Raw genomic sequence first — 72089 nt, 5'->3', positions numbered from 1 at the left:
ACTCAGATCTAGGTTTCCTCTAGGAATAGAGTTTCCAGGATGGCAGGGTGAGTTGGTGAGAGGAGAGATGACTTAGCTGGTCATTCCAGTTCTCATCTAGGTGTCTAGGTGCCCTGCAGTCCTAGTCACATGCTTACCTCTTGTTTCTAGAAGAATAATTCCTTTATGGTAACAAAGATAAGGAAAGAGCAGAAGTTTCAAACATTTCTTGCCTTCAGCAAGGTGGAGTCTACCAACGACTCCTGCAGAAAGAGACAAGGAAGCACAAGATACCCCTTTGCAGTTTCAAGGACACTTCCTGCTTTTAGTCAAAAAAAAAAAAAAAACAAAAAAAAAACCACAAAACTGTTTTGAGAGTTCTGATATCCACTGTCTGCCCAGTTTCTACCTCCTGTTCTCCCTCAGTAGCAAGACAATCCTGGGTGGTGCTGTGCATATGTACACAACCTCCTGTCCAGCCATGAGGCATAGACTGATAGTAACTTACCACGAAAGGTAAGATGGTACCAGCTTGTCACCATATCAAAGCAGACTGGACCATATGAGTGCATGCACGTATTCAAATCAAGAAAACCAGGCCCAAGAAGTTACTGAGCAAGAATTTAGTAGGACTAATGAAGGGTGAAACACCCTCAGCTAGACCCCAAAAGAAAAAGACACCTAACACTGTGATGGTGACATCTCTCTACCAGCCTATCATCTGATCATGCAAAGTGTACATCAAGTGACCAATAGGTGGAGAAGGCCCTGAGTGTTTCCAGGGTTTAGCTCAGCTCAGTCCCATAGCTGAGTCAGCCAACTCGAATTGCTCTTCATCAGTCCATTTATCAGTGTGTGTCTGGACCCAGTCTTGCATCCTGCCTCCATGCGCCTGCACCTCGCCTCAGTAGTTTTGACATCCTGCGTCTCACCCCCATGGCCACCATGCTTCTGCACCTCACTCACTCTGTGATCCTGCAGACCCCTACTCCCTGTAGCCTGTCATTACACTGCAGCAGTTCTCAAGCTGGTTTATTATCTCACCAGTGCATTGACTCTGTGCCTCGGTTCCAGTAAGGCTTCTTTGAACCCCAACTTTACCACAGTCTCTTTTGCCCTTTTGGAACCACTCTATATATATCTGTGCATATCTATGTATAACATAAATAGAGATATAATTATGATACAACATGTAATGTTGATCTGAGAGTGGATATTAGTAATTAAGTTTGGGGTAAAGGAAACTATTTGCCAATAGCTAACCATGAAGGGAAATTGGGACTACTTGGGCAATTCCAGCCAATGAAACCAACATACCTTGTAAATTTATTGTTGTTGAATAAATTCTAACATTGTTTCTGCCATAGCATGCTCAAGATAGTTTACTGGCATGTGATGGTTTGGTTTCCTCTGGCTGTTTTAAAGATTCTTTTTGTCTTTACTTTAAACATTTTTATCATGATGTGAATATGTGTGGATCTCCTTGTGTGCATCACACCAGGAATATCCAGGAAGTTTTCACCCATACTTTCTTTGAATTTGCTTTCTGTTCTTCTCTTTCTTCAGTCTCCTTCATATACTTCCATGCAGACAGGATATGCAGGTTGTACTCTTTTGTCCCTTGCCCTTGCTCTAAGGGGCCCTCATTGGGTTATCACTCTAGGGTCATAGAGGCCTCAGTCAGTCCCTGTGAAGTAGCAAGGTGGGGTATCCACACCTCAGGATTTTTCTACATGCTCTGTGGCTCTCACAGTCTTTCTGCCCCCCTCATCCACAATGTTCTCTGAGCCATTGGCAGCCATTGGCCTGTTGGCAGTCATATTTAGTGGTGAGTTCTCTGTAGCCTCCGGATATCTGCTTTGATAGGTTTTGATTTATCACCATGTCTGTCACCATTGCCTTGGAGCTGGTTGTCAGCCTAGCAGTAAGAGTAGTATTCAAGTTACTTCCCCTGAAATTTCTCCTGGCCCCTGGCAGATGTGGTAGAGGTAGCAAGTCTCATGGTAGATAGTCCACTGTCTTTTTGTCATAACTTTGCATACCCCCTTGGAATCAAATTGTTCTCACTCTTGTTTGGATAATCTTCATTATTTTACAGATGACAGAGAAAATGGAGGAGAACAAAGATCCACAGAATTAGTATTTTATTGTAATTTCTCTTTCCTTGAGTCTTGTATTTGAGAAGACATTGTCCTCATAATTTCCATCAGTCCATTGAGTCTAATTTCTTTTGTCAACAGAGCTTATCTGTCTGTTTATCATCTATATTTCTATCATCATATATCTTTTGTCTATCAATATGTTTTTGTCTATCTATCTATCTATGTATCTATCATCTATCTGTTTATCAACTACTTATCTATCATCTACCATCTATCTATCTACTTATTTTGCAGTCCTGAGGATTGGACTCAGGGCCTTGTGTGTGCTATGTATATGTTGTACCACTGAGATACACCTCAGTGCACAGATTTTCACATTAGCTATTTTGACATACTATTGCTTCTAAGTCTGATGGTTAGGCTTTCTCAAAAGCAGATTTTGCTATGCCTCCTCCATGCATGGATTTCATTTTCATTACTTTGCATGCTTTGTAATTTTTTGAGAAAAGTAACAATTTTTTTTACATATGTCAGTGGTTAAATGCACTTACCTGTAAAGCCTACTAACCTTGGTTTGATTCCTCAGTACCCACATAAAGCCCAAAGCACCAATTAAGCATGTATCTCGAATTTGTTTGCATCAGTAGGAGGCCCTGGCACACCCATTCTCTCTCTCCCTTCTCTCTCTCTCTCTCTCAAATAAGTACATAATTAAATAGATAATTACTTAAAAATAATATTTGCATTATATGTAGGTGTTCTGACTATTAGTTTTCTGCCTTCATTGTTGTTAGGCATTTCTTTATTTATTGAGTTGGCTGAACTATTTTAGTGAGTCTATTTCCATGACAAAGTTCATGCTCTGATGTCCTACCCAGTGAGTCCAGCCTTGGCTATTTTCCTAGTCCTCTGAGATAACAAAAGTCATATCAATAGTCTCTGTGACTCTTTTCCTGATTTCTCTTTTAAGCTATTGCCTCAGTTTGAATCATAAAAAGCTGTTAGCCTCTACTAATTGCCAATTGATTACTTTGCTGTTTTCAGCAATTCCCCTCAGGATAATAAATTGCTTCACAGTCTGACTCATTTAAAGTCAGGCTGCTTTGCAAGGGTCATCTATGAGTCCATTTTTTTTTTTTTTTTTTTTGAAATCTGTCCTAAGGAGGGCTTTTCTTAACTGTCACTTCCTCTAGTTCACTCTGTAAACTTCTAGGTGATTTACAGCTGTGCTTGTTTCTCTCCTGGAGCTACCATCCTTCTCTTTTTATTGCTTACTTAACACAACTATCTCAATGGAGCCCTTAGGCTTCAGGTACTCCATGCTTTGTTCCAAATAAAGTCAGTTCCTTTGGAGAATTGTTCTCACAGTCTACAGTAGTGTAAAGTACATTCTCTTAGCCTCTCCTGTTGCCTAAGCAAAACTCTGTACTACCGCTCTAGGGGAAAATGACAGTGACCCACTTTTCAAGGAGTGACACCTCTGACTTCATAAGTAGGGCAGTGAAGGGAAAGGCATCCTATAATTTTTGCTTCCCTGTCCTGATGTTTAACCGCTGCCTTGTAAGCAAGCTATACACAGTGCACTTGAGATACTGTATTCTCAGCCTGTCATACATCGGCCATGCTTACTCCTAGGAGGACAGACAGAGTAGAGGAAGAGGAGCCCAGGCATATGCACAAAATCAGTACTAAGTATGGAGCTGAGGAGATATGACTGTCCTAGAAAGAGCAGAAAGTTCTAAAGAGACACCTGTGTTCTTTCCTTTGGCTGTCAGTCTGTTGAGAAAATGGGCCCCTCAAGACGTGGATTTTCCCAGTAGTTTCATGCTGAAGAGGCAAACACCAAGGTCCTGGTGCTAGCCATGGTCTGGGCCAGGTGATGGGGGTAGGAGGTTCTTCCAGAAAGAGATTTCACATTGTTCTGATAACTTGTCACACTATCTTGAAGAAGATTCTGGAGCTGAGATAATGGTGGGGCAGACAGTGAGCCTGGGTTATACCTGGCTAGGACTACTGAGGTATGCATACCTCTTGACCTTTAAGAACCTAAACCTTAATTCAAGATCCCAAAGATGGACTTGGGGAGGGACTGCATCTCTTCATTTATTCCTTCTTCTAATGTGGCCACACTGAATGAATTTTCTTTCTCTGCTTTTTCACTATTGTTTGTCTCTTTAATTGGCATATTGATAAGATGTGGCAGCCAAGTCCAGCTTGACAGGACTGTAAGGGTCCAGATTCTGATCTTAATACCACCATGAAAGATATCAGCATCTTGTATCTTCCCTGGAGATAATATAATCTTTAACTTAGAGTCTTAGGGAACAGGAATTTTGTGCCATTAACTGCCCTTAAGTGTGCATTTCCTACCATGCTGAGGGTGGAGGTGGTCTTGGATCCAACCAGGACCTTGTGTATGCCAGGTGCTCACTCTACTATTAACCTTACTAGATTTTCTTAATGAAGAGCTTTGTCTTTGATTGTATTATGTTGGAAACACTTTCAGATATTTGTATCTATTTAAATAGACTCGTGAAATAATCTGTATGACTCTTTATGTCACTATTATAGAAATGATTTCTGGAATTCTCTCCTGCAAGGGATTTATCTAATCTGAAAACAATTCTGTAATCATTTTTATTTTAAATAAAATGGCCCTTCACTTATAAAAAGCAAATCAACAAAAAGAGCCCTAATTAATGTTCAGCTCAACTCCTCCCCTACTCATGCGCTGCTGGTGAATGTGGGTCTGTCTAGAGTCAACACTGGTACTTAAGCCACTCTCCAGACCCTGAACTTTGAAGCACATTGAGATGGCTGAAGCAATAACTGGAATGCTTAATGACCAAACTAAAATTACCTTACTTACCTACCTACATAGAGTACTAAGATTGAATAATATTATATCACACGCCCCAGAGGTACTTCTGAGTTCTAACAAAATGTTTTTATTTTATTACTGTAATAGTAATAATGCATAGTTAAGCCTATCCTTCTAGTACTAATGTTAGTGCTAAGAGGTAGGAACCATTTTATTCCTATTAACACATGAAGAACTGGAGACTCAAGGTCATACTTGTGGGGAGTGGGGAGATGAATTCCAGACCCATTGATTCCATAGCCCCTGTGTTTAATTGCCTCATTGTTTCACACTGTTCTAATTGTTAACCAGCATTAGAAAAATTCATTCAATGTAGCATTTTTCAAAGTGCAGTATAGGATCCCTGAGGGTCCTCATTATTCTTTCCCCAAGGACTCATGAAACTATTTCATGTAAGCTATATTCATAATACGAGGACATTATTTGCCTTGTTTTCATTCTTTTTTCTTCACTGGTACACAGGGGAGTGCTTGAGGCCGATTCACCCTGGCCAGGAGAGCTGGGGATACTTGCACAGATGTTCTTTGGCTTGTAATGGAGTACAGGCCACTCATGGACCCATAAATGAATTTAATAGATCTCGCCTGCTAAATATGCTAGCTTAGAGAACAGAGCAGTGTAGAACAAGAGCCCTCACCACTTACACTGTGATGATTTGGCTGACTAGAAATTACAGTTCAGTCGCCCTGTCCAGAGTGGGAAGAAACCAACATACTGCCTATTGTTAGCCTGGGAAATGGGCACTACTGAAATTCAATTTGTAGTTTCTACTGCATGCATATTTAAAAACTAAGGACCTCAATGAGTTTTAAGACCAAAAAGATTAGAGAATCATTGATTTCATTCGTGCTGCCGTCATTTGTTTAAACTGTATGGAAGTACTGTTCTCTCTTTTATGCATTTACTTATTTATATTTTTAAATTATTTTTAAAATTAGCATACAGTAGTGGGTTTCATGTTTTCATTTTCATATGTGCTGTTTTAGATGCTCCTCCACCCCATCTCCTTCTACTTGTACCAACTCTGCTCTTCCAATTTTATAATTCATGCACTCTACTATTTTCCCACCCATTCCTTTATTCTTATAGGATCTAATACCATGTGAATGCTGTGTAATCACAGTATGTAGAAATAAAGAGAGGAAAAATGCTAATGATTGGTGCAGATGCAATTTCCTTCCCCATGTCCCTAGGCTCTTTCTCCTCTGTACTCTCTGTGCCCATAATCCCTCGTCACATTTCTTAGCTTCTGGATTGTGGTGTGCGTGCATGCGTGTGTGTGTGTGTGTGTGTGTGTGTGTGTGTGTGCTAAATGTCCATTTCGTTGTGCTCCTACTCTTCCCTTTCTTGCATTAACTAATGTCATTTCTGTCTTGTCACTCTTTCGACATGTGTTTAATGGAAATTGTGTTAGTTTGTCTTGCTTATTGAAAATTTTCATATATGAAGATAATATAAAGTGATCAAAATACACTTCTGATCCCTTATTTTAACAATCATGCACATGAGACTACAGAGTAACTTTTTATGTTGGCTTATGTCACTTACTGAAATGTTCTCCAAATTGTTTCATGTTTTTGTATGTCGAGGTAAGATATCTTCTTGTATTTTGAGGCTAAGTAATATTTTGTTGTATATTATACCATAATGTGCCATAAAGTTTAGGAAGTGATTGAGTATATGTAATGTGTACTTTTGAAATTTTATTGTTTATAAAAAATACCTCTTAGTTTTTGTATTACTAAAATTTTACTTTGAAAACATAAACTTCAATACACTTTTCTTACTTTAGCTTGCCTGTTTTTAAATTTGAAGCTAAATGAAGAGTTTCATTGCAGCAACAATTATTCCAGTTGCTTAATAGCTTTATTGTTTACTTATTAATATATAGGTGTCAGGGAAATGACTGTATATATATATCAGGAAACTAGAAAAGGTTCCATGAGAGAGGAACAAAAAGGCTTTAAGGGGTTGGGTTGTAGGAATAAAACATACATCATATTGTTGTGCCAAGACCCCTGACCAGGAGCCAAGACCCCCGGTCACCCAGGAGTCACCTAGAGGACCGCCACAGAAGCCAAGACACTCGAATGTAAAAGCAACAGGTTCCTTTTAATGTCAAGCTTAAGCAGAGACTCAATCCACACAGACCGACGCAGCGGGAGTGGGAGAGAGCCCCGACCTTCTAAAAGTAGGGGTTTATAAAGGAAAAGAGTGGGAAGGGGGAAAAGGGGTTACATCACATAGCATCTTTTAAAATGATTGGTTCCAAGAAGGTGTGTGCGGGAACATTTCTAGTTGCTCATCTTTGGTCAGCAGACTGCTTGTAGATCCTATCTTTTGCAAGGGGACGGAGGCCACCACAGCTAAGTATTTCTGGAATGTCCTGTTGAACAAGTGAGCATGAGTTACAGAAGCAAAGGTTGGCACTTTAATCAGTTAGTTCCTTATCTGAGCCGAGCCGGGATCCTCCTTTGTTCACAATGGTTTGTCCTACAATGGCAGTGTCACTGTTTAATTAGTTATGTGTTATTTCTTTTTGGTCTCTCAATATTAAACTGAAAGGGGGAATACTAGGGGAGTAATAGTTTAAGAGAATAATAGTTTAAGAGAGGATGGTGACAGGGTAAAATCATAACTGAACTTTATACTTTGTAAACAAATTAAAAACTAAAATTGAAGACAAAAGTTTTTAGGTTTTTTTCATTGTATTTGGTCAGGTTTATTTGTACTTAAAATTTTCATAATAGGATTAACTTCATATGTAAATGTTGTTCCTCAATATATTTCTTGTAATGAAAGTGGTCTGAATTAACACTCTTCTAAATTTATTTTTCTCACTTCATAAAATGACATTCTGTGATTGTTGAAAATTGGACGTCAGTTTTTTACAAGAGTATGTTTCAGAATTTTACAAACAAAATAACCAGTCTGTATTAATGGGGGTTTTCCCATTCATTTGGAATGCAATGTTATTATCACACCAAGCAAAACCATATCCTTGGGATATAAGGTGGAACTCAAATCTCTAGACTACAGGATGCAAGGGCAAAAGACTACTACTGGAAGTCATATATGTATGTCCTTATAGACAATGCATGAAGACGGTGATAGTTTTGACTTGCTAGAGTCTTCACAGTACAGCATCACAGATGGAGCAGGGAAGTGATAGAAGTTAAAGTTCTCATGGGTCTAGAGACTGAAATTCAAGATTAATGTCCTAACGTATTTGTTTTCTTCTGATTCTTTGTCCTTTGGCTGGTAGATGCTAGCCTTCTCCTCATGTCCCTAGCGTATTTCCTCTGTGCACTGGAATGCCTGATATGCCTCTGGGCATCCAAATGTCTAGTCAGGCTACAGGAAGTCTCGCCCTAAAACATTTAGTTTAATTTGTCTCTTTAAAGGCATTCCCTTTAAAGTGGCATTCTGAGATACTGAGGGTTAAGACTTTCAGCATATGAATTTAGAGGAGGATAAAGTGAGACTACTGCAATGGTGTGGTGTGTGTTGAAGAAGAAATTTTCTTTATCCACTTCAGATGTTGACAAAGTAGACTCCAATTTCCCATATGAAGTCTGGCCTGCATGTCCTGAAACTTTAAGAGCTAGGGGATATCGGTTGCAAAAGAAAAAAAAAAAAAAAAAAGATATTGACTACTATGGTAAAAATTACAAACAATCTAAAGCTTGTATTATCAGTTCATGTGCAGGGCAGTGTTTTTTTTTTTTTTGTTTGTTTGTTTGTTTGTTTTATATATAGAGAGGAGCAACCATGCATGTGCACATTTGAACAAAGAATCTATAACTTCAGTCTATACACATACTGAGATTTAAAACTAAAGGAAGGCTGGAGAGATGGCTCAGCAGTTAAGTGTTCTTCCTGCACAGACATGAGGGCCTGAGGGAGCCTTGAACCAACATTTCAGATCTCCAGATGCCATGTAAAACAGCTGGGGTGGTTACGCAGTCTGCAGCCCTGCACCATCTACACCATACACAGAGCTTGTTCTCAAAGACTTTGTGCTTCAGAATGTGTCAGAGGCTTTCCTCTCACTCTTACTCCTCACATCCTCATGGAGGTTCTGCAAAGCAAAATGCCAGAGCAGGCAAGGTAAGGCTGTTTCTGCAATTAGACTACAGCAACTAAAGAATGAGTCTCTGTTTCTCTCCTGTTTCCCTCCCTCTCTCTCTCTCTCTCTCTCTCTCTCTCTCTCTCTCTCTCTCTTCCTCTCTGGTATAGCCAAAGCTATTGGCAGCTGAAAAAAGCCACACAGAAAGATTTTGGTTGCCAATCTGGCAGAAATCCCAGAGCTATGTATAATTCTTCCAAAAGAGGTTTGACTCCAGGCTGTGAAGCTACACTGTGTTATAAGACAATATTCTCATCAAAACGTGAGCATTTGCATTTAATTCACCATTTTGCTTCATCCCAAGATCACTTTCTCAGTTATTGCAAAATGTGAGATACTACTCCCCTGAGAAAAAAGGAGGAAGCATGCATTTGCCTTTTGAGACTCAAAGTGGTGTGATTTTCTAGTTACCAGACTCTTGGGTGAAACTAACTCACCCCATGCAAAAGTGATCCTATTTACTTATAGTGTGAATTAATGTGATGTCTACTCTATCGAAAAATGAACAATCTAAAATGAAAATATGTAGAACTATGTGAACTTTAAAATATATGTAAGGGTTAGTCTATGTCTAAATTGAGAGTCAGCACTATTCAGCTCAAAGAGTGACATGATAGGTAAAAGAACTTACGAATGGATTATGAAGGGATTGGTCATTGAATGGTAATATGTGCCAAGAAAAATATCAGATCAGACAATTCATCTGTGAGCCTACATAGTAATTAAATTATGGTACTAACTATTTGCTATTTATAAGAAATACAACTGTAACTGGGTGCCTAGTATTTTTATTGACTCAATCTAAATCATCTAGCACTAACTGGGAGTATAAGAACTAGGGGCTGGGGCTGGAGAGGTGCCTTAGCAACAAAGGCACTTGTCTGTGAAGCTTAAGGACCCAAGTTGAATTCCCCAGGACCCAAATAAGCCACATGCACAAGTTATCACATGTGTCTGGAATTCATTTGCAGTGGCTAGAGGCTCTGGCATGCCCATTCTCTCTTTATTTGCCTCTCTCTCTCTCTCTCTCTCTAATAAATAAATAAAAACATATTTTTTATTAAAAAAGAACTAAGAGAGCTGGAGGGATGGCTTAGAGGTTAAGGCATTTGCCTGCAAAGAAAAAGAACCCAGGTTTGGCTCCCCAAAACCCACGTTAGCCAGATGCACAAGGGGACATATGTGTCTGGAGTTTTTTGTGGTGGCTGGAGGTCCTGGCCCACCCATTTTTTCACTCTCCTGCTCCCTTCCTCTTTCTCTGTCAAATAAATAAATAAATAAAAATAATTTTTTTTAAAGGCTGGTGTGGTGGTTTGATTCAGATGTCCTAATAAACTTATGTGTTCTGAATGCTACATCCCCAGCTAGTGGCAGTTTGGGAATTGGAGCCTCTTTGAGGTGGTGTACTGTTGGTAACAGGCTTATGAGTATTATAACCATCTTTCCCTTGCTAGTATTTGGCACAATGTCCTGCTGCTGTTGTCCGCTTGATGTTGGCCAGGAGGTGATGTCCACCCTCTGCTCATGCCATCAATTTCCTCTCCCATCATGGAGCTTCCCCTTGTGTCCATTAGCAAAAATAAAACCTTTCCTCCCACAAACTGCTCTTGGTTGGGTTCTTGCCAGCAACATGAGAAATTGTAATAGTGAGTCTATCTACTCAAATTTAACCTTGAAGTTTGTGAAATATTGGTCCACATTCACATGCCTGATTTTTAGCTTCCTCTTCTCTTTGTTATGGGGGTGCTAGTGTACTGGGGTATGTTTGTTTATCTTTTATTTAAAGTTTTAGTGTTTCAAACTCCCAAGACCTATATTGAGTTCACGTTCTTCCTCTTACCAGTTGGGCAACTATACTCTTAGAGTTCTCTGGCTGTTAGTTATCTCACAGGTCAATATGGTGATTATTTTGACCCCACCAAAATGAAGATAACACCAGTGACAAGCTAAGCTCTATTTGATCTTGAATGGAAAGGGAACATGAATTCATTCTTTGAATTGCCATAAGGTCACTCTGAGGAAAGACACTTGTAGATCTTCAACTATGATATTAACTTGTAATATTTAACTATGAACACAGATTTTCAACTTATTATTCTCATGCTTCCTGCCACCTGGGTGAACTGATAAGCCTACATATTCCTGTTTCTGAGGCAAGAATGGGGATCTATCCATGGGAGCCATCATCATGTATGCGTACCACCATAAAGAAAAGAAATCCTAAGCCAGTCTCATGTCTTGGGTCTCTTCAGTCCTTTTAGGGAAATCTCGAGAAGTTCAGTGCTCTCCTCAGACAAGCCAATTATGAATAATAAGTATTTCATGCTCTCTCTCTCTCATTCTCTCTCTCTCTCTCTCTCTCTCTCTCTCTCTCTCTCTCTGTGTGTGTGTGTGTGTGTGTGTGTGTGTGTGTGTGTGTGTGTGTGTGTGTGCATGTGTGACATCTTCAGCATCAACTCAAAGTCTGAGCCAGGTTTTTGGTTGTGGGTCTGTCTTGGGATTTTCACTGTGGCTATAGCTAAATAACACAGGTTGAGTAGTTTATAAAGAATAATGATTTATTTATCTCACTGTTCTAAGGACTAGGAGGGTTGAGATTGGGCAGCCACATCTAATAAAGTTCTTGCTCAAAGTCATATGGTAGAAGGGCTTGACTGTCCTTGTTTAGACTCTCTTCCTTTTCTTAGAAACCCATCTTACCAAGAGATGAAAGTCCTACCCTTGTGAAATTATATTTAACCTTAACCTCCTCCCAAATAGCATCTTCAAATATTAGAGTCAGACTAAGTTTTCATTGCTTTACTACCGCACAGTAAGTATTAAATATCAACATGACGGTGATATTTTGGTGGCAATATTCAAACTAGTCAAACAGGGCACATTCTGCCTCTTTAGAGTATCTAAAACATTACTGCTCATCTATTTTAGAGATGAGAAAAATGTCACTTCAAGAAAATAATTAACTTACCCTAGATTATGCAAACCAGTACATTACAGATTATAGATCAGTTTTACAATTTGTGACAACTCATTTTTATGGTCAAGTGGCAGGGTTTAGACTCACATAGAAACGTAACTCTGGATGGGTCCATGAAATTGTTTCTAGGAAAGTATTTGGTTGGTTTTGTTGAGTCAGAGTGTCACTTTAGCACAAGCTAACCTGGAACTCACTCTGTAGTTCCAGGCTGACCTGCAATTCATAGCAATGCTCCTACCTCAGCCTCTCTAGTGCTGCATTGAAGCCATGCACTACCAAATCTGGCCTAGAAAAGTCAAAATGAGCAGGGGAGAATCACTCTAATAAATGTGGAATGACATCATACCCTGGAGCTGAGGTCTTGGACTAAATAAATAGGAAAAAGCAAACTGAGTATCATCATTTCTACCTTTCTCCTTCCTAACAACAGATGCACTGTGATCAACAACCTCTCACTTCTGTCTCCATGCTTTCTCCACCATGATGAACTGTACCCTCAGACTGTGAACAAAAATAAGCACTTCCTTCATTAATTTACTATTGGCAGGTAATTAATTTGTCATAGAAACAAGAACAATAACATACAGAAAATTGACATCAGGAGTGGACTTTTTCTTATAATAAATCTGAACTGGATGGCTGGGAACAGTCCTTGAAGTTATATAGTCAGCTCCACTTTATGTTCCCATTCTCTATTTCCTGTCTCTGGTGAGATGTAACCTAGACTGACTTCTGTTTTCTGCCATGCTTTGACTGCCACTGTGAAACTTTCCTTTGAAACTATAAGCCAAATTGAACTCTTTCCTTCCATAAGCCGCTTTTGATTGAGTATTTTGTCCCAGCAATGAGAAAGTAACTGATATTACTCTACTAAAGAGAAACCTAGAGCTCTTCACTACAAACATAAGATAGGTATTCTGGGCTAGACAGATGGCTTACTAGTTAAAGCACTTGCCTGCACAGCCTAAGTACCCAGGATCAATCCCTAGTACCCAAGTAAGTCAGATGCAGAAGGTGGCACATGTGTCTGGAGTTCATTTGCAGTGGCTAAAGGCTCTGGTGCACCCATTCTCTTTCCTTCTCTCTAATAAATAAATAACTGGAATATTTTAAGAAAAGATTCTGAAGACAACACCCAACTCATTGGAGCCTCCAACTTATGAAAATGGAATTCATTTGAAAGGAGTGAGTTTGACCTAAGAATTTTGCAGAAGGGCTTCCCTGATCAAAAACAAGTGACTAGGAAAATGTCTTTTGCGTTTCAGCCACTGTTGCACTCAGCATCTCATTGCTGCAACAAACATCCAAACAAGGTGGTTTATGGGAGGAACCGGTTTGATTTCAGGCGTTTAGAGTCAAGAATACCATCAATGGTGGACGAAGCTGGCTCCCTTTTACAGATCTAAGCAGGAAAACAGCAGCAAGAGCCAGCACCACAAACTGTACACAACTAGCATTCAAATTTCTCTTTTTATACCTAGTAGGTCTCTGCACTGAAGATCTGCCCCCAAGCTACCCTAGGACTCCATGATTGCTTATAGGGCCACCTCCTCCAACCAAGCAGCTGGAATCCCAAGTTGCAAGGTTAATCTTGGGCCATACATTGAAATTATTGTATTCAAACTACCACAGCCACCATTACAGATAGAAGCATCTACAGTGTGGCTCAAAATGGACCAGGTTACATTCCAAGCTAGCAGTTGGACTTGGTAGTGCCATTTTTCTGCAAACATGAAAAAGGCAAAATTAGGAGGACAAAGGGAAAGCACCAATGTACCTGAGAAATGCTGAGGCCAGACAATGTGTGGCAGTCTTGGATTCTCTGACAGTGGGTCCATGAAAGGGTGTTGCATAAAGCCATGAAGGTAAAACTTAAGTGGTGGAAACCTTGGGATATTACAAATGTCAGAACTATGGGCTGCCCTCTGAGGAAAGTTACAGGCATGGATGAAAGCTTGACAAAGACAGGTGCTAATGTGTGCTATAGACAGCAGAGCTGGAGGCGCAAGCCTCCCAAAGCCCTGTGGATCACAGGTGATTCTGTTAAAAGTCACAGATGCCAGACATGGTGCGACAGAAATTCATGTAAGCTCTGTTGGATTTCAGTCTTGTTTGGAGTTAATCTTTCATTACTATGGCCCCATTATTCCCTTTTGGAAAGGCAATTTGTATTTGTGTCATTGTATATTTGATGTAATTTGTGTTTTATTTTACAGAGGATCCCCATGTAAAAATTGTTTTGAGTTTAGCAGAGACTTTAGACTTTTGAACAGTGGCTAGACTGTTAAAAACTATGGAGACTTTTAGAGATGGACTAAGTGCATTTTGCTTTATGAGTTAAAAGTAAAACTAAGGGTCACGTGTGGAAGGTTATGAGTTGGTATTTGAGTGTCAATTTGACAAGGATTGTGTGATGGTTAGCCTTGATTGCCAAAATGTGGGAGTTTCAAATCACCATGGAAAACTCCTCTGAGTATATCTATGAGAATATTTCCAGAAAGATTATCTGAACAGGAAAGAACCATTCTGAATGTATGCCAAAATAAGCCTTTTCTACCTTAAGATGCTTTAGTTAGATATTTGATCACAAGCAATGAGAAAATACCACTGAGTCCAACTTGACTCTCAGTATGGTTCTAAGAACACAAAATGTGTAAATCTGCATATAAGCATGTATGAATAATGCATGTCATGTCCTATAATTATAAGTTGTATCAATTTGTGGGCATCTTGGCCATTTTGTTTTTACTTAATTCTGTTTTTTCTGTCTCCATTGAAGTCAGAACTTTCTTACAAAATAAAGGGTGATACATGTTGGAGAACAAAGTAAACACCTGGTGCCTCACATAGGAAATGCTCAGCTTCCATCAGTTCAAAATTACATGTTCGTTTTCCAATCTTGTGTCTTTTATCCTTTGCTTGTTTGCTACATTCTGCTAGCTGGCTTTAGGTAGTGACTGTCCCCATCTGCCACTGATATATAGTGCACATTCCATATACTGCCGACCACAGAAACTTGTGGAATGTGCTTCCTACTAACCTGAAAGATGATGGATCTTCTAAGACACTTCTACATCTTAGTGTTCTCTGAATCATTTTGCAGGACAAAGTTAAGTCCCCTCTAGAGATATTCTGATATTTCCCTCACACCCCAGGAAATCACTGAGGGGCTAAGCTTGGACTCAGTGATGGATTCTGTCTTAGAAAAATAATAATACCCATGCTGTTGCCAGGATGTCCCTTTAGCTGTCTGGTGGCTGGAGGACATTTTTTATCCGTAAAGACTTCCTCAATTTTTGAAGTTACATAGCAGAAAAATATTAGATATGCAGTGGACTAATAAGTATAGATAAAATATTTTGTTATAAACATATATTTATTAAAGAACATTATCCTTAAACAAATCTGTCAATATTAGATTGTTCCTCCTTTCTAACAGCCACCAACTTTATTTCTGTTATAAATAGGCATTCCCAAAGAGTATCCAGCTCATGTACCACAACATTCTTTGTGCTTCACATGCAGTTGAATCCTCATTACTGGTCTGAGGAGAAGATCATGTCACAATCCAGTATTATTTTTTTTCATTTTTAGGGGTGAGAATATACAAGGGAAGTTATACCCATACTATTCAGTTACTTTGTGGCTCAACAAGAAATTGAACCTGAGTCTTTTTGATGCCAGATGGAGACTATTCTTATTATTCTTTTGGAGGGGCATATAATTATTCTTAAAGATCACCTTATATATCTTCTCCTAATGGATAAGTCTGATTCCTAGAGAACTATAACCTGTCCATGATTGGAGGACAAGGACTTCAGTATCCAGGTTTTCCTGCTTCAGAAAACAACTGAGTCATTTTATCTCCTGTTAAGTAATGAAAAGCACTGGTCCTATATCCTCAGTGTCACTTTTTAAAATTTTGAACAATTAGAGGTCCTAAACTTGGAAAGGACACTGCATGTACATTTTTGGGAAGCTGACGCTCAGGGGTGGGGGCTAGAAATGTCCAGTTATTGTAGGAGTTAATTATACTTAGGTATGAGGAAATATTACATGCTATTCTTTTCTCTCCACTTTAAATTCGCCTTGATATTTTCCTTTCTTTTCAACTGGGAATAGATAGCTGTTTGTTTTGAGACACATTATGTATGTCTTTTAGCATTTCTCATAGTGCTCCATAATGATTTGTCTACCTGTCTTTGCCTCTTATTAGACTGCAAGAAATTTGATGGTAAGGCTTTTCATTAAGGTTTCACTGGCAGCTAGGGGTTCTCAGATAACAGGCCCTGAAGGTATCTATAAGAATTGTAGAGGTGGTGGCCAACTGGCATTGAATTACCAATGATTATGCGTGATATTACCTCTCTCATTGGGAAGCAAGAGAAGGAGATAGCAGGGGAAATGCAGAAGCCAAAAGGTCAGATAAGCAGAGAAGTGTGATGGCTCCATATATTTTATACAAAGGAGAAACTAACAGTAAGTGGAAACTGTGATACTATTCATAAATAGATTGTTCAGTGATAAACATCCCTCTTGAATATGAGCAGCATACTGACTTAGGCAGCCTAGAGTATAGGACACTTGGAAAATTCTAATCTTTCATGCTTTCTGGGAAACAATGAATATGTGTGGTGAATGTCTGCTCCTTCATGCACTGAATACCACCAGTACTATTCTCCAGGTGACCCTTACATTGTCACAAGTGTGCAACTTCTAAGGGTGAAAAAAAATCATGAAAAATATTTCGGATGGAAAGCCTTCAGAATAAGCATAAATTTGAAGAGAAAAGATGCTGACTAAAATAAGAAATGACATTAATACCTTGACTTCTGAGCATGATGAGGTATTTCACTAAGTGGCTTATTTTTAAACATAGAAAAGGATGACAGGCATTACCAAGCTGAACTGGAAAAAGTGGTTCAGAAAAATTCTCAGTAGTATTGTAGGAGGAAGTATTATCAACTCCTGGAATAATAACATGGTGTCAATACATATTCAGGGCAATTTTTTTTCTTAAATGTCAGTATATTACATTGCAAGTTCATATCTGATTTCCTGCCTGTTCTTATATGTAGGTCTCTTTAGGAATTGCTGATTTCAAACTATACTATGCCCCCCTACAAACACACACACACACACTAACAATGAATTTTTAGGACACAAGGAAATCGAAACCCAGAAGTTGTCAGTCCCATGGCATCTGCTGTACACGTGTCCTGAATGTGTGAGTGGGAGAGAGAAGCCTGTGTTGGGGAGATTCATGTGACCAGAGAAAGATGAATGAAATGTAGGAGCTCCTTCCCTTCAGAGGAGAGGACATGTTCATAAACAGGAAGTAGTTCTACCAGGAGTGTTTATGGATATGCAAGAGAGACTCTCCAGGGTGTCTCCGTTCTTCCAGATGAGAAAAGTAAAGTAAAGCAGTAAAGATAAGCAAAAATACATAATAAAAGACGATGAAGTCATAAAATATTTCTGGTGTGATGTAGTTTTATGAATTTAACATGATAAAAATGTGATCACCTGTGCTATTCTAAATGACTCAACTAAGATATTTTCCAAGTAAGAGTTAATGGTATTGATACTTGTAGTGATGCTTATGCTTATCGTGTCTAAGCAAGGGAGCAAACACAGCATCTGCTTTCTTCTCTCTCTTCCAGAAATGTTGTCATTCATAAAGCACACTAATCATGAGAGGCTTAGGACAAGTCAAGTGCTCTAGAACAGTATAGAGATAGCACTCAATGGAATGCCATACTCAGCTGAGGGAGATACATGAAGCCACAGGGAATGAATGGCCTGGGGATTGGAGAGATTCCTCAGTGGTTAAAGGTACTTGTTTACAAAGATGGATGGCCCTGGGTTTGATTCCCCAATACCCATAAAAGGCCAGATATAGAGTATGCACATGTGTGCCTGGAGTTTGCAGTGATAGGAGGCCCTGGTATTCCCATTTGCTTTTTCTCTTAAATAAATAAATATGTAAAATGGTAATAGCTAAAGGGAATATCCTGGAAAGATGGCCCTGCTACTGTAATCCAGGAGACTTATATTTAAATCTTTGCTAATTCAGTATTACCTGTCCATTCCTGACAATGTGAATTCTGAATTATTTTGCATCAATTAAACTTCATAAGACATCCATGGACTAAATATGCCCAATGAGGTGTGAGGTGCTGAGGGTGCAGAAGAGCACAGTATGGTTGACTATTCTAGGTAAGTAGGTAAGGTTACTGAATGTGGCCTATTCTTTACTTATAAGCATATCAAAGAAAATGAAAAATATAGTTTTAGTAAAAAAAAATGGCTGGCAAGAAGTACAATATTAGCTATATTATTGTAAAATTACTTTATTTATTTATTTATTTGAGAGGGAGAAAGAAGCAGAGACAGGGAGAGAGAGAATGGGCACAGCAGGGCCTGCAGGCACTGCATAGGAACTCTAGATGCATGTGCCCCCTTGTGCATCTGGCTTATGTGGGTCCTGGGCAATTAAACCTGGGTCCTTTGGCTTTGCAGACAAATGCCTTAACCACTGAGGTATCTGTCCATCCGTGAAAGATTATTTTTAACCTGAAGATGCAGAAACTTGACTTGTGTTACATAGTGTTTTCATTTTCACTTTGTTAGCAGCTTAAATAAGTTAACTGGAAAATGAAGGCCAAACACAGGAAAGTGGTGAAACAGTTATCCTGACCATTTCAATTGTACAGTGCTAACCATTTTTTCTTAATAGTTAAACCATGTCTCAACATGTATCTTATATATAAAAAATATTTAATGGCCCATAAAGCCTAACCCAGACTCTATTCCCCAGTACCCACATAAAGCCAAATGCACAGTGACTCATGTATTTGGAGTTCATTTGCAGCAGTTGGAGGCCTTGGTGCACCCATTCTCCTCTCCGCTCCGCTCCGCTCAGCTCCGCTCCGCTCCGCCCCTCCCCTCCCCTCCCCTCCTCTCCTCTCCTCTCCTCTCCTCTTCCCTCTCTCTCTCTCCCTCTCTCTCTCTCTCTCTCTCTCTCTCTCTCTCTCCCTCCCTCCCTCCCTCTCTCTCTCTCTCTCTCTCTCTCTCTGTGTGTTTCTCTCTCTTTCTGCTGGGTATGGAGGCACATTCTTTCAATCCCAGCACTCAGGATGTTTATTGTGACTTTGAAGTCAGCCAGAGACAAAAGAGAGACCTTATCTCGAAAAACAATAAATATACAACCTATTGAATTCTTGCTCTTTTTTAATTGGATTATTTGCTGCTGAGTATTACTAATGGGTCAGGTATATTCTTCAAGTATTTCATGCCTAATGGAAGGTTCACTCACAATGCCTGACTGCTAACTTTGGTATACTTGTGAGAATTTGTGAGTTAGAAAACCATAGTTTGGGACTGAGAATTCCAAATTATCTGAATGTCTCTTGTTTCATATGAATAACATTTTCCATTTAACAATTCATTTAAAAAGAGTTTTCATGGTTATCACTAGCAGATTAAATTATAATAATTTTACTGTCACTCAGAAGTAAAGTCTGTGGCCTGTGTCTTGTGCTCCTCCCATAGTTCAGAGAAATATTTTATATAAATGATTGATTGGAGCCTATCTTTGATTTGTAAGTATAACACTCAGGGCATCACAAGCACCCCAGAGAAGACTGAACATGGGTCTACATGGGCAACTGTGTCTTTTTGACGACAAAGCAGCTCAAAAATGAACTCATTAGCCCTCTTGTGCACCTAATAAGAGCTGTAATAACTAGAGACTTCAATCTCAAGTTCCCTGTAGAGTAATTCTCATTTTTCTAACCTGTCATCAGATAACATTAATGTCTCAGTGAAAAACAATCTTCTTTCCAAATTGTCTTTCAGGTAGCTGAAAGTAAGGATTAGGCCACTTATTTGTCTGATTTTCCTAACCAGAGATAATAAGCTTGTAAGGAAAATAAAATTTGGTAATTATACATATCAAGTGTCTAGTATGTTCTCAGGAAAGATAAATTATATGTTGTTACACAACATACAATAGGCAGAATTTCTCAATTACCGTGGAATGAATGTGCTGAGTACATAGAAGAACTTGAAATTGTGATAATATTCTAATATATGACATTCTGCTGTCTTTAATTGAACTCTTCAAAATAAGCTTAAAATCCTGTTCAATCCCTACATCCACATACATTATGTGATAACAATTTAGTAAATCACATCCACCTCATATAAATTCTACAAATCTTTGTTACGAATATTAGAGTAATGCCTTCAGAGAATAATAAAAAAAATCTTGCTGTAATCGCTAGATTTATTTCATGATCACTAATCAACTATATATAATTAATAATCAGGAGCATACAAAGTGTAGTTTTATATTTCTGAGAGAGATGTATCCAGTGATGCCATGAGAAAATCACTGTATAAATCTGATTATATAAAGTTCTGCCAAAGGTCAGGGGGTAATTCAGGAATGTACAACATACACAGGAATATTTAAAAGTAAAATTAAATGTTAAGTCAATGAATGATGACACATTCATAAGTAATCTGAATTTCTTAAGCCTTTCAGTATGTGTAAATCAAAGCACATTAAATGTTTAGGATTTTAAATTCAGCTCAACTTCTAGTTGGGTTTTGTGGTTGATTATTCCTTTCCAAACTGTTCAAAGACATCATCAATCAGGCTTGGAAACCTAGAATGAGTATTAACGTCAGCACACAAGTAGATTAGGGTCTAGCTAGGAGAAGAAGAAATGCAGAATTTGATATATTTCATTAGGCTTGGTTTCTGAAGACATTGCAGATGTAACATTGTTCTCTTGCATCTACACAATGACCTCTCTGTGCAGAAGTGATGCTAATGTCCATATTTAATGAATAATTTGTGCAAAGATAGGGACCCAAACATGAATCTACAAAGCATTATGGTTCTTGTCACTTTTAAATGTTGCCCACACTTGCTGAAGGCTATCAGCCAAAGGAAATATTGGCAAGAACACTCTGAAAGTTAAATGATAAATGTCTATTGTAGATTTTCAATGCTTTATCATCATGATCATGGGATTAGTTATTTCTTGTGGCTTTGGCCCATTATGGATTACAATTTTACCGAGTAAGACAGTTAATTATTAAACAGCAGAACTGTAATCCTGCTTTATATTGAATTTCTTCAATGGGATTTTAAACTTTTATTTATTTTCTTATTTGAGAGACAGAGGTGGGGGAAATGGGCATGCTAGGGCCTTCAGCCACTGTAAATATACTCCAGATGCATGCACCACCTTTTGCATCTGGTTTATGTAACTCCTGGAGAATCGAGCCTGGGTCCTTTGGTTTCACAGGCAAACACCTTAACCTCTAAGTCATCTCTTTAGTCCTCCAATGGAGATTTTTGTATCACTGTCAATGTCTTAATACAAACAAGCTTTATTATGGTAATATCACTCTCATTTTATGAACTACTTGTACTAAGGTTGGGATCTAAAGGCTTACAAAACAAGAACATATACCAAGATTGGGTAGTTAATGTTAAAAATTTTATCAACATTTTGTAAGTCTCATTATGGCCTCTAAAGTTAATAGATTTTGGGCTTCTATTAAATTATATTAAACAGGGAGGTATAGGGAGATGGCTTAATAGGTAAGGGTGCTTGCTGAACATGCATGAGGACCTAAATAATCCTGTGTTTGAAGCAAGTGTGGTGACACATGCCTTTAATTCCAGCATTTGGGAGGCAGACGTAGGGGGGGTCACCATGAGTTCAAGACCTATAGTGAATTCCTGGTCATCCTGGACTAGAGGGACATCATACCTTCCAAAGCACAAAGAAAAAAATGCTATGCTTTAAACTCCATCACTCAGATAAACACCTGAACAGGGCCATAAACAACTGTAACTCCAGTCTTGAAGGGAGTAGAGATGTGAGAATCATTGAGACTTAATGGCAACCAAGTAAAAAAGAAAATGCAAAATCCAGGTGCAATGGAAAGCTCCATCTACAGTTAACATATGGATGAGTTATTGAGAAGGACACCTAATATTCTCCTCTGGCTTCTTCATATATATATACACATACATACATAGATACATACATATATATATGCATATATAGACATATATATGTATGTGTATCTATATACATATATATATATATATATATATATATATATATATATATACACACACACATGTGTATATAGATATGCATGCCCCATATATATATACACATATATGGCATGCACATCTATATACACATGTGTATAGCCCTGGACACACACACATGCTCACACACACCCCACATCACATGTGTGGTAATTTGATTCAGATGGCCGCTATAAACTCATATATTTTGAATGCTTCACTCCCAACCAATGGAAATTTGGGAAGTAGCACCTTGCTGGAAGAGGTGTGCTGTTGAGAACAGGCTTTGGGGTATTATGGTCACATTACCCTTTGCCAGTTCTTGGCTCATTTCCTTTGTGCTATTTTCCACCTGCTGTAGCAAGACTGTGAAGTCCTACTTCTGCTCCTTCCATGCTTCCCCCTGCCATTACGAAGATTCCTCTCAAGACTATATTCCAAAATAAATGTTTTCATCCCATAAGTTGCTTTTGGTTAGGTGTTTTGTCCCAGAAATGAGATGGTAACTACAACAGAAATCTGGTACCAGAGGAGTGGGGTTGTAATCACTAGAAACTTGACCCTGTAGCTTTTGATCTTTTGAAAAAAAATTAGCATGAGGAGTATGGAAGGATTTGAAACTTTGGACTGAAAGACACTTTCAGAACTGTAAGCAGAGCTTGATGGACCATTCTGGTGACATTTGAAAGACCTAAATACTGTGAACTGTGAGCCTTAGTTTTATGAAGGGAAGAAGAACTTTGTAGGGAGGGGCTAGAAGCAGTTTGTATGAGAGGCTGACTATGATCCTTTTGTGACCTGAGAAATTGAGCAGGATTGAATTAGGAGAAATGGACTGATATTAGAAGAAATATATGGCACCAAAAGTTTTGGCCAGAGACTATTGTCTGGTTCATTTGAAATTATTTGAATGATTACACTGCCTTTGAGGATTGGACCAGTTGTTCATTTTAGGGAGGGGAGTGAGACTGTTGAAGAAGTTACCCAGCTTTTCAAAGTCAGCTGATCACCTACTGAATTAATGGTTTTGGAAGACCACCTGGTACTGACTATAGAACTACAGCAGATGCAGGAAAGGGAAATTAGTTTGATTTATAGTGCAGTATTGTGGAAATAGCCACTGAGCAATGCAAGGCAGGGTTTTTGGTGTCTATAAATGCAAGCATGATGAGGTCATGACATGAGGCATTAGTGGCAGCAGAGACATTAGGGTTTTGGAAATGCTTGAACTGTGAGATGGCTGCTAAGGAGAGAAAGAAGGACAAAAAGAATGATAAGGACTACTTGGAAAGAAAAGAGGGCTTACTGGAATAGGGATGGGGTATGGGGACAAAAGAGAGAAGGAGAGGGAATAATAGGTTGGTATTCTATATATGTAAGTAGAATAATAGATTAAACGGGGTGAAAAGGCCCAAAGTGAGGTCAGGGGAAGAGAATGAGTAAAGGAAAGGTGGAGGGAGGGCTAATCAAAATCTAAGAGGATGCAAATAAATCATATGGAATCCTCCAGTTTTGGACAATGGAATACTCAGGAGCCATAGATCATTGTTAGAAAATTTTCAGTGCCAGGGATGGGATACCTCCAGTATGTTGTTGGCCAGGGAGATCCCTGGTGCCCCCCCAAAATTATAGGCCACTGCCAAGGCCCTTGGTTTCCCACCAGGAATTGATGCTAAGACCCTATTGCTGAAGACTCCACATACTTGGGCTGAAAGACCACTGATAAATCCTGCTGGAACTGAACTGATAATCTCTTCCATGTGGACCAGCTGACAGAAAGCTAGAAGAAGCCATTATACATGTAGTTCAATGGGAGAAAGAGATACTACCATGAAGATACTCAACAGTGGACACTGCAAGCCTTATAATTGGCCAGCCAGGCCAAATGAGCTAATGGGTGCAATAGTGGCATGTCTGTCATGGGGAAACCAACAGCCCTCCAATTGGACTGGAGGCCCCTCTATGGGAGAGAATACATCCCTGATACTGAAAACTTAAACAGTCATGAGCCCTAGGGGTGTAACATCTGCTGATGTTTGGAAAAATGTATATACTGGGCTGGAGACATGGCTTAGCGGTTAAGCGCTTGCCTGTGAAGCCTAAGGACCCAGGTTCGAGGCTCGGTTCCCCAGGTCCCACGTTAGCCAGATGCACAAGGGGGCGCACGCGTCTGGAGTTCGTTTGCAGAGGCTGGAAGCCCTGGCACGCCCATTCTCTCTCTCCCTCTATCTGTCTTTCTCTCTGTGTCTGTCACTCTCAAATAAATTTAAAAAAAAATTAAATAAAAAAATGTATATACTATGCTTATCAAACTGCCCAGTAAGCACTTCTCTTAATATTTATACCCTTATATTAACGCTACTCTCACTTTGGGTAGAGAATCTTCTCTTTTCAGATGGCAGTGACCTTGGGACGACTCAGAAGGTATCATAGTGCTGGAAAGAAGTGACTAGAGTACTGAGTAACATCTCAATCACACCTTCCAAGGCTCAAGGTCTAATGCAAAAGAGGTGGTGGAAAGAATGTAAGAGCCAAAGGAAGGGCAGGACTCCTTACAATATGCTCCCTCCAGACATAAAATGTCCTGGATATCCATGACCTCATAGTGCCTGACACTACCTACACAAGACCATCATAAGAGGAGGGAAAGAACCATGCTGGTCTCATTGGGGTACCTGTTACCTCTGTAGGGACATGAATGCACCAGTCATTTCATGTTTGGAAGACAAGGCCTCTAAGTATGCCTAAGCAGTCTATGGCTCTTGCATTCTTTCCAGTGTCTCTTCTGCTATGCTCCTTGAGCCTTTGAATGACATGAAAGAAACGTTTCATTTAGTTCCGAGCTCTCAACAGCTTTTTATTTTCAGAACTTTGATGAGTTTTTAGTTTACTTAGTATCTACTGCTACCATCTCCATGGGGCGATGGTTCTTTGGCTAACAGTGAGGCAGCACTAATGTTTGTTCCAGCACCACTTCTACAATGCTCTCTGCATCCTGGTGGTTGTGACAGGGATATCTCTTCCTCTCATTTCAAAGGATATTCTATCATGTATGTCCGAGTCATTCCCAAAGACATGGGGACCAACCATTCAGCACAGTGGTGCCCTGGTTGCATAGGTAAGGATGCAGCAGAAGAAATAAAAAGGGATGACAAAGTGATTTCTTATTTATATTAATTATACTACCAAAGACCTTCATTTGTAGTATTAATGTATGCTCTTCAAAATAGAAACATTCAAAATTCTTCAGAAATCATGTAAAAATTTGTGAAGAATGCATTTTCACTTTACTTTCAGGAGCATTTGTTCCCACACTCTAGTATGTTAATTCACTAGAGTTGTTGGCATAAACAAAGGCAATTAATGTTATAGGCTAGTTTTAACACTATCTCATTCATAATAATATTAAATTATTTTAGGCAAAGTGGCTTGTCAAAGTGAATAGAAATAAAGGGAAAGTGGCAATTAGATGATGTTAAAATATAACCTCCAAGGATATTAAGTATGCAAGAGCTCATCCATGAAAAATTACACTGCAAGAGGTTATAGCTTGTATTTGGCTTATTTTGTACAATATCAAATTATCTCTCATGAATAAATATGTCTAATAATGGTAACTCTATAATTTAATGCTATGATATTAAGATTAATTTTTAACTAACAAAATCTATGTATAGATTTGATTCTTTTTCATTACTAAACTCAAGTAGAGTAATTCAATGAATATTTTCTGTTGACTTTACTAACCAAAGTCTGATATTTATAGTCTAAATTCCACTCATAGTTTAGTAAATGCTGATTAAATAAGTACTGAGATTTAAATTTTATTAGTAACAAGCAATTTACTTAGTAGTAATCAGATCAAATCACTTGATAGATTAAGTGCAGGTCTTTTGTATACGTCAAGTATTTCACTAGGTGCTGAGGTTATAAGATAAAATAAGAAAAAGATAAAAAATAATTGCATGTTAGTCATGTGCAATATATTACAATTTAATAATTTTGGGAATCAGGAAGCATGGAATATAATCCTGGTTTCATTGACATAAGAAGCCCAAGAGAGAAATGAGCTTACAGCATAGCCCATTGAGGGACAGAGTGAATATGAGAAAGTACAGCCTATTTATTTGAATTTCTCTCATTCCAGGTTTTTCTTAACCCTTTCCAAACTTGCTTTGTTTCCCAAGCTTCTCAACTTTAACATTTTTATTTACTTATAATATTATTTGAAGAACATTCTTAGTGGCTACATAATACTTTGAATGCATTTCCAATTAAAAATCATATGCCACATATTGCTTGGCCCTAGAGACGAAAAGATAAAACTACTGGCACTCTGCCTTTCTGTTGGGGAAATACATATGTCAGCAAATCATTCATAGGAAGCAAGGCTTCTAGCTCAGTGTTTAAAAGAGTGATGTAAGAACTGAAAAAGTCTGAACCAGAATCATTAGAATAAGCTTGGAAGACTGTTCAACAAACCCATGGGTTTAAACTGATGTTTGAAATATTTTATAAGCATCTGATAGAAAGTAAAACATGACCAAGACACTCCAGGTAATGTTAATTGAGTGGGCAAGAGAGAGAGAGTCTGGGTAGCAACAGAATGAATAGAATGAGTATTCGTGGAGATTTAAGCTATACATTTCTTGGATTCCTAACACACAGGAGAAGTTACTTCTCTTTATTTGTATGGGACTGCTACAAAGATCCAACTTCAGAATCATCATCATTGTTCAAACTTCAGTCTTGCATTAATAATTAACAAGTGTCCACTTAGACCTGGCATTTCAAACGTATCACAGGTACAGAATCATGTAATAGCTACTCCTAAGTCAAATCCTCTTCTTAGGAGTGGGACCATTTCTACAAAACAGCACCACATACAATTCTGAGTCACTCAGGTTTAAAGTCCCAGGGTCCTCTTCATGGGCTATATCTCATGTAGTCTGCATAACCCAGTTGTTGGCTGTGATACTGAAGAGTATAGTTCACCCTCTGTATTTGTTGCTTCCATACCTATGGGTTAACTCTGGGAACACAGGGTTGAAAATAATAATAATAAAAAAGTGTCTTCACTTAAACTGTGTAGACTCCCCCCTCCCATTCATTGCATGATGCCATGTAACAGCTATTTATGTAGCATTTACTATAATGTGCGTTGTGAATAATCTAAAAATGATTAATGTATGAGACATGATATTAGGGTTTTTGTGTATGTATAAACATGCACATGTTTCTAGGGTATTTCCTAGTTTCTGCCACTGTGACAGCCTACAAGCTTTGGGATTCTCCTCACTTCACTTCTAATTGCCAGAGAAGCATTAGAATTATAGGTGTGTGTGCTAGTTACATCTGGCATTATGTGGGTTCTGGGGATCCAAATTCCAGTTTTCAGGCTTATATAAGCATGCGCTTTTAACCATTGAGAACCCATCAACTAAGTTTATGTTTTATGCAAATCCTCTGCATTAAATACAATGGAGTTAGAGTATCTGAGTACTGTGGCATCCATAGAGGTCCTGCAACTACTCTCCCATGGATATCAAGGGATAAATGCCTATGTTTTGGCTCCCATTCATATTTTCTGGCTCACAGCTCCTGAAATCCTTGTAACTCTTGTAACATGGCTCTCTGGAATATCTCTGGAGTGAGTTATAAAGATCATTACAAATGTATTTGACCCAACCGCATGTGAGTTTATGTTAATTAGGTGTTTTGGGAAACTATTAGATTGCTATAAAATGGGGCTGACTCATTAACCTTTGTAACTTTTAACTCCAATCCTATTTTCATGTTGGGAAAGAGGGTTGAAGGTTGAGATGGTGATTCAGGGGTGAAAGAACTAATTAATGATGGATAAGTAATGAAACCTCCACAAAAAGTCAAAGGACTCAGTTTGGAGAGCTTTCAGGCTGACAAAACCTGTTCACATGCCTAGAAGTTGAAGTAGACATAAAGAAGTTACAGAAGGAATGTGTAGGGATGGAGACCCCCCTGCACCCCAGAACCTTTCATGTTTCTACTTAGTTGGCTTTAAAAAACATTCTTTTAAAGCTGTCCATTCTAAAAAAAATCATTAAGCATAAGTTAACTTTTTCCTTGTGTTCTGTGAGGTATTGTAGTAAATTCATAAAATCCTGGTAGTGGAGGAACCCCACTCTGCACCTGTAGCTGGGGGTTGAAGTTGCCATCTAAAGTGGTCAGGACACTCATGTAGGACTCAGCCCTCCACCTCCACCTGTGACAGCCAGTTCTGCCTAAAGATAAATGCTGTCACAATTGATTTCAATTAAGAACCACCCGATTTCATCTTTCAGTTTCTTTAGTGTTTGCTAGGGAATCCTCTCCACATTCGGCCAAAGCAGCACTCTATTATGTGGGGTGGGGTGGAGAAAACCAACTGGTTCTCCCCCAGCCCTATATATCTGATAGTCATAGTCAAAGACCCATATTAATTTATATGCTAATACTTCCTGACCAAAAACACTGCCACTGTGACCACACATAAAAATGCCCAGTTTTCTTCCATTGTAGTCAGTACACTCCTTGCTTGCATACTTTAGGATGCCCTTTACTGTGCAATACCCTCCCTGCTCATCACATTTCTCAATTCAATGACTTCTGATTCACAGACCTCATGAAATTCAAAGGCCTCATGAAACTTTATTGTACAGGTTTTCTTATTTGATATCCCACTTGTATAATACCCAGGGTGATTTATATCTGCTTCTTTTGGGGATGTCGTGTATTTTGACTGTACTATACTTTACAGTAAGAAACATACATCTATAATTACAAGACAGAAAAAAAAATAGGCTTATTCATTCACAATGTTATTTCCAACAGCTCATGTCTTTTGTTAAATTAAAACAGAACCTATATGAATTCAATCTATAAAATGTTAACTTTTGAATTCTATATGTGTATTTTTAAGATCAAGGTAAGCTCTCTGCAAGAAACCCAGAGACAATCAAAAGTTCTACTGCTCTATTATACCTACCTGGACTGACATAGAGGATTAGCATTTTTCACATCAGATATCTAGAACAACAGAAAATAGTACCACATCCCAAATTATTCCCCTTTCTTTAGAAAACCCACTATCTGCATCTTGCTTCTGAACATTTAATTCCTCTCTCACATTCATTAGCTTAAAAAAATTCCATAGACAAACCTGATGAAAATTCATAACCCACTCAATTTGTGCCAGAAAAGAAACTTTGAGAAAATTATCTTTGCAAGAAATGATAAATATTAACAAGATATTGCATACAGAATCAGATACAACTTGAATCACATCTTGTATCTCTATTTCTTAGTATCTAGATCATCTGATTGCTTCTGAATTTTTCCATCAATTCCAGTACTATCAAGAGAGAAAGCTAATTTCATTCTCAATACTTCTCTCGTATGCTAAAAAACTTTAGATATTCAAACTCTGGTCTGAGATTTAAAGAGAAAAATCATCTTATATCTATGTACCATACATAATTGTCTATTCAGTTTGCTAGAGTCTAACAAGAAGGCTTCCTTTCCCAAGATTCTGGAATATTCCCTCAGAGAGAAGATGGGACCTTCTAAAACATGGTTTAGGGAGGAAAATACAATGCTGCCCACTTTCTTAAACCTAATTACTGATACATGTGAATAAATATCTCAGCTTAGCCTTAAAGGTCAAGTTATATCTTTACTTCAGTTTTTTTGGGGGTATTTTAAGTATTTGAGACAGATTGTAGAGAAGATGGTATTATAATATGCCAAATAGGTAACTATGCTAGTATCATTCCCTCTGCCCCATGTTATAAGATTGTAGATCTTGGGCTGGAGAAATGGCTTAGCGGTTAAACGCTTGCCTGTGAAGCCTAAGGACCCCGGTTCGAGGCTCAGTTCCCCAGGTCCCACGTTAGCCAGATGCACAAGGGGGCGCAGGCGTCTGGAGTTCGTTTGCAGAGGCTGGAAGCCCTGGCGCGCCCATTCTCTCTCTCTCCCTCTATCTGTCCTTCTCTCTGTGTCTGTCACTCTCAAATAAATAAATAAATAAAAATTAAAAAAAAAGATTATAGATCTTTCATGTCTACAGTGTTACTTTCTCTTAAACCTCTATCTATTACTAGTCTATATAGCACACTGAGTTTCTGCACATGAAATCAGGTTCCAATAAGGAAAAACAGTTTGCCCAAAGCTGCCTAGGAAGTGAGTTTCACACATGAGATCAAACTCTTATCTACTGCCTCAGTACCAATCTGCTCCAATAGGCACTCCACTTATTTAACTCAGTAGATTCATGTCTTCCCTTCATTTAATCTCAGCAAATACTCTATCAATGTACTAGGAGCTCCTTACATCTATTGCACTCATATTTTCCATAGACACCTTGCAAAGTGTTCTCAAATACACCCACTTGGCTTCGTTTCAACAATAGCTAGCATTTTTTTCTTTTCTTTATCAATGTGCATTAATTTTACAAAATGATGAGTTCATTATTACATTTCCACATATTTACATAACATACGCTTATCACATTAACTATACTCATTACTGTCTCTTGTCCTCCCACAACTGTGGAATCTCCTTTCTCATCTCAAAAATTGTCCCTCTTCTACTTCTGTATCATTTTTCTTTTTTAAGTTTATATTCTGTTTATGAGAGACAATGTGTGGGATTTGTCGTAATGAGTCTGCCTTATTTCACTTAATATGATGATACCTAGTTCCATTGATTTTCTTGTAAGTGACATGATTATGTTCTTTACATCTAAATAATATTCCACTGTGCATATAAACAACATGTTCTTTGTCTATTCCTCCATTAATGGACATTGCAAACCATGGCTCTTATGAATAGTGCCACAATGAGCAAGTGTGTGCAGGAATCTCTGCTGTATGTGGACTTTGCACCTAGACTCATACCATCGCCTCTTTATCATGTTCATAGCAGCTCGTGGATTATCTCTTGTCTTTTCATCTCACTATTACTATTCTCATTAACATCTTCAAGTCTCTTCTATAGATTCTCATTGCTATGGGGAGAAAATGTCTTAACAAAATTTACTGAGCCTTGGGAATCTTGGTTCAGTCTATCCTTCAAGCTCAATCTCACATTAAGTTGCATTTCATTCTTTGTACATTTTCCATGATTAACTTTGTGTTTCCCCTGATTTAGATGCTCAGATTCTGGAAATTGATTATCTTATGTGGGGTGGGACTTGTCACATTTTTGCTTAAATTTTATTATTGCAAAGTAGTGGCTAATGCTACTATTCCATGAGGTTGCTCTGAGGTTCAAATAAAATAATCTTCCTCTCTTTCCTAATCTGTAACCCATCCTTTACTCTCTTAACCATGTGTGTACTTGTTGATATCCACAATAACTGGCCTACTCTGTTTAAAAAGAGATTCTGTGTAAATCAGAGATGAGCTTGTTTTATTTAACCCTATCTCTCTTCATTGTGCTATCTCTTGCAGAAGTAATGCTGCTAAGAGTTTCCATTCCAGGTAAGGCTTCTCTGTTAAATTTAAAGGACAAAACAAGTTATATAGAGAAACCTCTTATCAACTGCTTACTGATGTATGACTCAGATATTTAATATTGCCCACATATCCATTTGCCAAGATAGATCTATTTGAAGATTGACATATTTTCTAGTTATCATATTTTATTTTTGGTATCAGTTAATTAACCATTGAATTTGAAATATCCACTTGCTTATTGAGATTATGACTTTCAGGGTTTTTTTATTTTTAAAGATTCCTCAAAATTTATGCATGTTTTTATTCTCTTGTCCAAATATTGTTGCTATTTTAAACCATGATATTCTTTTTTATGCAAAAATTCTGAAGAAAGTACAAGAAATTGCTTAATGTAAAAGATTAAATTTGGATCTATAGGTTAAAAACCTGGTAAAATAACAGGGAATGGTGGTGCATGCCTTTAATCCCAGCACTTGAAGCAAAGGTAAGAGGATTGCTATGAATTCAAGGCCAGCCCCTGAGACTACATAGTGAATTCCAGGACATCCTGGGATAGCTAGTCTCTCTATATCAAAAAAAAAAAAAAAAAAAAGGTAAAATATAAATGTTCTGAAAGTTCATTTATAGATGCAAAGCAATTCAATTTTCTTTCAAAAGATGGAGATGGCTTAGTGGTTAAGGCACTTGCCTGCAAAGCCAAAGGACCCAGGTTTGATTCCTCTGGCCCCATGTTAGCCAGATACACAAGGGAGCACATGCATCTGGGGTTTGTTAGCAGTATCTGGTATGCCCATCTTCCCCCCACCCCCTCTCTCTCTATTTCTCTTCCTATTTCTGTATCTCTCTCACACAAATAAAAAAAAAATTAATTTTTAGACAAGAGCATCTAAACTTTTATGTGATTTATATCAGAAATTAAAGATACTCAAAGAGCTAAAGCATGATTGAAAAGACTATCAAAGTAGGTAAGACCAACTAACTGACCTAAAATTTTATTATAACATATAGTATTGAGCAAATAAGAGGAGATAAAGCTATAGAGATGAATAGGGAATTAAAAAATTAATGTACAAATATAGTAAGTAACTTTGACTATGGAAACAGTCTTTCCATACAAAAGAACACACACCATGTGATTTTGTTTTCATTATGTTCTAGAAAATTTATTCTACAGTGGGAAAATTGGAATAATTGTTCTTTCTGGGATTGTTGAAGTGATGATTTACTTTGAAAGGCATGAGAAACATGCCAGGGTGTTATTGAAGGATATTTATTAAAAATTTGGATTATACAGATAAATGTACATTAAATTTAGTAAATAAAATAAATTTAGTAAGTAAAAGTGTACATTTCGTTATATTTAAGTTTCACAACAAAAGAAAACCCTTAAACTGAAAATAACAGTCTATTTTAAAAACCTACTAAAATTATTTAAGATGATAATTTGGAAAAATAAAGTATTGCTAACAATATGGGCATAAGTTAGAAATATCTTGGGGAGAGGTAGTACTCTCTTGCTTAGGACACATTGTGGATATCTTCATCTGCCCCTTTTCCCATTAGAAACTTCCTAGAAAGGATGGGATGTGCAGAAATTGAAGAAAGTCCATTGAATATCAACACAAAGATTAAAGGAATAGAAAATAGTAAGGGTGAGAAAAGATAAAAGGAGCTTGGGTTATTTTGTGTAATTTTCAGAGCAGAAGTTGAGAGATTGCTTAACAGCTATTCTCATCATTTATAAAGGAAATGTATTGTGGTCATGGCGACTTGTGGAGCTTGAGGGAATTTGGAGTTCATCTAATCCTGCCTCCTTTTCCCTTCTATTTTCTTATGGGGGGCGGGGGAGCCAAGACTGATGTCCAAAGGCAGGAATGAATTACTAAACTTTTGAAGTTTATTAGTGATTAAGCTTGAATATATGCTTCGGAATGACAAAGTTCTGCAAAAAAAACTGAAGATCGATATTACAAATGCTAGAACTCTGTAAATGTTTGAAGAAATATTAATCTATTGATATAGAAAGCTATTAGAAAAATATTTCCCCCTTACCACACTTCATTCAAATGATTGTATTTCTAAAGTCCTCCATCACCTCATGACTTGCTTAAAAACTTATCTCCAGTTCTGAAAAATGTTCCTTACTGTGATAACAAGTGCTAATCAAATCCTAATCACTACTATTTTTCAGTTTATTTAATCTTAGACAGTTATTTGGCTTTTTCTTGACTTGCTAGTGAGTTTCAAATGTGGTGAATTTATAAGAAAAGTCAACATTTTGCCTCAGAATCTTAAACGTGATAATCTTTTGGACATTGTGGGCACTAATACAAAGAGAGGGCTTCTAAAGCTGCTTATTTTGGTCCAGACAAAAGAAAGCAAGCTGAGCCAAAAGAATAGAACACAATAGCTGAGTCATATGATCCTAAATTTTAATGGGTGTATGTATGTAACTAAGGGGAGTTGAGTTAATATAGGCTGTGGAGATAGCAAACTATGAAAGAACAACAAGAAGGGATCAGGTGTTGTACAGACAGGAGTTATGGGTCAAACGAAACGTGTTGTATGGAAGCATAAAGGAGGCTATGTTTAGGGAGGGCTCAAGGGGAAAGATGGACGAAGGAAAGAGAAGCACAATAAGAAACATAATTTTTGATATGCTAATACAAGGACTTTAAAAAGAATAAAGCATACCTTCACCAAACTGCACTTTAAACTCATTAAATTTAGGCTATCTGACCTACTGTATTTTTTTTTTCATTTTCCCTACACATCATTGAGTTTTCTGCATATTTACACCTAACAACATTCAAAGTATTATCAGCCAAGAAGTGTTTAACAACTTATTTACTAATATAGATAACTAATATTTATTATAAAATGCTAAGTAGTTAAATGTTATTGTGCTTAATTCAGACAACTTCCTGATGTAAGCAATACTGTTATCTTTCTTTGCAAATAAAGAGAACTGCAGCAAAGGAAAAATGTGCTTACTAAGACGTCTATGTGAGTTCATACAGCCACACTATGGCCGTGTTGGAATCAGGCTCAGATCTGTCAGATACTGGGGTCCTGGTTGGGAGCTCTGCTGCACACACCAAGTGATTGCATGTAGGAAAGGGACATTGTAGTTATTTATTGGCTTATATGATTGTATGATGACTGAATGACTCATTGACCAAAAGGCAAGAGAGAAGCAAAAGCAAAGTCACACATGAGTCCTAGGACCCCCAAGTTTCTTAGATCCCTTTATTTTATTCAAGAAGAGGAGACAGGGCTAGAGAGATGGCTTGAGTGTTTAAGGCACTTGCCTACAAAGCCAAAGGACCCAGGTTTGATTCCTCAGTATCCACATAAGGTGACAGCATCCACAAGGTGACACATGCATCTGGAGGCCCTGGCATGTGTGCTCTCTCTCTCATTAGTAAATAAATAAATACATAAATAAAATATTTTTAAAAAGAAAAGGAGGGGCTGGAGAGATGGTTTAGTGGTTAAGCGCTTGCCTGTGAAGCCTAAGGACCCAGGTTCGAGGCTCGGTTCCCCAGGTCCCACATTAGCCAGATGCACAAGGGGGCGCACGCGTCTGGAGTTCGTTTGCAGAGGCTGGAAGCCCTGGCGCACCCATTCTCTCTCTCTTCCTCTGTCTTTCTCTCTATGTCTGTCACTCTCAAATAAATAAAAATTAAAAAAAAAAAAAAGAAGTCAGGGATTACCCACTCTAGATGTCTCATGTTTTACAGAAGCTTTGCTTTCTTTCCTTCTCTTAAGCTCTATAGCATAATCTTTGTAAACTTCACCCTCTGCAGTCTTTGGTTCTCATTCTTTAAATTCGTAAGACAAGAATTGGACTAAGTGGAAGTTTTGAATAACAGTGACGCTCTTGCACCTTAACTCATAGGTTAAAACACAACCAAGAACCCAGAATGGCTCCACTGCTTTCAGACTCCATAAATTCTTGCATCACCTCCTGTGTATTGGCAGGGACCCAGTGGTTAGCCCACACTCAGATGGTGTTGCAGTAATTTAACTCCACCGACTTGGGACTCCTTGATTGTCCTCCATGGCCTGAAAGTATATGTGAATGGGAACCCTGAAGACCCCTCTGATCATGAGCTCTCTCAGTGCCCACTTCTCCCTGGCTCCTGTCTTTCATTCTTTATCTGTGATGTCTGTATCTTGGGCTTTCTTCACTCATTACACCAATGTGTTTTTGGGGTGCCTTAAGTAGGTGCACTGGAGGGTACTCTAACTGCTACAACTAACAACTCTACTCACCTCAAAAAAGCTAGATAAACCATCAACCCCAATTCGCTAATGTCAGGTAGGGCCGCATCTTCACAGGTAGGAGAATAAAGAATTTAGGGTTCATGGGGTCTCTAAAAGTAAACTAAAAGTGGTTGAAGGTAAGAAATGTTCTTGAGCCTGTAAGGAAGAATGTGGGTTTTTCCTAAATTATTATCTTCCCTAGATTTTTTCCCATTAAACCTGATTCTCTTCATAGATATTGTCTCCCTATAAAAATTTCCTCTTCCTATAAACATCACACATCAGAGTCACCAGGTGGATTAGGTGCTTGGGACCCTTCTTGTTTAATAGGAGTTCTGCCTTCTTTTCTACTCTTAAGTTCTATAATACTGTATAATGAAATCTTTGAACTTAAAAACAAAACAAGAGGAGACAGGAGAAAGCAAAACCAAATAGAACAAAACTTTAATTTCCTTTCCTGCTGAAGAGATTTCCGTTACTCTTAATGATGAAAGAACTGTAGCCTTTAAAAGCACAGGATAGTTGGTGGAGAAACACTTGCCTACAGATGCTCATGCTGTTCCTCATGTCAGGTTGCCCCAGGCTTACTTCCACCTTGGTCCATGGGCCTCTCTTTGCCAGAGGATATGCCCTCCTGTTGAGAAAACTGAGGATTTCTGCTCTAAACACCCGTCATGCCTGGCCAACAGATGGGTCTCTATGAGGAATTAATTTAGGAAATCCAAAAATGTGACATCCAAGATGACTCACAGCCAACATAAAACTATGAAATCACTTGGCTTTATTCAGTATCAAACATCCTAGAGTTTCCAGGTTTCTAAGCCTAACACTTGAGCCATCAGCTATTTTCTAGTATGGGTGTTTCTTTGTGATGAGAACATTGAGAAGCCCTCTCTTGGGTAGTTTAAAGAATGAGATGGGAATCATGCATAGTCATTGTGATATGCAGCAGAACACCAGAACTTATTCTAACTCACACTGAAACCTTGTCATTATGGAACAATACCCCTTCCCCAGTGTTCCTTCACACCTCAGTCTCTGGTAGCTATTTTACTCTATTTCCAAGAACTGGGCCTTCTAGACTCCATGCATATGTGTCACCATCAGACAGTTTGGAAAAAAGATGGCATTTAGTGTTTATATACAAATCATATTAAAATGTACATGTTAGGGACAGAGAGATAGATTAGCAGTTAAGGCACTTGCCAGCAAAGCCAAAGGACTTAGTTTTAATTCCCCAGTACCCATGTAAGGTCAGATGCACAAAGTGTTGCATGCGTCTGGAATTTGCAGGGGCCAGAGGCCCACTATCTACCTGCCTCTGCCTCTCTTTATCACTCTCTCTCAAATAAATAAAAACATTTTTAAAATGACATGCTAAATATTATCATTAACATTAGAAAATTACCCTTGGTATTACTTTTCCTGCTGTTTCCAGTAGTGATCTCAAGCTTCTCCATGTTATCTGGACATAAATGTAGTTATCCAATGAAAAGAACAGGGATGGATGACAAGGTGGCTTCTGCAAACAGATAAACATAACATATGTATTTTTGTAAACTATTTGTTCTGCCAACTCTGGGTCAGGAAAACTGTAAGGTAGGTGTGTGTGTGTGTGTGTGTGTGTGTGTGTGTGTGTATGAAGGTATGTAGTTGTAGATGCCAGTGGTAGAAATCAGATGTCTTTCTCTACCAATTTTCATGTCTATTGTTTGAAGCATGGGGATGTATCTCATTTAGTTAATCTAGCTCTTTAAGATAGACTAGCTAATCAGGGAACCCTAGGGATTTCACATCTCTGCATTCCCAGCACTGAGATTATAGGTTTATGAAACTACACCTGAAATTTTATGTGCAATTTGGGGAATCTGCACTCAAGTCCTCATTCTTGTGTGTCAAGCATTTTACTCACTGAGCCATATCTGTAATCCCAAATCCCCATAACTGTGAGGTTCTAAAGGGATGGTCAATTAAAGTACAACTTTAATTTGAAATCAGTTAAAAAATCTCCTAGGAAGAGTATGTGCAGGGAGTTGAAGTTTTTGACGCTTACTTTGTCACAACATGGAACTGTGTATGTTTGGTTCTATTGTATTTGTGCATGTATGAAAATAATTGTACACACAAAAATGCACATAGGACAAGCACAGCCAAATTTTTCTGCACTGCCAGGTCTTCCCAAATTTCTGAACAACCAGAAGGGCAAAAAGGAGAGTGTATCCAGTCAAGTAGGAGAGCTACCACTTATGCTTGGTATAGCTTGACGCTTTTTAAAATTTAAAGGCTAAGTGATTGAAGTTTCTTCTAAAATCACTTTTGGCTTCAAAGATGATTACTTGTATAAATTATTTTTAATGGAAGAGGGTGGGACGAGTAGATAGGGATGACTAATGCAGGCTTCTTTTCATACCAATTTTCTATCTCAAAGTAAAATTTAAGTACTTGAGGCCTTAGATGTTAATGAGTATTTATTCGTCTTTTTCTTATATTAAAAATATGAGTATTTTAGCATGATTGAAGTTGATGACAATTCATTCACATAATTACAATGTATAGCTCTATAAAAATGTATCCAAAATAATTTTCTTTGTGTCTGTGGAGTGTGCTTTATTTTTCTTTATCAGAAAGGAAATGAAAGAAAGAGTTTTTTTTTTTTAAAGAAAGATTTCCCAACATCTTTCCATTGCCAATCATGTGTTTATAGATATATAATATGAAGGACACTTGATCTTGTGAACTTTGATGCCCTTGTCTGCTAGATATGGAAAGTCATGCCTACCTGACATGGTATGAGCACAACATTAAATAGAAGCATAATAGAGAAACTGTAGAAAGAAGAGAATCTGAATATCACTGGACCCATAATTTGTGATCCTCCAGATGGTGAGGAGGGACAGAATGGCAGCAAGAAAAGTTGATTGTCCTTGTTGTATTAGCTTATGCACATATTTCTATGTTTACAGATATTTCCATACATGTGTGCACACATCCAGACAGATATGCAAGTAATTGTTGAGTTTGGCCATTGAAGTTGTGTGGTCTTATATTTGAGTCTCTCTGCCTGGGTTCCACTTGCTATTATTTTCAACACAAGTGCAACAACTCCAAAAACTTTGTTTGTGTCTACGGAATAGGGAACCACTGTAGCCAAGTGTTGAATATAATGTGCTGTATAGCAATTTTCTCATAATTGAAACATTTCTTTCTAGGGGGAGGAAGGAATCTCAGGAGACTCAGGAAGTCAACAAGCCTAGAAAAAGGTTGAAAGACCTCACCCTAAAGTTATATAAAAGGTAAATGTCTTTGAAAAGAGACTCTGACCAGCTAAGCTGCCTGCAGGTTGTGCATCATGGAGCTATGGTGGGATTCTTCCTCAGTGCAAGTTGCCGCTGAGTCTCCATTGCTCCTGTAAACAACCATTCACTCTTCTGTGTTAATAACCCCAATGAGCTCATTGGTTCATTAACACTGATTTTGGTGTAATCATAATTTGGTTTGTTCTCTGAGCCCTGTCTGAGGTAAGTAGATGTGTGATTGCCTCTCTCCAGGGAAACAGTTTCCTGAGGTACAATGGTTGGCCGGCCCCTCCTGAAATCCCAATAAATGCTATCTATTATTATTGATGATGTTGTTGAATAAACACATGAAGAAAGAGAGTGAGAGAGAGCTCTGAAACTTGGTTCTTTTTTTTTTTTTTTCCATCCAATTCAGTTCTCTGGAGTTCTCTGGGACACTGAATTCCAAACTAGGACCTGAGGGAGGTTTAAAAGGCAGGCTGGGTTAAACATTGTGATGTTAACCAAGAATGAAAATCTTACACAAGTGAGTTCCAACTGGTAACATGACTGGAGCTACAAATAAGTGAATGACCCTAACATCACACACAAAATGTAACCATTTAAAGAAATAATCTAGAGGCCAGGAATATGGCTCAGTGAGTAAAGTTTCCCTCATAACATTGAGAACCTGAATTCCTGGCATGATGGTATATGCCTATAATTCCAATGCTGGGAAGGCAGAAGCAAAGAATCCCTAGGGTTAACTGGTTGGCATAGTCTAGCTGAATCAGTGAGTCAAAGGTTAAGTGAGAGACCCTGCCTCAAAGAGTAATGTGGACAGTGATTGACGAAGGCTTCCAATGTTGGCCTCTGTCTTCCATACACGTGTGTCCACAAGCATATGAATATACATAAACAAACACATATACACCACACACACATACACACAGAGATAAATAAATAAATAAAATGAATTAATAAAATATTTACACTTGATCTGAACCAAAAGACTGAGAAGTATTGAAAATAAGGACCTGGATACAATGCTTTATATGGGCAACTGGGTTTTGCCATGAGCTTTGCCAAAATGTGTCAGATAATTCTTCCACAAAGTAAATGAGAATAAAATATTTGAGTTCTCTGGAAAAGTTTCACCTCTTATAGCAACTAACAACATTCTAGATTATCTCTAAGATTTGACTTCAGTGCCACAAACCTGATAAGAAACAAAGTTTAGCACCAAGAGCTCATATTTCTCTGACTAAAATACTTTTCTAGGGCTTGAGAGATGACTTAATGGTTAAGGTGCCTGCCTGCAAAGCCAAAGGACCCAGGTTCAATTCCCTAGGACCCAAATGAGCCAGATGTGGCTGATGTGCCAATTCTCTCTCTCTCTCTCTGTGCCTCTTCTCTCACTCTCAAGTAAATAATATTTTTAAAAATTTCATTTTTACTATGCTTGAAAACCAGGTCTTCTGACTAACAGGCCTACATGGAGCAGTGGATGTGACCACCAACTTTAAAGGTGTATCCAGATGAGGCTCTAAGATTCCTTTTTCTTGCTTACTGGCTGTGTAATCTTGAATTAGTTATTTAATCAGAGGGTTTCCATCTGTAATACTCAGATAATGGCTCTCAAATCACAGGCTTTCATAAGGATTAAATTCAATCATAAGTGTCAAGGCTTTTCCACGTGATAAGTATCAATAGATGGTGGGTTTTATCTTTTGTAAGCCTTAGCTACGCTAAGTTCAGATATGGCATCGTGAGTAATTAAACTTTAGTCTGAGTTTTCCATTACTAACATTCAAAAAGTCATTAGAACCAAAGAAGCATAGTAAAAGTACTTGGTAGGTCAGGTACTTTTACTATTATCGTCATCATCATCGTTATTTACCCCAAAATAGAGGTCAACTTTGGAGTCAAAGGGTGTGTAATTTGAAAAGAGTTAATGGGATCCTGATATTGATCACTTATTATATTTTATCATTTTTGACAACTGTGATTCTTTAGACAGGTTTGTTAATTTATCTTTAAAAATTTGACATTCATTTCCTTGAGATAAACCCATTCCTTTGGCACAAGGCCATAGTAAAAGCTAATCATTTATTGTCATCTTGCCTAATGAAAATCAAAATGCAACACATCAAAGTTACCAGGAAAGCAAGATTTTATAAATAAAAGTTTTTTTTAATTCCTTCATGTTCTAGGGGCACTTTTTGTAATGATTGAATTGTCCTGGAAATATTTGTTTACTTTCCTGTTATGCTTAATTTTTCCCATCCTATTTATCACCTCTGATCACATTAGTATTTCTGAAGGGTCTGTGGCTGTTGATGAGGCATAAAAGCTTCAGTTCATTTATTTATGTAAAAATCACACTGTCATTAAACATACATATTTCATGTATTGATGCCATTCTGTTGGCATAACTCTGTGTTAAAATGCTAGTAAAAACTACTCAAGTATTACATTTTAAGTAGTATATTATGTCATACTTCAAGTAATTATCAGTTGCTTTTCTTATATATGACTCTCTTAGTCCATTTGGACTGCTGTAACAAAACAGTATAAACTAAATGATTTACACATAGCCAAAAGTTATTTCTCACATTTCTGAAAGGCAAGAACTTCAAGATCAAGATTCTGCCAAAAGCTATTGAGTACGTATTTTCCTGTTGCATCTTCCCATAGTGCACTGGTGCCTCTTTTATAAGGGCACTAATCTGATTCAGTAATTGTTCACATATAATTTACAGGGCTAGATTGTGATTATTGTATACCCATATAACAAATAAAGAATAGAACAGAATCTAACTAATAGCTCACATGCTTGTGATGTATAATGTTCAATGATATTCTGCTATTGATCACATTCTAAACTTTACTTGTATATGTGTATTCATGTGCAAAATAAAGTAAACAAAAATAAAAAATTATGATCATTTCTCATACCACAAAATCATGACATAAGGACATGATAATCCTACTTAATTAGAGGGTTTTGTCATTAAGGCTCATTTTTCTATTTTCCTGACCCACTGTAGAACTGACTGTGTGTCTCACACTCATATCATTAATGGTCAACACAATGAGTGGTAGATATAAATCAAAGGCTTGCTTTAATGGGAGGAACAACTAACCTCAAAAGAAAACTACCAAAAGCAATTACTGTAAACAACATCAGCACAAAGTAGCCCATACCAAAATCTTAAATCCAGTCATTACTGAAATTCATTGATTATATAGTTCCTCAGCTAAACAAATTTTAAAATGGCATAATATTATTCCTGAATCTAATAAACTATAAGAATCCAAAACATTTTTAAATTCATTCACATCATAAAAGCAGTGCAATCAATGCCTTGATACCATCTGAAGTTATTTAAGAGGCTGTTATATCTTCTCTGTGGGCATTCTACCAACCATTGTGGTGGGTTGAGTTTTGAGTCACCACAAAGAGGAGCTTACACTAATAATTTTGAGGTTGTCTTCATAATTTTCAGTTATTTCTTCCATTCATGATTTCTCACCTCATGCAAACCCTGAAAAGTAAGACACAGAAGAGAATAATAAGTATATGTACCTACATAAATGCCAGGAATTGGAGATAATTGTTGATGTGACCAAGAGTAGAAATATTGGAATTGCAAGTGGATTGTTACTTTTATGTGTCTATACAACACTAAGTGTCAAGATGTTTAAAATTGACATGATGCATGTCCAGATGCCTCTTGAGAATAATGGCGTATGTGTTCCAATGACCTGAAGTGTCATCACAAAGCTGAATTTTCTCTGGGAATTTGTCTTCATTTGAAAAATAAAGCCTCTTCCATTATAATTATTATTATTTTTTGAGGCAAGCACAACAGACTGGACTTTATTTTTTTAGAGAGATCAAGAGAATGGGAGTGAGAGAGAGACAAAGAGAACTGATGCACCAAGGCTTCAGCCACTGCAATCGAATTCCAGTCACATGAGCCCCTGGTGAGCTTGTGCAACCTTGCATGCTTGTGTCACTTTGTGCATCTGGTTTATGTAAGAGTTGCAGAGTCTAACATGAGTCCTTAGCTTCGCAGGCAAGCATCTTAACTGCTAAGCCATCTCTCCAGCCCCCATTGTGATTAGTTTTTAAATTTTTTGTTTTTAATAATTAACAACTTCCATGATTGTAAACAATATCCCATGACAATTCCCTCCCTCTCCCCACTTTCCCCTTTGTAACTAAACTCCACTCTCCATCATATCTCCTCCCCCTCTCAATCAGTCTCTCTTTTATTTTGATGTCATCACCTTTTCCTCCTATTATGATGGTCTTGTGTAAGTGGTGTCAGGAATTGTGAGGTCATAAATATCCAGGTCATTTTGTGTCTGGAGGAGCACCTTGTAAGGAGTCCTACCCTTCCTTTGGCTCTTACATTCTTTCTGCCACCTTTTATGCAATGGGCCCTGAGCTTTGGAAGGTGTGATAGAGATATTGCAGTGCTGAGAACTCTTCTGTCACTTCTTCTCAGCAATATGATGCTTTCCGAGTCATCCCAAGGTTACTGCCATCTGAAAAGAGAAAGTTCTCTAATGAAAAAGTGAGAGTAGCATTAATATATGGGTATGAACATTAAAAGAAGTGCTTTCTGGGCTGTTTGATGAGCATCATATATACATTTAGCCATACAGCAGCAGATGTTACACCCCTAGGGCTCATGACTACCACCGTTTTAGGTTTTCAGTATCAGGGATGTATTCCTTCCCATGGAGTGAGCCTCCAATCAAATTAGAGGGGAGTTGGTTTCCCCCAAACAGATGTGCCAGTATTGCACCTGTTGGCCCATTTGGCCTGTTTGGCCCAATAAAAGGCTTGCAGTGTCCACTGTTGGGCATCTTCATTGGTGCTTTCTCACTCTCCCATTACGCTGCATGCAGTGTGGCTTTCTCCAGGTTTCTGTCAGCTGGTCTACATGAAGAATGCTTTCGGCTCAGTTCCAGCAGGATTTCTCAGTGATCTTGTATCCCAAGTATGTGGGGTCTTCATCAATAAGGTCTTACCTTCTCTTCCTTGTGGGAAACCAAGGGCCTCAGCAATAGCCTGTAATGCTTTGGGGGCATCAGGGACCTTCCTGGCCAACAACTCACTGGAAAGTATCCCATCCCTGGCACTGAAAATGTTCTAGTAACTATCTATGGCTCCTGCATATTCCATTGTCCAAAAGAGTAGGTTTCCATATGATTAATTTATACCCTCCTAGGTTTTGATTAGCCTTCCTCCATCTTTGCTTTACTCAATCTCTTCCTCTGACCTCACTTATGCCTTTTCACCCCATTAATCTGTTCTTCTACTTACATATATACAATACCACCCTATTAAGTCCCCTCTCCCTCCCTTTCTATTCCCTTTATATGTAAGCAATCAAATTCCTGTCACATGAACCCCTTGTGCGCTTGTGTGACCTTGCGTTCTTGTGCTGCTTTGTGCATCTGGCTTATGTGGGAGCTAGAGTTTCTAACATGAGACTTAGGCTTCGCAGGCAAGCGTCTTAACTGCTAAGCCATTTCTCCAGCCCCCATTGTAATTCTTTTATGACTCTTACTGCCCATTGATCAGTCAACATGAAGCTCCTTTGCCTAAAGGCATGACACCCTCAGAGTTTGTTCTACCTGTAGTATTCCCTGTAAAATCCACTCATACCCTCTTCTGTAAGTGTTTTCAAGTTGAATTGCTCCAGCCTTGTTTGTGTGCTTAGTTGTACTTAATTATATAGCATATGCCCTCAACATTATAGACATGAACCTAATTGATTAAAACAAATAATATTCAAGATTACTATTCTGGATTGCATTCACCTTGGGACAATTTGAAAAGAAAATGGCTTTATGTTTCCCTTTTGTCATTTTTCCTTTTTTCTCACCTGAAAAATTTCTGGGTCAGTAAGGAAAAAGCACTTGGGTCTAATTCAATTCTTAAGTACTTAAACAATATCAGAAATGCCAAACGGCTGAACCTCAACTCAACTTACAAACCATGCCTCGAACACTGAGTAGGCTAATGGGCTGCTTCAGTCATTTCTACACCAGAATGCCCCTTTAACTTTTCATTCCTTTATAAAGCAACCTTTATTCTAGGTGAGTAGCCCTCCAAGGGCAGGCAGGGAGAGAGGCCTCATCTATTAAGGTGACACAGTTAATCGCCTTTGACAATATTCATTTGTGGCTGAAGTGAAGCATTTCTAGACCAGAAATGACACTACGACACTATAGTTCTATTAACATCTAGATAACACAAAGGCTGAGATTTTGTTTAAGGACACTGTATTCTATTTCAAATTATTTTATGCCAACACTGAATATCATCTGACTAAGTATTAACACATAAAGACATATGTAGAGAGAAAATAATGCTCTACAAAGCTACCTGAAAATAGTACAAAGTAGAAAATGTAGGATAAACCAGAGTGTAAGAATTTAGGAGCTACAAGGTTCATTTTAACTACCATGTGATATGGCTAACAATTATTATGTTCTTGATGCTGCCTTCATTCTTATGAGGCAAATGTTTAAATAACTTCTGCATACTCAGAAATAAATGTATATTGGTATGACAATTTTACAAAGCATTTTGTTTTTAAGACAATGTGGCTCAGCTGGCCCCACGCTTACCTTAAGGCCCATCCCCCACCAGTGCTGGGGTTGCAGTCTGTGTCATCAGGCCAGGATTGCAAAGTAAAAACTCAGTCAGGCTGAAGAGTTAATGTGATGCTCCCTAGGGGACAGAGGCTCTGGTCTGGATGTTAGAGAACATGACCATTCAAGAGAAGAAATGGTTGTGAAATATTTTAGTCTGAGGACATAAGAAGTAACTAGTAGAAATGGAATGAACAGTTTTGGAGTCATCCAAGAAGTGAAGAATAGTGAAATATGAGTCCAGGATATAAAACAAATAAGTTCTCCCTCTAGTCATGTAGTTCACCTCCTGGATAGCTGTATCTAAGATAAGAAACAGTGCTGGGGGGCATAGTTTTTCTACTTCCTTAGTTCTCACCTTTAATACTGCCATTCAGTTGCTGGGTCTTGACTTCTTAATGTGTTTTTTAATATCTCTGAATATCTGATAGCTAACTAAGTATCTAATTATTGTTCTTTTTTGAGTCAGGATCTCCTTATATAGCTCAGGTTGGCCTTTAACTTGTGATCTACTTGCCTTGTATGGCTAGCTTGTGGAATTAAGGATGTGTCACTATACATAGTTAATGTTTCTTTATATTTGTTTTTATTATTCAGATTATGAGTGGGGCAGAATTCTGTGTTGTTAGTGTAAATTGAACAATACAGAAAAGTATGCTTATTATTACATTGAGACTCATTTGCTATTTATTTCATGATAGATATATGAAGTTCTGCCTTATAAAAATACAATTTTTGGTCATAGCGGGAACTGAACCTAGAGCATCACACATGCTAGCAAGCAAGGAGTTTTATTCCCAGATGTCTTTTTACTTTTTTAAAAAAAAATTTTAGCCAGGCATGGTAGCACACACCTTTAATCCCAGCACTTGGGAAGCAGAGGTAGGAGGATCGCCATGTGTTCCAGGCCACCCTGAGACTCAATAGTGAATTCCAGGTCAGCCTGATACCCTTGAAAAACCAAAATAAATAAATAAAATAAATAAATAAAACGTTTTATTTATTTATTTGAGAAAGAGAGAAAGAGGCAGGTAGAGAGAGAGAATGGGCATGCCAAGGCTTCTAGCTACTGTAAAAACACTACAAATGCATGGACCACCTTGTCAATCTGGCTTATATAGGTAATGGGATAAAGAACCTGGGTCCTTATGCTTCACAGGCAAGTGCTTTAACCACTAAGCCATTTCTACAGTGTAATGAGTAAAAGTAACTTACAGATATGAAGAAATCATAAAACATATATGAAAAAATTAAAGCATGAGTGTCTGGAGTCAAAGTCTTAAGTAACTTACAGATATGAAGAAATCATAAAACATATATGAAAAAATTAAAGCATAAGTGTCTGGAGCCAAAGTCTTAAGACTTTAGCAAACAAAATATCCATGGTATTTAATAATAACTATTAGCCTTATAGACAATGTGTTTTATTAGTTATATAGAATGTACTACTTCTTTATGCATATAATTTCATTTTATCCTCCTAAGAACCCTGAAAACTTATTTAATTTTGTATTTTATAAAAGTGGAAGTGAGGGCTAGAGAGATGGCTTAGCGGTTAAGCCCTTGCCTGTGAAGCCTAAGGACCTGTTTGAGGCTTGATTCCCCAGGACCCACATAAGCCAGATGCACAAGAGGGCATATGCATCTGGAGTTCATTTGCAGTTGGTGGAGGGCCTGGTGAGCCCATTCTCTCTCTCCCTCTCTCTCTGTCCGTCGCTCTCAAATTAAAAAAAAAATATATCTATATATGTATATATTATATATATGTATATATTATATATTATATATATAATTTTTTAAGTGGACGCTAGAAAAATTCAATAGTTGCCACATCTAGTAGGTGACAGATCCAGGGCTCAAACCCTGATCTGACTTAACAGACATTATTTGAAATAGTTAAGCCCTGAGAATGCACTGTTTGTCCCACACAGTAGGGAATGGTTAATGTGAAATTGACCAAAAATAGTGGAGTAATAGCAAAAATGGGTTTTAAGTACTACTGACCTTAAAATATAGTCGTTATGCTTTGGGAGTTGAAAAAATAAAAATTAAGGAAATTGTAGAGACATGTACATTGGATGATACTGTTTTGTAAAATAACATAGTGTATATGCATGTAATTATACATGTGTAAAAATAATTATGTTTGTAGTATTTTTAAAAGCTAGTGAGGCTGTGCATCACATTTTGGGAGTCACAGTTTTGAAGTAGAAAGATCAAAAAGACTTTTATTGATATATTTGATTTTAAGTAATAATACTGTGGATGACTTACTATTTAGTGTTTTTTTTTTCGCCATTTTTGCACTGAATTTTGAAATATGTCATGTGCTTACAACAATTCCAATAATCCATTTCACACACCTCTCCAGTAACACAAGACTTTGTAGAGACTTTTCATCTGAGGCAGCAGTTTCAGCTTCACCCCCACCTTCTCCATGACCAATGTACTCTGGGCTTCACCATCAGCCTCAATGACTGCACTCTCCCCACCTTCTAGATATTGCTAGCCATAGAATTATAGAATGTACTGATTTACAGTCTCCTTTCCAAGTACCCTAATACCTACTACCATGAAGATCTCAGCTAGATTTACAGAGGTTTCAGCCACTGAACATGTAAAGGGAGAAGGGGAAAGAAATGTATTCTGTCGCAATAATCTTCTATTCACTCCATTTTCTAATGACAGACCCCTCTCTGAAATCCAGAGAGGTAAAATATATGATTCCTAACATGGGAAAGATGAGGTTATATGCTTATTCAATTGCATGGACTCACTGTCTGGGTTAAGAGGACATTGCTGTCATGCAGGGCCACATGAACATCACAGAAAGAGTAATGTGAATAGTCAAGGGACAAGACTGATGATCTTTATTATATAGCGAATTCCTCTGAATTGAATTATTCCCTCCAGAAGGGCATAGGGAAGCTCAGAAGAGTCAGGAGGTCATGTCTGGGATAGTTAGAATTTAAAAAGTCACTGTTGAGGTGCAGACTCTGACCAGTGTTGTGTAGCAGTTTTCTGTGAGGTGAAATATTCCCTCCTGATGGGAGGAGGGAGTCCCAGGAGTCTCAGGACGTTAACAAGTCTGGGAAAGCTGAAACTTGGGCGTGGTGGCGCACGCCTTTAATCCCAGCACTCGGGAGGCAGAGGTAGGAGGATCGCCATGAGTTCGAGGCCACCCTGAGACTCCATAGTGAATTCCAGGTCAGCCTGGGCTAGAGTGAAACCTTACCTCGAAAACTAAAAAAAAAAAAAAAAAAAAAAAAAAAAAAAAGGAAAGCTGAAACTTGAAAGGTGGTAGAACTCCTCTCTAATGGTAGATAAAGATTATTAAACAACTGCTTGGGGAGTGAGGGAAGGAGACTGTCAGATCAGACAAGCTGCTTGCAAGCAGTGTAGTGTGATAAGTATGATGGAGAGATACCCCTCCTGTTTAGTTGTCACCTGTATTTGGGATGGCTTTACAGTGATGAAGCTGCCTTTGCATCATTTATGCTCCTGTAAGCAAACCCTCTCCATACTCTGTAAGTAACCCCTATAAACTCATTGGCTCACCAAGTTGGCCTTTGGCATTATCATGCTTTGGTCTGTCCTGTGTAGCTCACTTGGTGTAAATAGACGTGTGTCTGTGTCTTCCCAGGAAGAAAAAAATGTTTCATGGGACAGATTGTGTCAAAAGGTGGAAGCACACTCTAATCTGCTAGTTCCTAAAGGAGAAGGTGGTTGGCTTATTTGAATAACTTCATGGACTAGCAAGAAACTTGCTACTCAGAGACTACACTTGGTTTTTTGAAAATAGTGTTTACCTCAGGGACCTTATTCACAGGAGAAGAATGGGGAGGAAAACTCGTGAGTAAGCCATGTGAAACCCTTTCAACTGTATCAATGTAATGTACCACATTATATTGAAGTGTAAGTAATTGTAGGCCTGCATTACACATGGTCAAGTCCAACTCTAAAGGGGTTAAACTCAAACAGGTCACACTTGGAGTGCTAACTTCCAATAGTTGGTAAATACAGAGCCATGCTTGTTCTGTGCACTGTGCAGTAGTGTCTGTTTTATTTTGTTTTAAAATTGATTCACTGACTTCCTAAAATAATATCACTGTAAGCTAGAAAAAAAGTATAATTTTGTTTACCTCTGTTAATGTCCATAAATTTCCCTGAACTCCACACTACAAATTTCCCTGAACTCCCCTCTACACAATTCATTTCTCTTCTTGAGTTAGAACCTAGGCATTCAAAACTATGAGATTCATTATAAAAAGAAAAAGAATGATTATTTTTATGTTATCTAACATTTTAATAACTGAGTTAAAAATCATTGTGGTAAAGCAGCCATAAGAACATAAACACAGGGATTCTAATTAATCTACAGCTGGACCAAGAAACAAACAACCACACAGGGACCTGGTGTACAATGAGCACATTCTAATAAAGGGCCAGGCAATAGCATGTGGATTTAACTACCGTGGCACTGCAGGAAAAGCATATTGTCAGTAATGAACAGAAACATATCATAAAAGTTTGTAACTAATAAAAACAACTGAGTTTGATGGAATAAATTGAATGAATTACCAATAAAATACTTCAAAAGAATTTGTTACAAGAAATGGGTCTTTAGTCATTCATGGGCTGTAGTGCAGGCTTTTTAAAATAATTTTTTTATTAATTAGTTTTATACTCATTGAGTACAGTCAAGTTGGCACCATTGTTAGCCTCCTCCATGTCCTCCCCCCTCCACCTGGCCCCTCCTTATTGGGGTGTATGGGTCATGAATTATGGGGTTAGCCCACAGTTATGGGTAGGAGAAAATGTCTCTGCATATCATGACCCAACATGTGGCTGAGACATTATTTTCTGCCCCTCTTACGCAAAACTGCCCTGAGCTATGTTGGGTTCATTTTAGGTCTGCTTCAGTGATGAGGCATTGGGAGCCTCTGTGTCTCTGGATATCTGATTTGGTAGGAGTTGATTGTTTTCGGTGTCAATCTCCTTTACCCTTGTACTGGTACCAGGTTCACCAAGAAAACATTTTTGGATATGGTTCTGACTTACTTCCCAGCTCCAGCTATGGGTTCCATTACACAGAGTGGATCAATTAGCCAAATCAAGAGTAGTTGGTTTCCCACCATGGCTGTGTGCTACTATTGCACTTGTGTGAGCATCACAATAGGTTATTTGCTGTTAAGTAGGTTAGACTATGAGTTGCTTGGACATATGTTGGTCATTTTCCCCTAGTCACCCATGTAGCACCTTCTGGCACTAGACTCACTGATGTCTGGGTACAGACTCTTTTCCATCTTCCAGCCATGTTACATGTCAACTGCATTTGGTATCTTCAGCAGTAGAGCCCTACCACTAACCTTTGGTGGGTCATCAAGTACTCTGACAGAAATTTGTCATTCTTTTAAGAAACCTTGTATAATCTCTCTGATCAAAAGCTCATTGTAGATGATAGCCACATGCTGGTACTGGGAGTTACAGGTCAGTGTCCAATAAGAGAAGGAAGAAAAAGATAAGTATTATGAAAGAGTTATAGAGAAAAGAGAGAGAGTGTGTGTGAGAGAGAGAGGGGGGCTGTAGAAAATTAAGGTCAGTCTTCATCATACCTTCTCCAGTGCCTTGTGGCTCAGGTGTTTCCTCTAAGGGCCTGGTGAAGGTTCAACCATTTGGTCTGCCTCTTAGCTTGCAGAATTTTATGGTACCATTGCACTTTGGGTCTAGATTTGTGTTCCCCAACCCCTCCCTAGCTCTCCTCTCCCTTCCCACTCACCCCCTTCCCACCCACCATATTGTCTGGTCCTCCAGATGCTTGCTGGATATGTTAGCATCTTGGGTAGATTCAGGTTAGGTGCTGTAGATGAGTGAACTGCCTGTCCAGCTCTTGCCCCATTTTGTGAGTGGGTTGTTTGACTTTTTATTGAGATTAGGCCTCTCTCAGTTGGATATTCAGCAAATATTTTCTCCTACTCTGTGGGTAATCTATTGGCTTTGCTTATTGTATGTTTGTCTGTGAAGAAACTCTTCAGCTTCATGTGATTCCATTAATTGATTGTTTAAGATCATGTGCTACTGGGGTTTTGTTCAGGAAGTCTTTTTCCATTCTTATATCATGGAAAGTTTCTCCTGTATTTTCTTCCTGTAGTATCCAGATTTCTGGTCATATATTGAGGTCTTTGATCCATTTGGACTTGAGTGTTGTGCATGGCGAGATGTGTGGATCAAGTTTCCCATCCTGCATATTGTTATCCTGTTTGTCCAGCACCATTTGTTGAATATTCTTTCTTTTTTTCCAACCTATATTGTTAGGGCCCCTGTCAAATATCAAGTAGTTGTAGTTGCTTAACCCAAAGTCTGGGTCCTCAGTTCTATTCCATTGGTCTATGCCATGCCAGTAACATGCTGTTTTTATTAGTATGGCTTTGTAATATAGCTTTAGTTCAGGTATACTGATGCATCCAGAGGTATTTCTTTTGCTGAGGATATGCTTGAATATCCAATGCCTTCTGCCTTTCCATATAAATTTTGAGATCATTTTTTCTATCTCTTTGAGGAACAAATGTTGGGGTTTCAATTGGAATTGCATTAAATCTGTATATTGCCTTTGGTAGTATTGCCATCGAATCCATCTTCTCAGCTACTGAAAACATCTATGAGCACGTTAAAATGCATTTCAATTGTGTTTTCACCCCAACTTATAATGTGCCTCTGAAAGGCCTCTCTCATATGACTATGATAGTAAAATATATATACTAGTAACACTAATAATGTTTCTATGCTCAATAAGTTTAAAAAAGATAAGAACTGTAATATTCGTATCACAGATAGTTCCTTTTTTTGGCAGTCTCAATGTGAAATAAACTTTCTTCACTGTCATACATACATAGCTGTCTGGTAGGAAAAGGCAGGCAATGGCTTCTGCAGGAACTACAGAATGTGTCTGTAGTCCTTTGTAGGTCCTCACAGGATATCTGTCTATCCCTTTCCAGAGTCATGCTTCCAGGAAAAATTCTTCCCGAACATTCTCCAGGGATGAGCTGACCACAGTCAAAAACATCTGTTCTGATTTCAATACCCCAAGGGGATATAAGACAAAAGAAATCACTGAATTTATTCTAATTTTGTTAGCTTAATGTGTAGAAAACACCTCCCAAATCTGAAATCCAGTGACCTGTGAAAATTAAGGCATTAAAATTCTAAATATTGTATGATGTATAAATAAAAGAAATCCCAAGAATAGCGCACTTAACTGCTGGCCATTTGTGCTTAGTGCAGGACTTGGAACATTAGATAATGAGAGAATCATAAAGTAAGATATCTTTCTACATGTCCTCATCACCTAATGTCTGCTGTTTTTTTGGGGAGGTGGGTTGGTAATGTAGAGATCAAATGTTAGGCTTTATGCATACTAGTGAACACTATGCCACTGAGCCACACCCCTAGACTTTTTTAAAGTTTGCATTACTGAAAATTTTCATATGGTATCTTCCAGGAAATCTAGCACTTCTTCAAGTTCAGAAGTTAGGCAAGGGGATTGTATCAATTTCACTAGGAATATGTAGGTGAATTCCCCTTTTCCTGTTGTCATATCTTAAGGTGTTTGAATATATCAGAAAATCACATTCTTTACTAACTATAAGGCCAAGATTCCTATCACAAAGCTCACATAAACAAGGAACAATACTCTTTTTACCAAGAAGGTCTTTATTGGCTCGTTAGCATTAGCTCATAACTGGAAATACAGCACTGAAACGGAAGCATTGCCCTATTTGTTGACAAGATGATCCTATGTATTAGTGATCCAAAAAACTCTATGAATAAAGTTTTACAGGAAATAAAGTTGTTCAGCAAAGTGGCAGAATACAAAAATCAACACACAAACATCAGAAACTTTCTGATATACCAAAGACAAACACATGGAGAAAGAGATCAGTGAGGCTATCCCATTTTTCAATAGCAACAAAAAAAATTAAATATCTTGGAATATCTATAGCCAAGGAAATGAAAGATCTATGCAATGGAAATATAAAAACATGGAAGAAAGAAATTAAGGACACACAAGAAGATAGAAAGCCCTCCCATGCACATGGACTAGTAAAATTAATATTGTGAAAATGGCCATTCTATCAAAAGCAATATACAGATTCAACACAATGCCAATAAAAGTTCCAGCATCATGCTTCACAGAGATAGGAAAAAGAGTCACAAAATTCATATAGAATTACAAAAGGCCTTGGATATCCAAAACTATCCTCAGCAAAAGAAACAATGCTGGAGGTATCAACATACCTGATTTTAAGTTAAGATACAAAACCATAGTAATAAAAATAGCATGATACTGTGATAAAAGCAGATGTATCCATCAAAGGATCAGAATAAAATATTCAGGTTTTCGTTCAAGAAACTACAGCAACTTGATCTTTGACTAAGGAGCCAGCAATGCACATTGGAGAAAAGATAGCATTTTCAACAAATAATGCTAGAGAAACTGGATAACCATATGTAGAAAAATAAACTTAGACCTATTTCTCTCACCATAAGCAAACGTCAACTCCAAATGGATTAAGGAGCTCAATATAAGACCAGAAACTATAAAACAACCTGAAGTAAAAAATGAGAAGAATATCCCAAGATGCAGGAGTAGTTAGGAAAGACTTCTTAAATAAGACTCGAGTAGATAAGGGAATTAAACAAACATTCAAATCCCATGAGTGGGATTTCATGAAGCTAAAAAACTTTTGTATAGATACACATACCATAAACATGGGCCAAGAGAAAACCTGAAAAATGGGAGAAAATCTTCACCTATGTCATCAACAGAAGCGTACTATCTAGAATCTATAAAGAACTCAAAATATTAAGCAATTAAAAAAATCAAGCAATTCACTCAAAAAATGGGTCAGAAAACTGAACAGAGTATTAACAAAGAATGAAATACAAACAGCCAATACTCACTTAAAGAAAGGTTCAACATCCTTAGCCATCAGGGAAATGCAAATTTTTAAACAACTTTGAGAATCCGTTTTACTCCACACAGGATATCATTCACCAAAAAGTCAAATGACAACAAACATTGGTGAGGATGTGGGGAAAGAGTAACCCTTATATTCTGGTGGTAGGAGTACAAACTTATATAACCACTATGGAAGTCAGTATGGAGACTCTTTTTTTTTTTTTAAATTTAATTTATTAGTTTTCTTTTCAGTAAATACAGGCAGTTTGGTAACATTATTTAGGCTCATCTGTGATCTACCCCCTCCCATTAGACCCTCCTTGTTAATGAAAATGGGTCGTGCATTGTGGAGTTAGCCCCCAGTTATTGGTATGATAAATGTCTCTGCAAATCATGACCCAACATGTGACTCTGACATTCTTTCCGCCCCCTCTTCTGCAAAATTTCCTTGAGCCATGTTGGGTTCATTTTTGGTCTGCTTCGGTGCTGAGGTATTGGGGGCCTCTGAGGCTCTGGCTCTCTGATTTGGTAGGAGTTGATTTTTCTCTGCGTAGATCTCCTTCCCCTTTGTGCTGGTATCCAGTTCACAGGAAAACATCACCCTTGCTTATTTCGCCAGTGGTCCTTAGTTTCAGTTGGGCCCCTTTTGAGGTATGTTGGGGCAGCTCTCTTCTTAGGATCTGCATCTATCTGGAAAAGAGAAGCAGATTCTCCAACGGAGAGTAAGTTAGCACCCGGAAAATTGAGATAACACTTACTTTTTTGATAGACAGTATGATAGATTTAGGCCCTCTTATACCCCGTGATTGATGGTAGCTTGATATTGTAGAGTGGGCTTGTGTTTGGGTATGGTTCTGACTTGTTTCCCAGCTCCAGCTATGGGTCTAGTACCACTGAGTGGATCAGTTAGCCAAATCAAGAGCAATTGATTCCTCACCATGGCTGTGTAACACTATTGCACTTGTGTGGGCATCACATCCGGTTATTTGTTGCTAATTAGGTTAAACAATGTGTTGCTTGGACAGATCTTGGTCATTTTCCCCAGTCACCTATGTAGCACCTTCTGGCACTAGACATGCTGACTGTCTGGGGACTGACTCTCTCCTGGTTTCCAGCCATGTCATTCCATTTTACGCGTCAGCTGCGTATGGAGTCTTCAGCAATAGGGTCTTACCACTGGCCTTTGGTGGATCATCAAGTACTCTGACAGAAGTCTGTCATTGTTTTGGGAAACCTTGTATGTTTCTCTGATCAAAAGCTCATTGTGGATGGTAGGCCCAAGCTGGAAGTGGGGGTTACAGGTCAGTGTCCACTAAGAAATTGAGGAAAAAGATAACTAATATACAAGAGTTAGAGAGGAGAGAGATAGAGGGGAGAGGGGGAGAGGGGAAGAGAGGGAGAGAGGGAGAGAGGGAGAGGGAGGGAGGGAAGATGTAGGAGATTTAGGTCAGTTTTGATCCTACCCTCTCCAGTGTCTTGTGGTTCAGGTGTTTCCTGTAAGGGTCTAGTGAAGGTTCAGCCATTTGGTCTGTCTTTCAGGAAGTAGAATTTTATGGTACCATTGCCGTTTGGGTCCGGATTACTGTTTTCCACCCTTTGATTCCCTCCCCACCCTCCCATCCATCTTATTGTCTAGTCCATGAGGTGCTTGCTGGTTATGTAAGGCATCTTGGGCAGATTCAGGTTAGGTGTTGCAGATGAGTGAGACTATGTGTCAATTTTTTTTCTGTGATTGGGTAAGTTTGCTGAAAATGATCTGTTCCAGGTTCAACCATTTTTCCTCAAATTTCTTTATGTCAATTTTTCTTACTGCTGTATAGAATTCCATTGTGTAGATATACCACATCTTTGTTATCCATTCTTCTAACGATGGACATCTGGGTTGATTCCAGCTTTTAGCTATTACAAATTGAGCTGCTACAAACATGGTTGAGCAAATCTCTCTGGCTTTTGGTTTGAAGGTTTTAGGGTAGATGCCCAGTAATGGTATAACTGGGTCTGTTGGTATTTCTATAGCCAGCTTTTTCAGGAGAGTATGGAGACTCTTGAAAAAGATGAAAATAAATAAACCTGCCATGTGACCTAGATGTTCCACTACTGGGCATTTGCCCGAAGGACTTGACCCTTTACTTTGGAGATACTTGCTCCACCATGTTTACTGCTGCTCTGTTCACAATGGCTGAAAATTGGAATCAACCCGGATGCCGGTCAACTGACGAATGGATAATAAAGTCATGGTACATTTACACAATGGAATTCTACTCAACAGTAAGGAAAAATGTAATAATTTAAGTTTAAGAAAGTAAAACACCACATACTCTCCCTCACATATGGTCCTAAAATAGACTAACTGAAGAGGAGGGAAGAAAGCATTAAACATTAGGAATATGGGTATATATTTAGGACAAAATCAGGAAAAAGTGAAAACAAGGATGGAGAAGAGGTGGGGATAACAGACAAACTAACAGAAGAAAAAGAACATAGGAGGTGGGGGTGGGCATGGGAGGAAGTAAAGGGAACTACATAAAACTAAAGACTGAAGTAGTTAGTGCATTAGGAACTGCTCTCCAGGATACCAGTATACAAGATATAACCTCAAATTAATGGAGGTAAACATACTAACCTATATGGCCAGTAAAAGGTGGAGAAAGCTTCAACCTAAAGCCATGAACTTTGGCTTGGGAATCCCAGGGCCAGGACTGAGTTACCCCCGACAGTAAGTAGATGGCCAGGGAGATCCAAAACAATGTAGACCATTGCAAAGAATGTGATTATTCAGCAAGTAACTCGGTTACCCAGCAACAGCTAAAAGGGTCTTACTACTGAAGTCACTACAGGCTGCCATTCCAGGACACTGAGAAACCATATAGGAACCAAGAGGAAAGCTAGTCTCTGCCTCTCCTGACAAACCTTCATGGCACTGGAAAGTGCTATGGAAGCTACTAAGTGACCATGGTCACCAACAGCAGGAGTCAACAGGAGACCCTGCACACCACACAAACCAGATGGACAAGAAGCACACACTTATGCAACTGTGTCACACAGTCCTTGTGAGTAGCCAACTGCCCTCTGATTGGACATGAGGCACACTCAGTGGAAGAGGGCTCAGAACTGATGCTGAGAACCAAGCTAATAGCCCACAGGCAGGAAATACAACCCTCAAAGGGAAGCCTTCATTGTTCTCTGGAGAAGTTGAGTGGGTGTCTTCATCAAAATATCTCTGAAAATTATATGCATATTCCCATTAATCACGGCCTCTCTCATGTTTGGTTAGAGAATCTATTTTATATTACAGATGGCAGAGAATGCTGGTGTGATCCAAGATCCCCCACTGCAACCAGGAAAGACAGCTGAATGCTCACTACAAGATGTGCCACCTCTACCACATTTTCCAAGTCCCAGGAGAAACTATAACATGAGTGTTACTCCAAATGCTACCCCTACAACCACCTTCATGGAAATAGCAACATTATTATAACAGAAATACAGAGGCTATAAGAATTCAACACTAAAAACAAATTGCTAACATACATAAGGCTCAAAACTGTGTGTAAGAGGGTGTGAGAAAATTGTAAGATCATGGGGTGAGGAGAAACAATCTGTGGTACAGCCCTCCAACACTAGAAACTAACAGAGGCTCTAATTACCCCACAGTGAACATCAGGGATGCTATTGAGGAGGACCCTTATGGAATTGGGGCTTGTGGGTGAGGGGACACAAGGCTATAACCTATGTAAAGAAATATATATACAGGGCTGGAGAGATGGCTTAGCGGTTAAGTGCTTGCCTGTGAAGCCTAAGGACCCCGGTTCGAGGCTCGGTTCCCCAGGTCCCACGTTAGCCAGATGTACAAGAGGGCGCACGTGTCTGGAGTTCGTTTGCAGAGGCTGGAAGTCCTGGCGCGCCCATTCTCTCTCTCTCCCTCTATCTGTCTTTCTCTCTGTGTCTGTCGCTCTCAAATAAATTATTAAAAAAAAGAAATATATATATACAGATAGATATTTAGATAGATAGATAGATAGATAGATAGATAGATCTTCAACGTGAAAATTAAAATTAGTTATGGCCTTGTACACTAAGCACACACTCTCCCATTGCGCTACCCACCCATTCCTTTTCCCAGCCCATGAATCTAATGAAGTGTGTTACAGTAAAATAAGAATATATATTAATACTTTTAAAATTTTTGAAGGGATGATTGAGTATGGAGACAATTAAATGTTTTAGCTTTATTTAAATGTGTTCTTTACCAAAGATACTATGATATATATGTTCCCACATGAAAAAAAAAAACAAAAAAAAACAAAAAAAGAATTCTTATATTTAGAAAGCAAAGGATAAAAATATCAGAATTATTTTCCAGTCCCTGGAACCCAAGTATTTAATGCATACTAGGTCAGCTGACCACACCCTTAGCTCCCTCGTCTTGAATTTAAAATTCATGCCAAAAATCATAATGCTGGGCTGAAGAGATGGCTTGGTGGTTAAGGCACTTGCCTGCAAAGCCAGAGGACATGGGTTCAACTCCCCAGGACCCACATAAGCCAGGTGCACAAGGGGCTCACGCTTCTGGAGTTTGTTTGCAGTTGCTGGAGACCGTAGCATGCCTATTCTCGCTCTCTCAAATAAATAAATAAGAATAAAAAAATTATAATTCTTCCTTGGGCAACAATGAACGCATACATAGAAAGTAACCTGGCTGACATCCCTTGCTACAGCGTATTTCTTGTCCCTGGAAGGTTTATGTGCTAGAAGTGTTGCCCCAGTGTAACAATATCTACACATAGAGGGCTCATTAAGAGGTAGGGCTTATCATGTCACAGCTGCCCTTATGAAGAGACTAGTGATACTTTCATAGAGTAGGTTAAGTCCTGAGTGCATTAGTACTTGAAATAGTAGGCTATTTTGAATTAATTGATTTTAATTAATTTATTTATTTTTGAGGTAGGGTCTTATTCTATCTAGTTCGGGCTGACCTGGAATTCATTATGGGGTCTCAGGGTGGCCTTGAACTTATGGCAATCTTCTTACCTCTGACTCCTGAGTGCTGGGATTAAAGGTGTGCCACCATTCCCTGCTTTAATTAATTTTATATTATTAGTTTGCATGTGTGTGCCTATGTGTGCATGCCAAGGTGGTTGTATGAAGGTCAGAGGATGACTTTTCAGGTCAGTCCTCACCACTCCTCCTCATTTGAGAAAAGGTTTTCCTCTGGCTCTCACTTGGCTGCTCTTTGCCATGCTCCCCCAAGATTCTCGGAAATTCTCCTGTCCCCACCTCCCATCTTGCCATCAGCTGTTGGAATTACAGAAGTCCACCACAGCTTCTGACTTGAGAGAAACTTGGGTTCCTAGGCTTCCCCAGCCCAGTAGTGAGTTGTGAAATAAGTGGCCTGTTTCCTCCCCACAACCTAAACGTTTTTCATTTTTTTCCCTCTTACACACACCCTGTGGTGGTTTGATTCAGATGTCCTGTACAAACTTAGATGGGCTGAATGCTAGGTTCTCAGCTGATGGAGATTTGTCCACCTGATGTTGGCCAGAGGGAGATGTCCACTCTCTGCTCATGCCACTGTTTTCCCCTGTCATCATGGAGCTTCCCCTGGAGTCTGTAAGCCAAAATATACCATTTTCTCCCCACAAGCTGCTCTTAGTTGGATGATTTCTGTCAGCAGTGTGAACCTGACCGCAACACACTGCAAACCCTTTCCCTCTTCATTCCCAGTAAAATACCAGTGTGGACAGTGAACAAACAAGGTGGAGCATGTCTATAAGTAAGTGTATCAGTTCCAAACTTATATTCTGAAATGACGGCAACAGTAAGCATCTTATTTTCCTTTCATCCTCACTTTCATTTTCTTTCTTTCCTTCCACAGGGGTCCAGTCAAGGAATTCTACACTCAAGTCACCAGTCCACAATCTGCCAAGAATGCTATTTCTCCGACTTATTTTCTCATGTTCTCCTGAATTCACGGTTTTCCAGACAATCTGTGTTGTTGTTGTTGTTGTTTTCAAAAACTTTTCTGCAAGGCTATTCTTCAGTTTCCTATTTGCTGGACAATTTTCATAGTGAATCTATTTCATTCTCAGATAACCTTGGTATATACTGACACCTTTCAATAGTATTAAGGACACTGTATCAATACATCAAATCTGAGGACAATTGAAACAAGCATGATAGTGGTAAAGAGAAAAGGTCTGTGTACATATGTTCTACATATGTGCACATATGCAAAACAAAACTGGGGGCAGACATGGTTATTTGAAATACTACAACTCTTGAGCAACAATGCCCTAAGTCCCCTTTGAGCCTTCAGCACAAATAAGCTTTGAATCTTACAGCAGGTGTTAAATTTATAATCATGGTTTACAAATATCTTTAGCCTGTAGCAAATTGCTGTAACTATTTTCTGCTTCTCTCCCAAGGCAGTATGTGATGAGTGCTTTAATACATTCACAGACATACCTATATATCATTTGTAAAATCATGTATATACTCTTTACCCCCAAAGCAATCTGTAGTCAGCAGCAGCCTGCTGTGCTTGACTCTGGGGGACTAAAATTATACACCAAATCCTCCACATGATTTGACAAATCTGGCAGGTGCAACCCAAATGAATGGGTGTTATTGTGTTATAAATGACCCATTAGATTGATTGTAGTAAGCAGAGAGCTTTAAGAGGTATGCATTGAGAAATGAATTGAACTTCTCTCATGAAACAACTCAGTAGCATTGCCAGTCCTACAAGAAATAGCACAGTCACTATTCTAAGGTATGATAACTCCAGTTACAAATTAAGCATAAATTTGTATCAGGAAGAGATCCAATCTCCATACTTAATGGTATCATTTCTCTAAAGATGCTGGAGGTGGCCTGAGAAATGACACAAAGAGTAACCTCCCAAATACCAAGTCTTACATGGCTTTGATACTTAATTGCATATGCATAAATGCCAAGTGGCCCATAGAACTGGAGCCTCTGGCTTTTAATTGGCCATACTCCAGTTTTCTTATTCCCTGCTGTTCCCTCTCATGTCTCCAAGCTGCTCTCTGACAGGTTCGTTTATAGAACAGACATTCCCAGGACTTTCCGGGCTTTGTTTCCCTTTTCTACCACTAGTTTGCAATTATGTGAACACACTGGTCGGTCATATGTCATCTCCTTGCCATGCACATAGTTTCAAAGGAACTTCTGAAATTACTCCTTGATGGAACTTATTGGCATCCAAAATAAATTTCCTTATACTTGGGCGTAGTAAACATAAAACTTCAAGGAAAATAAAAAAAAAAAACTAACTACAAAAAAAATCAATAGATCCGTATATATTATTTTTATTAGAGACCTTGTCAGTGTAAAATAACAACTTTCTTTTTCTTTGGCACTAGACATGCTATTTTATGGGCAGAACAAAATGGCCTTTATTTGCACCTTTCAGGGGCCTCAGGGCACATGCTTGTATGGAGCAGACAAAGAATGCACTAAATTCCCCATGTCCAGGTAGCTGGGTGATTCTTGCTGGCTTCCAGGCAGTCATTGCCTTTCTCCTTTCAGCCTAGATCTAAGATCAGTAAGAAGTAAGTTCATTTTGTGATGGATATAGTGCCTTCACACTAGCTGCAAATGGAACATCCACTAAGAAATCACATTCTAATCATGTTGCTAAGCTCATCGTATTTATTTATCCTTTCCCCATCCTTTCCTGTATGATTGTATCTATAATCTGCCTCCTGTAAATAGGTGATAGATTTCATTTTGTCAAGACATCATCTCTACTTCACCCAGAAATCTTAGATGTAGATTTTTCAGGTTGCACGGATAAGAGATATAGGTGTTTGTTACTTTTATGCCAGACATTTTTTGATGACATTACAGCAGCTTGAATGCAAGGAGACACACTGCAAAATTTTGCAACTTACTCAGATTCTGGACATGGACTCACACTCTAGCTTCAGAATCCATGACTCCTTTTAGTTTCCAGCTATGGCTGAAAAATATGACTGCCACATGGGTAGACCTATCACAAGTTTCACTCCTCATGTTTCCATTGGCTACTCTTTTGCTCTTCTAAAAAAGAAAGGATGATTCTATTCTGGAAGAAAGAGTAATCATGCTCCCAGTTGGGATGTGGATGGGGAAAGTGGTAAGGAATGCTGAAAAGGTCAAAGAGTACAGGAGAGATAGAGCGATGACAGGGGAAAGATGCAGAAGGTGAAGGGGAAAGTGAGTACAAGGAATGTGAAGGAGAAGTGAATGTTGTTTTTCAGGAGTCATCTACTTCCTGAGAAATCTCAGCTTCCTCCTTCTGGAAATGGTTGAGTGGTACAGATTGTTGTGAGTCTATTAGCAGTGATTTGCAGCAGACCAATTTAGAGGTCACTTAGGCATGAAAACACTGAGCAAGAAATTGTATACCTAATGAAACAATATCAGTAATAGCATATTTAAATGAACAGTATCAGTAATAGCATATTCTAAATGTTTCATTAAGTCTGAATTGTTACAATCAGAGCACTGTCATTTAATAGATTTTACCTTCCTTAACAAGTGCTTCCATATTGGTCATATTGTGTCTCCTATTGAAGTCTGGAAGCTCTCTAAAGCTATAGGATTTCTACAATCATATGTTTCTTTTATAGTAGCCTTGCTTTTTACTTTCAACTTTTATTTAGTACAAAAGCAAGTTCATAAAACCACCAACATATGTTCCTGGAGTAAGTAGACATCATAAAATTTTAAACATTAACATATTTTAAATTAAAGTACATTTAAAATAAAGTTGTCAGTTCAATCTAGTTTTACATTTCTAAAACCATGTGTTAAGGGAAAAATAATGCTGCTAACCAATAACAGGTTTGCTTTTGTCTTAAGATCATCGAGTATCAATATTAGACCCTCAGAGAACATTATGAGTACTTTCACATTTTTATCGACTGCAAAGTGTCTTTTGCATTATTCAAAAAAGAAGAGGGAAAATTCAAGAAAAACTTTTTGATAAAGTCCATTAGCACAGAAAATCACTTTGGCTTATGTATCCAGGTCACTCCGTATTCTTAAAAAATGACTTGATCATTGATTCAGGGGGGTTAAGCAGAGCCCAGGGATCTGTCTTAGGATGCACGGTACAAATGTAGTTAGCCTCCTTGAGTCTCATACCTGCCTTTGGCCTGTGTCAGCTGCTTCATTTTCATGACACTTGTCACTCAGTGCTCACAATGGCTATTTCAAGAAAGGTACTGTTTTCATAAACACAGAAGCAGGTTAGCAAGGCTAAGGCTGTGGAGGTGGTAGAACCAAAACCAGGCCTCTGATGTCACACATTCTGTTGCTATTTGATGTCATGCTGCAGATGGCCTTTACGTAGATGCCACTCACCATTCTGCTTTCTTCTGTAGAGCACAGCCTTGGAGAAACTGGTCCTGTGATAGGCTTCTGGAGTCTAAGTTATTTGGCTAAGTGCTTCATATAGAGAATGGTCTGGTGTCCAAAATGTAGGCAACATTTTAGCAAGTCACAGGTTGATTTTTTTTAAGACACATTAAGGTAATCAACAGTGGACATTTTGCTTGCAGGAAAAGCTTTTGAAACGTGTTTCCTTGGACAGGCGCTAAACTACAATGGAGTAATATTACTTGGCTGACTGGGACCAGAGCTTTAAATAAAAGTTAAGGCCAATGTCTATGAAAACACTTTTGATTCCATTGCAGTGTTTCTTTCAGTCTTATTTCTGTTCCTCCTAAGGATACCATGATTTCAACTCTAAATTGAAATTCTCTGAAATCAGTTAAACTATGCAAAATATTTCTGTTTAAGTGAGCTTTCTTTGTGTTTTCTAAAAACCTTTCAAGTACAATATTCTTCATTAACATTATCATCCTTCCTTTTGTTTTCCCATTTAAAATTCAGACTGAAAACAGTCACACCACCTCTCACTATACAGAAGGATTTAAAAATATAGTGTGACACAGCTTACTATTTGGAGGATATTCTGCAAGCAGAAAGCTTCCCTTTGATTTAGTAACAAAGCAGATAGTCTTTATTGGTGTTGGAAGGTAAAGAGAATTTGCAGGGGTGGGAATAGAGAGAAAATGTATAAGTGAGACTTAGGGGAAGCCAACCATATTTAAAGTACCAAACACTTGTTTTCCAAGTAAGATTTCTAATTTAGTTTTACTTTGCTCTAGCTACATGATTAGTCAGTTTTGAATAAATCACAGTAGTCCTTAAACAAAAGGAATTATGATAAAAAAGAAAAATATGATATTCTAAGTGTCATAGTTAACTTCTTCCCCCTAGAATTTATTTTAATGTAAGAAAGCAAAATTTTAAAGTAAATTTCAAAAAAGGGACTATCAGTCTAATATTGCATAGGATTTTCATTTTCTCTATACTGTATAAAATAACATCATATTTGATGTTTATGGAACTGTTGTTATGCTTCCAGTTGCATTCAAGTCTTTTGTGAAATGTCAGTAATATTTATTATTTATGTTGTTCTAGAACATCAATCAGTTTCAAGCTCTTCAAGTTGGTGATACTTTTAGCTAAAGAACTTGCTAAATCTTGAGGATTCAGTGACATCATTTATATGGAAAAAGGCATGGATCAGAGTGTACTGAATCTAAGAATCATCTCACTGACAAAGATACACTTTGGCATATTTCATGACCTTTTATGATCACATTATGATCATAATTCTCATAAATGGATATTTTATTTGGGTAGAATATAATAGAAGTAATTCTAACAAAGAATTCAATTGATAATGTAGCCACAGAAGTTAGCCCTCCATTGAAAATTGCCTGTAATCCACTTTTAACTAAGTCAAGATCAATGAGAGGTAAAGCTCTTAACACATACTCACTTAGCATTATTTAGTACATTACATTGAAATGCACAGAGTATGAATCATAGAATATGAGCTCAAGAGGTATACAGGCAGGTCAAAGTCTCAAGTAAGAGAGTTTCATCACTATAATTGCTGTCAAGTCCCAGCCACTGAATGCTCTTAAATTTTAATTATAATTTAAATTATGATAATTTGAATATAGCACAAGTATTTGGTTTGAAACTGAAAACTCAATAGAAATTGAATTTAGATGTGCAAACAAAACATGTCTCCTTGTCTTTATATGGGAAGGAGGCATTTTATTATAAGAACAATGTTGTTTGTCTAAGATCTTAAGAGAACCCTAAAACTAAGTCTCAGGAATAAATTGGAAGCATATTTCTCCTAGATTTGCAAGTCATTTATATTTTTCTTTATTGCTGGGAGAATATCCTTTTTAAATATTTTATTTATTTGCAATGGAAGCAAACATAAAATGGATGGCTGAGCATGGCAAGGCTTCTTTTCACCACAAACAAACTCCAGACATATGCCCCATCTTGAGCAGCTAGCTTTCAGTGGGAACCAGGGAATTGAACCTAGGCCAACAGATTTGGCAAGCAAGCACCTTCAACCACTGAGCTATCTCCCCAGCTTTTTTTTATGTATTTATTTGAGAGGTGTGCAGATAAAGTGAAAGAGAGAATGGGTATGCCAGTGCCTCTAGCCACTGCAGATGAACTCCAGACATATGTGCTCCCTTGTGCATCTGGCTTATGTGGGTTCTGGGGAATCAAACTATGGTCCTTAGGCTTCACAGGCAAATGCCTTAACCCCTAAGCCACTTCTCAGCCCAAGAACACACTTTTTAAGAGACTAGAGGAATGGGCTAGAAATAAGCCATTTCTCAGCCCAAAGGACACATTTTTTCAGAGACTAGAGGGATGGGCTAGAATCTCTTAACTGCCAAACACTACAAAAGAATTCTGGCCCAGTGTGATACCACAATTACTTCCCTTAGAATCTCAAGCATACTTTGCTAAAATTTTTGTTCTCCTATGACTGTATTAGTAGAATGCTGAATGAAGTAAAAGGGGTAGCAGCTAGGAAAAATGAAAAATTCTGGGCAAAAGACATAAGTATTTGTCTACCATTTGTTTTAAGGTAGTTCTTGATAGGTAGCTAGTTGGCACTGAAGTCCTCAGCATATTTTGTGAAGAAGATACTGTCTCCTTTAAGGATTTGATCATGACCTCTACTTAGGCTATCCTGTTGATGAGTCTGGGTACTGAAGCAAACAGGAGTTCACTAAATTAGGTATCAACTACCCCTAAAACTGGACCTTCTCGTTTCTATCATTATATTCAACCATGTTTCTTCTACTTTCTCCCAAATTAGACATGTTTCATAGATAATTACTAAAGAGAATACAAGTAATGAGACCTAATAATCAAGCCTAACAAATTAAATTTGAAACTGTCATAAGTAAGTTATACCAAACCAACATTATACATTTCTGCCCTCTTATAATTTTCTTCTTTGTACCATAACATTCTCTGTAAGAAGTAAGTTGGGTTCCAGAGTAAATATGACAGTAGCATAATGTGTGCATTAAATTATAGTCAGAAAAAAATACTATATGCCATCATGAAGGCCTAAGGCCCATGATTTAAATAAGTTCAACTTCCGGAAAAATATTTGTATAACATTCTGTATGGATGACAAGTAGTCATAATAAAATTCAAAATATTTTAGATAATCATCACTTAAAGTAATACAATGAAAAAAGAAATAATTCAATGAGCTATGAAGTTTTTAAAATTTTTGTTAATATTTTATTTTTCTTTATTTATTTTAAATAGAGAGAGAGAGAGAATGAGCATACTAAGGCCTGTAGCCACTGCAAATAATCTCTAGATGCATGCACCACTATGTACTTCTGGCTTTATATGGGTCCTGGGAAATTGAATGTGGGTCCTTTGGCTTTGTAGGGAAGCACATTAACCTCTGAGCCATCTCTCTAGCCTGAGTTATGTAGTTTTCTCTTCCCTTAGATTCATAACATAAGTTCTCAAGTTCATAAGTGTATGCTCTACAAAATGTGTACAATAATGTTTGTGGGTTGTGTAATGGATTTAGGGGAAGCTAAGTTAAAAGAGAATAAGAATTCTTTGTACAACTTTTGGCTGCTACATAAATAATGTTTTCTCAAAATAAATGATTTTCTAAAAGATAAAATAATATAGTGGCTATGTGAATATTCCATTTATATAAATTTCAACAAAAGACCAATCTGCTATACAATGATCAAAATCAGAACAGTGAGGGCTGGAGGTGGCTCAGCCGATGGACATGTGCCTGCAAAACCTAATGACCTGGGTTTGATTCTCAGTACCCACTTAAGCCAGTTAAACAAAGTAATATGCAACCGGAATCTATTTGTAGTGGCTAGAGGCCCTGGCTCACCCATATCTTCTTTCTCTTTCTATCTGTCTCACTGTTTCTCTTTCTCTCTCTCTCCTTGCATATCCCTGCTTGCCAATAAATGAAATGTTTTTAAAATCTCACAACATTGACTACATTGGGGAGACAACCATGCAGGAAAGGAGCATAGAGCATTATCTGGAAGAATTGGTTTAAGCCGGGCATGATGGCACATACCTTGTATCCCAGCATTTGGGAGGCAGAAGTAGGAAGATCACTGAGAGTTCAAGGCCACCCTGAGAGTATAGAGTGAATTCCAGCTCAGCCTGGGCTTGAGTGAGACCCTACTTTGAAAAAAAAAAAAAACCTACATAGAATGGAACACTGATGACTATGATATGTGCTATACACACACACAGATATATATATATATATGTATATATGTGTATATATATGTATATATATATAATTGAAGTTAAATTATAACATAATAACATGTATATTTAGGGAATAATAATAAAATATTTTCCAGAAAAATTATAAAATACACTTATATAAATTTTATAAAGACATGTAAATATGTTGTAATTTACTCATAATTTTGCCAACTAGCAAGCAGAAATGTTAGATGTCTGTCACTATAGAGTGGGTTTCCCTACTAGGGCAATGCTAGGTAGTAAAACAGCCTCAAACACATAAATTTCAAATACAATAGCGGCTCATTTCTGATTTGTGTCTGAATCTAATTATTTCTCATCCTGGGAGATACTCTTCAGTGGAGAACTGTATGAATTCCAGCTCATTTCTTCATGTATGTCTGCCATCCTCCAAAAATTACACTAGTTTGCTTCCACACAAGATATGGACTTTAATATACATATATATGGAGTAGCACACTATCTTCAAAAATAACTTCACTGCTGGGTGAGGTGTCATACACATTGAATCTCAGCACTCAAGAGACAGAGGTAGGAGGATCACTGTGAGTTGGAGGTCAGCCTGAGACTAAATAGTGAATTTCACCCAAATCAGTCTGGGCTAAAGCAAGACCCTACTTCAAAAAAAAAAAAAAAAAAAAAAAAAGGAAAACAGTATATATCAATACTGTTCATCTCTTCTTTACAATCAGAAATCTCATGTGTATAACTAGACATCTAGGTATAAAAGAAGAAACAGAGTATCTGGCCTCATAATCATTCACTTATAACAGCCCCATCCTGTGAAAGAGGACCATGAATTTTGATGGACACAAAAAAAAATCTCCAATATAATGTGGTACTGTTTCCATTTTTTCTCTTTATTCTTGCATTATGCTCTCCCACATATGGTGGTTTGAATATAAACTGCCCCGAAAATTTCATGTGTTTGTAATTAAGCCTCCTACTTGACCCTCAGCTAGTGGAGCCACTGGGAGGTGAAGCCTTGCAAGAGGAAGTATGTTTCTGAAGACCTGCCTTTTGGGGTTAAAATCCAGACCTCTTGCTGCACCTAGCGCACCCTGTTTACTCTCTCCCTATTGAAGTGGAATCGTGACACAAACTCTGTACTCCTCCCATGCTTTCCTTGACATGAGGAAATTTCCCCTCAAGACAGTGTGAGCAAGCAGGGGTCTAATCTACTCAGAAGCAACCAACCTGACAAGAAGCACACACTAGTGCAATGGTGGCACACAGACTTGATGGGAAACCAATGCCTTTCTGATTGGCTAAGAGATCTGCTCAGTGGAAAGGATCCCATAGCTGGAACTAGGGACCAGGTCAGAATCCTATGGAGACACAGATTATGCTCTCCAGTGTCAAGCTCCCACTCTCCTTGAATTAATAACACTTACCCAAATTAACCTATGCTGACTTCACTCTGCATTGGAGAATCTGTTTCTCTTTTTCAGAAGGTAGTGAGACCCAAGAAGATAAACAACCCCTCGCATCTCAGTCAAGGCCCAGAAGAAGTAGGGAGATGAACACGAATGCTGATAACATGGTGAGCCTGACAATCAGTGCCAGGGTGAAGCAGACACTGAGGATATTCAATGCCTATGAAAGCAGAGATCCAGAAGCTCCTAAGTCACTGAAGTAGACTTATAACATATTCACAAGGGCTCAGGAAATTTTCAGAAGAGGGTACAGAAAGATTGTAAGAGCTACAGTCTTGGATGTCATGCCCAGAAGCATTGCGTCCCCACCAATAACTGACTGTTGCTCCCACAATGCATAACCTATAACCCCATGGGGAATGCCAGAAACCCCACTGAGGAGGGCCCCAGTGAAATATATGCAGGTAGGATGGAAAAGATGGTACAAACACATGATGTATCCATACAAAGTATATTTGTAATAAAAAAAAAAGAAAGAAAAGGCAAAACTCTAAGCTAGGGATAAATCCTTTCCTTTCATAAGCTGCTTCTGGCCAGGTGTTTTTTCTTCAGCAACAAGAAGGTAACCGCTGAATCCTGTCAATATCATTTCTCTAAAAAAAAAAAAAAAAGAAGAAGTAACTCCTAACATTCTACAATAATTTAAATTGCTCATTTCTGTATTTCTGTGATTTAATTGCTCTAAAAATTTCTATCATTTTTTAAATAACATAATGAGAAATAGTAATATTCCAGGTACAATTTTCATTTAAAGTTGAGGCTGACAAATATGCTATGTTTAGTTCAATACTTCATTTGAAATCCCTGATGTATGGTAATTTCTGGTAATAATATACTTATTTCACTAGAAAATGATAGTGCCAAGTACACCTTACCTTTGTTAGAACTTGTTATTACCACCTCCATCATTCCTTCTGGGTATTCTTTAAAGATCAATAAGCACTTTGCAAAACAAAACAAAATTCTTAAAAGGGAAATAAAATAGCTTGAACGGATTTATCTGTGAGCATATTTGATTTTCATTAATCTTTTGAATTTAAAATTTATGTTAAATGAGGTCAGCCCAGCCTTTGGCTTAAATATTGAACAAGTTTTATGCTTCAAAGTTTAGCTTCAGGGGCAAGGACAAAGTTGTATCAGGAAATTATTCATATGACAAAGGGCAAATTTTTCTTTTTCCATGAATGTTCCAATTTTTTATGCAACAAACCCTTGAAGGAAAAATTAACCACACCTTATGCCTGATCAAAGTTTACTCTAGTATAATTTATCTTCTAAGAACAATGGATATGTTTTTGAGATTTCTGCTGCATTTTTATCTCAGAAGAGAGAAAGAAAAATTCTATTCCATCACATGGTCCCTTCATCCCACTAATCTTGTTAGCAATGTATCTTCACATCATTATCCATTTGGAAAACAAGCACCTTTAACCACTGAGCAGTATTTCCAGCCCTCATTTTTTTTCTTTGATCTTTAACTCCATATCTCAACTAGCAAAGAACATGAAAGAGGAATGTTAAAAGGGGCTTCCAATTTTTCATTTCAAACATACCATGCTTGTCCTACTGTCCTATTATCACATTTCTGGTTTTTTTTTTCTCTCCTCAAAACTGTTAAATTAAAGCCAATATAAATGGACTGTTCCCTCTTCTTTCTGTACATATTTTCTTCATATATGAATTATCATTGGATGGTACTATTTACTAATGATGCTTATGCTTTGAACTCTACTGCAACAAAACATACTTTGCTACCTGTTAAATTCTAGTTCTTAGAATGGAGCGTGACAGTAAGTAGATGCTAATGGTAGGTACAAAATGAAGTAATAGTTGGCTAGATTACTATGGATATAATTTGTTAAAATATATTCTACCATTTCTCTATAGGTTTGTAAATTAAAAATCTTATTTTTGCACACTGCCCTTTAGGAAATAGAGCATCATGAGGGATTCGGAAGTAACTTTGAGGGCTCATTTGATGACATTTCTTCACAAGACTCAGTTTAGATAGCTTCTCCTAGTCTCTGTCTACTGTTCCATTCTTGGAAGTGCCAGTGGAGTTTAGGATTACTAATTGCTTTACTAGCCAAGTAGAAACAATGAGTGACAGGGCTAGGAAAGA

At 38.0% G+C, this 72089-nt stretch overlaps 1 long non-coding RNA gene across 1 annotated transcript; it reads left to right on the top strand.

Annotated features, from left to right (window-relative positions):
- Positions 1 to 31658: 31658 nt before the first annotated feature.
- LOC123458720 lies at positions 31659 to 62002 on the top strand. The gene is made up of 3 exons (XR_006635755.1): positions 31659 to 31688; positions 39143 to 39226; positions 60721 to 62002. It is a non-coding gene; the product is annotated as an uncharacterized LOC123458720 (long non-coding RNA).
- Positions 62003 to 72089: the final 10087 nt, after the last annotated feature.

Source organism: Jaculus jaculus, chromosome 1 (genome assembly GCF_020740685.1).
Source record: "Jaculus jaculus isolate mJacJac1 chromosome 1, mJacJac1.mat.Y.cur, whole genome shotgun sequence".
Taxonomy (NCBI): domain Eukaryota; kingdom Metazoa; phylum Chordata; class Mammalia; order Rodentia; family Dipodidae; genus Jaculus; species Jaculus jaculus.
Note: the sequence above shows the minus strand (reverse complement) of the source record. Positions and strands in the feature narration are given on the sequence as shown.